This window comes from Megalobrama amblycephala, linkage group LG24, assembly GCF_018812025.1.
Source record: "Megalobrama amblycephala isolate DHTTF-2021 linkage group LG24, ASM1881202v1, whole genome shotgun sequence".
NCBI classification, from domain to species: Eukaryota; Metazoa; Chordata; class Actinopteri; order Cypriniformes; family Xenocyprididae; genus Megalobrama; species Megalobrama amblycephala.
Window position 1 is genome coordinate 1,784,009 of NC_063067.1, and position 72,089 is coordinate 1,856,097.

The 72,089-nt window shown below is 38.8% G+C and overlaps 4 protein-coding genes and 1 long non-coding RNA gene across 5 annotated transcripts in view; 4 read left to right on the top strand and 1 right to left on the bottom strand.

The window, feature by feature from the left end:
* The first annotated feature begins 837 nt into the window (after positions 1-837).
* atp1b2a (ATPase Na+/K+ transporting subunit beta 2a) lies at positions 838-17,808 on the top strand. The gene is made up of 7 exons (XM_048178502.1): positions 838-1,162; positions 10,158-10,286; positions 10,370-10,474; positions 11,520-11,725; positions 13,811-13,870; positions 14,542-14,637; positions 14,741-17,808. The coding sequence occupies exons 1-7, from the start codon at positions 1,063-1,065 to the stop codon at positions 14,903-14,905; spliced, it is 861 nt and encodes a 286-aa protein (XP_048034459.1). The 5' UTR covers positions 838-1,062; the 3' UTR covers positions 14,906-17,808.
* Positions 17,809-21,570: 3,762 nt separating this feature from the next.
* On the bottom strand, positions 21,571-26,744 carry gltpd2a (glycolipid transfer protein domain containing 2a). The gene is made up of 4 exons (XM_048179096.1): positions 26,394-26,744; positions 26,226-26,296; positions 25,975-26,156; positions 21,571-24,092 (listed from the first exon to the last, which is right to left on the bottom strand). The coding sequence occupies exons 1-4, from the start codon at positions 26,476-26,478 to the stop codon at positions 23,534-23,536; spliced, it is 897 nt and encodes a 298-aa protein (XP_048035053.1). The 5' UTR covers positions 26,479-26,744; the 3' UTR covers positions 21,571-23,533.
* A 14,313-nt stretch (positions 26,745-41,057) lies between these two features.
* On the top strand, positions 41,058-42,058 carry LOC125260380. The gene is made up of 2 exons (XR_007183031.1): positions 41,058-41,170; positions 41,544-42,058. It is a non-coding gene; the product is annotated as an uncharacterized LOC125260380 (long non-coding RNA).
* Positions 42,059-56,334: 14,276 nt separating this feature from the next.
* LOC125259664 (E3 ubiquitin-protein ligase TRIM21-like) lies at positions 56,335-59,234 on the top strand. The gene is made up of 5 exons (XM_048177506.1): positions 56,335-56,446; positions 56,858-57,091; positions 57,668-57,815; positions 58,495-58,521; positions 58,638-59,234. Exons 1-5 carry the CDS (start codon positions 56,387-56,389, stop codon positions 59,174-59,176), a joined length of 1,008 nt encoding a protein of 335 aa, XP_048033463.1. The 5' UTR covers positions 56,335-56,386; the 3' UTR covers positions 59,177-59,234.
* An 8,836-nt stretch (positions 59,235-68,070) lies between these two features.
* LOC125259668 (E3 ubiquitin-protein ligase TRIM39-like) overlaps positions 68,071-72,089 on the top strand; it is a 13,518-nt gene continuing 9,499 nt past the window's right edge. The window contains exons 1-3 of the mRNA XM_048177511.1: positions 68,071-68,378; positions 68,564-68,708; positions 71,161-71,735. Of these exons, the coding sequence (XP_048033468.1) occupies positions 71,163-71,735 (573 nt within the window). The 5' untranslated portion in view covers positions 68,071-68,378; positions 68,564-68,708; positions 71,161-71,162. The remainder of the gene's footprint in view (positions 68,379-68,563; positions 68,709-71,160; positions 71,736-72,089) is intronic.

Consider the following 72,089-nt stretch of genomic DNA (forward strand, 5'->3'; position numbering starts at 1 on the left):
TGTACCCGTTTATCAGCATGATGATGCACAAATACACACAGCAAGAGACAGAGTGGTCTGATGAAGATGAAAGTGAAGTTGAACATTTCCTGCACAGTCACCAGATCTGAGCCACTTTGAAGAAGCAAGTCACAAAACATTTTCCTCCACCAGCATCACATGACCCGTTCTGGAAGAAAAACATCTCCTTCACTGAATACATTTTGTGCCAAAGCAATGATAAACGCTTCAGTGCATGTTGGTTTGAATTTTGATGGTTTGATGCTTTCAGCTGTCATTAATGATTGACAGGCAGAGAACACTTCTGATTGGCCGCTGTCACAGACAGGTGTGATTTCGCACTGAAATGATCTTACAGTAGCTCTTAACATGTTGTTCTTTACTGCAGAGATGTATTTGCTGCTGTTCTATTTATAATAACAATGTTCTGCCCGGTGTCTGCTGCGTCTGTACATGATGTTCCATCATTATTCATGTCATTGAAACCAGAACCAGAAAAACAGCCAGACAGACAGACAGACGAAAGATGTGCTTTCCTCTTCATGACATGTGGATCAAGATACAATTGATTAGCGAGAATAAATAAACTCTAGCATCACCTGCGTGTGACAGACAGACGGGCGGATGCAGAGCCTCTGGACCAGAAGAGGGCGGAGCTTGAAGAGAGGGGAGAGATGCCATTGGCTGCAGAACTGCTGATGGAGTGTGTGTATTTATGTGTGTGTGTGTATGTGTGATGGGGGAGGGTGGAGGATTTCGAAGCTTCTGTTCCGCAGAAGATGGGGTGGGGTGGGGGTGGAGGAGGAGGGGGGGCGGGGAGGTTTTACCGGGTGCGCGTGCGCTCAGCGCGTTTTTACCGCAGTATCTCTGGATTAGTGCGCGCGCTGCGGCACTCCGCTCGGTTCACAAACGGTGAAGAGAGAGAAAATCCGCCCGACCGAGCCGCAAAACGAAGCCAAATAAAACAAAACTGCCCTCTCGCATCCATCGGCACGAGCCGTTTCATCGCGTTTATTCTAATTGGTTATAAACGCAGCGCGCGCCTGAGAATCTACCGGAGACATGGCCAAAGAGGACGAGAAGAAGGATTCCGGGGACTGGAAGGAATTCTTCTGGAACCCGCGGACGCACGAGCTGCTCGGTAGAACGGCGAGCAGTTGGGGTGAGTGTCCGCCGGTGTGTGTGTGTGCGTTATATAAGGAACATAACGGGTCGTGTTATTCCGGTGATGCCCTGATGCGCGAGCGCAACCGCCGGTATTTCATTCATTTCAACCGTTTTACCGGAACGTGTTGCGCAATGCGTCTGCTGGGCAGCCGTGTGTGTGTGTGTGTGTGTGTGTGTGTTTGTGAATGCACCAGGCCCTAATGTATTAAAGGACAATCTGACGATGCTTCTGCTGCTGTTGCGCGCTCTCGGGTGTGCGCGCGCGCTCCTCCGTGTGCATTAAAGGTCAACGGGTGCAATGAGATTATGTGTTATAATGAGGAAGCATCGGTCTCCGTGCGATCATACAAACATATCACACACACACACCTAATCATTCCGATCGCTAATCGATCAGCGCGCGCAAGGTTATCGGCGAGTGTCCTCGGCTCGCGCGCGCTCACGTGACGTGACGTGATTTTGCTCATATCCGGAGCAGCATCATCCATCAGCGGTTATATAACGATATATGCACACACACACATCATGTATATATATGTGTGTATGTTCACTTCTGTCTGCGCTGTCTGTCACGAGCTCACATTTGCTTTTGTTTGTGTATGTTATTTAATATGCGTGCGTATGTCATAGTAATGCATGCATTATTAATCACTTCAATGCACATCTGGTAAATGACTTTTAGCTGAGTCACTGAGTGTGTGTGTGTGTGTGTGTGTGTGTTGCACAGAGAGAAATACACACACAAATGACCTGATGTGTCTCTCATGAGCGTTTATAAATAAATTAATATAGTAGTTTGCCCACTGGAAAACTGTGAACAAAAACTAAATTATTCTATTCTACTGTATGCTTTTAATAAGCATAATTAAAATTTAATTAAGCAGCACCAAACCCAAAAGGCAAAAGATATGAGTTCTGTCATATTCATAATATAGACCAAATATGCAAATTTATCATCAGAGTTTGTTTTAAATGTCAGATTTCCGCACATTTCAATGGATTTTGATGGAAAAGTCGAGGTGGACACACACATCTGAATGCGTTTAGACACATAAAATCATAATTAAACTGCACTATCTGTGAATTAATCCACAAAGTAATCAATCAAATTCTGCTAATACAGACCAAATCAAAGGCAGATCAGTGTGTGTGTTCTTGTTTAACCTACATTGTAAGGACCAAGATAGTAAAACCTGAATTTTTTGACCTTGTGGGGATATTTTTTGATCCCCATGAGGAAAAAAGCTTAATAAGTGATGTTTTCTGACACTGTAAATATGTGATGGGCAGGTTTAGGGGTGAGAATATACAGTTTGTACAGTATAAAAATCATGATGTCTATGGAAAATCCTCATAATTACATGTGAGTGTCATATTATGTCAGATGAGTTCACTGACCAGCTTTCATATGTGTTGCGGCGTCTGATTGGCCAAGAGCATCGATGACATCAGTGGCAGAGCAGCCAGTGAGAGAAGAAGACACTAATCTGACTCCCATCCCCCCACTCAGAGAGAGAGAGACACTGATGGGGCGACATATAAGACAAAGACCTAAAATAAATGCTAGAAAAATGAAAGAGATCAAAGAGAGAGAGAGAGAGAGAGAGAGAGAAAGATAACAGAACGAGTATAATAGCTAGAGAGAGAGAGAGAGAGAGATTGATAACACTGTGGTTTTACTGTAAGAGGATTTACTCACTCGCAGTCTGTCCTGACATTTGCTCAGTGATGGACGAATGAGAAACACGCAGATGACACGAAGATGGAGTGAATAGAGGGGAATCTAGGTCACATGCACTGCCGACATTATCACAGTTCATCTGAATTATTACACGGCACTCAGGAATACTTGATTCTGATTGGTCAAGACAGTCAGTATTGTGTTTGTTTGTGGTTAGATAGTGGATTATGCTGGTCATTAATGTGATTTTTTTACACCTGTGGTTCCTCTGCTGGACACATCTATCTATCTATCTATCTATCTATCTATCTATCTATCTATCTATCTATCTATCTATCTATCTGTTATGTGTTATAAAGAAAAGAGGAATGATGCAGATACTTCTAATGCATTTGCATATTTTACACTTTGTATGTATATTTCCAATAAAAATCTTTACAAAAAAAAGAAAAGAAATGACTATTATTATCTTAACTATTAAGTATCATCATATAGTTAATACTTTTAAATTTGGGTTGTTTTCAATTCAAGGGCTGGGTAAATATAGGGCAGAACATATGTTGGGTTAATTTTACCCAGTAAAATGGGTTGTTTTTTTAACCAATGGGACACTCCTTTAGGTGACTTACATCGCGCCTGTATGTAGAAAATTAAATGATATATAGAACAATAAAATTTTTTTAGATAAAATAAAACGCACACAATCCTGTATTTTACCGAAGACATGCACCAATTTGACGGAGCTGCACTGCTCTCTCCTGAAGAGGGCGCAAACAGTCCGTGATAAATAACTCAAACACTGGGTTACACTGGGTTGTTACGTCTGACCCAGGAGCTGGGTAATGCAAAAACTACCCAAACACTGGGTTACACTGGGATGTTACGTCTGACCCAGGAGCTGGGTAACACAAAAACTACCCAAACACTGGGTTACTCTGGGTTGTTACGTCTGACCCAGGAGCTGGGTAACACAAAAACTACCCAAACACTGGGTTACTCTGGGTTGTTACGTCTGACCCAGGAGCTGGGTAACGCAAAAACCACCCAAACACTGGGTTACACTGGGATGTTACGTCTGACCCAGGAGCTGGGTAATGCAAAAACCACCCAAACACTGGGTTACACTGGGTTGTTACGTCTGACCCAGGAGCTGGGTAATGCAAAAACCACCCAAACACTGGGTTACTCTGGGTTGTTACGTCTGACCCAGGAGCTGGGTAATGCAAAAACTACCCAAACACTGGGTTACACTGGGATGTTACGTCTGACCCAGGAGCTGGGTAACGCAAAAAACACCCAAACACTGGGTTACTCTGGGTTGTTACGTCTGACCCAGGAGCTGGGTAACGCAAAAACCACCCAAACACTGGGTTACACTGGGTTGTTACGTATGACCCAGGAGCTGGGTAATGCAAAAACTACACAAACACTGGGTTACACTGGGTTGTTACGTCTGACCCAGGAGCTGGGTAATGCAAAAACTACCCAAACACTGGGTTACACTGGGTTGTTACGTCTGACCCAGGAGCTGGGTAACGCAAAAACTACCCAAACACTGGGTTATACTGGGTTGCTACGTCTGACCCAGGATCTGGGTAATGCAAAAACTACCCAAACACGGGGTTGTTACGTCTGACCCAGGATCTGGGTAACACAAAAACTACCCAAACACTGGGTTGTTACGTCTGACCCAGGATCTGGGTAAAACAAAAACTACCCAAACACTTGGTTGTTACGTCTGACCCAGGATCTGGGTAAAACAAAAGCTACTTAAACACTGGGTTGTTACGTATGACCCAGGAGCTGGGTAACGCAAAAACTACACAAACACTGGGTTACACTGGGTTGTTACGTCTGACCCAGGAGCTGGGTAATGCAAAAACTACCAAAACACTGGGTTATACTGGGTTGTTACGTCTGACCCAGGAGCTGGATAACGCAAAAACTACCCAAACACTGGGTTACACTGGGTTGCTACGTCTGACCCAGGATCTGGGTAATGCAAAAACTACCCAAACACGGGGTTGTTACGTCTGACCCAGGATCTGGGTAACACAAAAACTACCCAAACACTGGGTTACACTGGGTTGCTACGTCTGACCCAGGATCTGGGTAATGCAAAAACTACCCAAACACGGGGTTGCTACGTCTGACCCAGGATCTGGGTAATGCAAAAACTACCCAAACACTGGGTTTTTTACGTCTGGCCCAGGATCTGGGTAAAACAAAAACTACCCAAACACTGGGTTGTTACGTTTGACCCAGGATCTGGGTAACACAAAAACTACCCAAACACTTGGTTATTACGTCTGACTCAGGATCTGGGTAATGCAAAAACTACCCAAACACGGGGTTGTTACGTCTGACCCAGGATCTGGGTAACACAAAAACTACCCAAACACTGGGTTACACTGGGTTGCTACGTCTGACCCAGGATCTGGGTAATGCAAAAACTACCCAAACACGGGGTTGCTACGTCTGACCCAGGATCTGGGTAATGCAAAAACTACCCAAACACTGGGTTTTTTACGTCTGGCCCAGGATCTGGGTAAAACAAAAACTACCCAAACACTGGGTTGTTACGTTTGACCCAGGATCTGGGTAACACAAAAACTACCCAAACACTTGGTTATTACGTCTGACTCAGGATCTGGGTAAAACAAAAGCTACTTAAACACTGGGTTGTTACGTCTGACCCAGGAGCTGGGTAACGCAAAAACTACACAAACACTGGGTTGTTATGTCTGTCCCAGGAGCTGGGTAACACAAAAACTACCCAAACACTGGAAAAATAACCCCCAAAAAAATGAACCCAGGACTTGGGTAGAAAAAATAACCTAAGCTTTTTTAGAGTGTAGTTCAGTCATGAAACTCTAGATGGCGCAGGCTGATGGTTCTTTACATGCAATCTGCAAGAAATCGCATCATTCCTGCATGGCTCTAGCTGATTGGCCTCTGCTGATCCTGCAGCCAATGAGATGCTTGCTGAACATTTATATAGCCTGGTTCAGTGTTTGCTGTAATCTCTGAACCCCTCCACCTCCCCAGCTCCACCTGCCTAGATCTGCTACAGGATTTATGTCTGTCTATTTATGCATTTGTAAGTCCATACTTACGAATAAGGCAGCGGTTCCATCCCATGTGTTCAAGAGTACAAAATCATCACTTCCTGGGAAATTGGCGCAACATATCTGTAATATAAACAGAAGTTGCTGTAATCAGGGAAGAAACTGTGGCTCTTTTTCCTCCAACATAAATGAGTTCGTCTCAGAGCGTCAGACGAAACACAATAAACACTGTCATGTTCTCTTGCGTTCGGATGCTGGTGTTTGGGAACACAATCCTGTGAGACGCTTCTGGAAGGAATTAAACCAAATGACAGACTTCGACTCAGGCGTTTCAGAACCACCAAACCAACATTTGAGATGCTGCGATGCCATTGGTCCACTGGTTAGTCCTGTTATCCAATCACATCTTTTGTGTGATATCAACTTCAAATTTGGAACACAACTTGGTTAGATGTGTGGCTCTAATTTTCTAGAGTGAAAATCGCCCATTTTCTACATCACAAATATGTGACCAATCCCATCACGTGTGGGCGGAGCTTTTCCCCACTGACTTTCTATGATGTTCAAAGCCTTTCTAAGGATGCTGATTTTCAGAAAGCATCTGTCTGAGGGGAACATGGTTTGTGTAACATTAGCATATAAATTACCGTTATGTGTCCGACATTGTAGAAAGTGATACATAAAACACATTACTCTTCCACTTCTTCTTCTGAATCAGTTTCTGGTTCAAACATATATGGCTGAATTAAACCAGGATTTCCATTTGCCATTGTGCAGCGTTTACTACAGTTGAGTGAGTGGATCATGTAGTCTGAGCTGGAGTGATTAAGTGGAGGCAGGGACTAATTTGCATATTCATGAATCCAAGTATACTAAATAAGGCAATATAAATATGTGTCAGATATGATGTGCTGCGCTTTCTTTATCACCTGAATATCAAATCTGACAACCCGGGCAATTTCACACCCAATACTTTACTGCGGTTATTTAAAACCTTTGAGAGAGAATTCTTCTGTTTGACCTTTAAAGAGGCAAACCAACAAATCAATGAAAAGGTTAAAATCGATTCAATATATGCCTTATAAAAAAGCAGTCATCAATGTCCTATCAATATTAAATTTAGCTAATTTCCACAGACAATAAAGTCTTTGTTGGCTCATCGTACACAATCTATCGGTATTCTCTGAAAAATTTAGTTTATTATTGATAATAGTACCTAGGTACTTATAACTTTCAACCAGTTCAATCAATTGATTATCGACAATAGTACATGGAGCTGCTGTCTGATTTCGCCGCAGGTCAATGCACATGTCCAGCATTCAGAAGTAGACCTGCCTCTCGACACCAATTTGCAAAATACTCGACAATAGGCCCGTGTTCTCTCTCCTCACCAACCAACAAACTTACAATAACTGTATCATCAGCAAACTTAAGACTGTACCGATTCTCAAGCTGACTACGACACTCATTTATGTATAGGATATAGAAGAGAGGAGAAAGTACACACCCCTGTGGGGAGCCAATAGATGTAATTATAGGTCCTGACAAAACGCCATTAATTCTTACCCTCTGTGACCTATTTGTAAGGAAATCTAGCAACCAAGCGGCCATTCTTGCATCCACACCAAAACCCGACCAAAGCTTGTGAACCAACATGCTTGGTCGAATCGTGTTGAAAGCAGACGAAAAATCTACAAATAATAGCCTTGCATGGTTACTACTACCCTCCAGATGTTTATACAACAGATCCATTAAGGTCAGTGTTGCATCCTGCACACCTCTCCCCGCCCTGTAGGCAAATTGCATCGGGTTTGTTTTTTCCAATAATACTTCTTTTACTAATTTCTCAAATACCTTCATTACTAATGAGGTCAATGAGACAGGTCTATAATCTCTCAAGCCTTTAGGACAATTATTTTTTGCCACTAGAATAATGATCGACTGTTTCCAAAGTTTTGGTACATACTGAACCTCAAAAGACCAATTAAAAATATAAGGACCCTACCACTTATTGCATCCGGACCAGGACTCACTTTAATTTTACATTGTTTAAAAAGATTGACTACATTTTCTACATTAAAAGAAACAAATAAACTTCCCTCTTGAGAGGAGTTATAGAACTCATGCCTTATGCCACCATTCTGCTCTTCAAATCTAGCATAAAATGTATTAAAATCCTCTGCAAGGGCACTATCTAGCTCATAACCGGTTACTTTCACTTGTTTTCTACATCCATTATTTAGGCCCGTCATTAATTTAAGACTGTCCCATACTGAGCCCATACAGTTTGTTCTTGTCTCCACTTTTTCCTTTGCCCTCCTAATTTCTTGTCTTATTTATTTCTGTACATTTTTAACTTCAAGCAAATCCCCTCTTTGAAAAGCAGTTCTTTTCTTAATCAACAGACCCTTAAGATTGGTACTCACCCATGGCTTACTATTTGGATATATCTTAACAACTTTCTCAGGAATAACAGAGTCAACACAATAAGTTACCCAGGAACTAACCACATCATTAAGCTCATCAATATCAGTAGATGAATCCATAAAAACATTCCATAAGGTACAATCAAAACATCCTCTTAAACTCTCAATAGCATCATCAGTCCAAGATTTCACAGTTTTTGTTTCAACTTTTCCCCTCTTCAGTTCAGTAGTATAACATGGAATTAGATGAATACAACTGTGATCTGATGAACTCAAAGGAGGTAATAGAGAAGCTTTGTATGCACCCTTAATAGAGCCATAGCATTGGTCCAATGTCCTTTCATACCTAGTTGGACACTTTACATACCCATACATGTTCTTTACTGATTTTTCCAATATACAATTATGATAAAAGTTGGAGCATCCGGGGATAGTGACTGATATTTCATAAAACTCTTCTCAATATACTCCATAGCCAAGTTCACATTCGCCTTTGGGTGAATGTACACCACAGACACAAAAATTTGGGGAAAATCCCTAGGCAGATAATGAGGCCGGAGGGATAACATGAGCATCTCAATGTCCTTTGTACGTAGTTTCTCTCTCACAACAACAGTCTTGCACCAGCGTTCATTCACATATAAACAGACCTCCCCGCCTCGCGTCTTGCCAGTTATCCCAGAGTCGTGGTCAGTTCGAAATGGGGCACTAAATCCATTAATTAGCAGCTCTTTATCAGAGTCATGATAAACTCTGTTGTTATCATGACAACAACAGATCTCTTATCGTAGAGATCTGTATAAATAAAGTATACTTAAAACTATACTTTTATACACTAAAAAGTGAGCCAATTTTGTCCCAAGTAGTATTTAGTAAAATTACAAGTATACTACTAGTGCATTGATATTAGTATACTTACTACATAGAGTATACTTAAAAGTATACTTTTATACACTAAGAAGTGGATCAATTTATTCCTAAGTAGTATTTAAATACTACACTTATAAATATACTACTAGTAAATTGAAATTAGTATATTTACTACATAGAGTATACTTAAAGCTATACCTTTATACAGTAAAAAAGTGGGCCAGTTTTGTCCCAAGTAGTATTTAGTACAATTACAAGTATACTACTAGTGCATTGATATTAGTATACTTACTACATAAAGTATACTTAAAACTATACTTTTATACACTAAAAAGTGGGCCAATTTTGTCCCAAGTAGTATTTAGTACAATTACAAGTATACTACTAGTGCATTGATATTAGTATACTTACTACATAAAGTATACTTAAAACTATACTTTTATACACTAAAAAGTGGGCCAATTTTGTCCCAAGTAGTATTTAGTACAATTACAAGTATACTACTAGTGCATTGATATTAGTATACTTACTACATAAAGTATACTTAAAACTATACTTTTATACACTAAAAAGTGGGCCAATTTTGTCCCAAGTAGTATTTAGTACAATTACAAGTATACTACTAGTGCATTGATATTAGTATACTTACTACATAGAGTATACTTAAAACTATACTTTTATACACTAAGAAGTGGACCAATTTATTCCTAAGTAGTATTTAAATACTACACTTATAAGTATACTACTAGTAAATTCATATTAGTATACTTACTACATAGAGTATAACTTTACTTAAGCATACTTGATAAAATGAACAAAGTATATTTAAAGTATACAGGTAAAAAGGTTAAATATTTAACGTTTTTGTGCTTGTATATGTGAAGGTTTAGAATCAATACGATGGAGTATTGAAATAATAAACGCATGTTCCTCTGTGTGCTGCAGGTCTGATTCTGTTGTTCTACCTGATCTTCTACACGTGTCTGGCCGGCATGTTCTGCCTCACCATGTATGTGATGCTGCTGACGCTGGACGATTATAAGCCCACTTGGCAGGACCGTCTGGCTACACCAGGTACAAATACACAATATAAAGACATGCACAAACTGATGCCATCACCTTCACACACAGCCATGCAACTTTGTGCGTGTTTCTAGGCATGATGATTCGGCCAAAAGGAGAATCTCTAGAAATCATTTATAATGTGGAGAAAACAGAGAGCTGGGACTCATACGTTCAGGCCCTGGACAACTTCCTCGCACGTAAGTCCATAGAGAGATGTGACATTTTTTAAGAATTCTGTATGTGCTTTTGTCATTTTTATTAGTTTTTGTTCTTTTTAAATATTACTATTTAGGTTTAATTTATTATTATATCAGTTTTAGTTTTAGTTTCCCAGTTACACTCTAAAAACATAACTGTAAAAAATTAAACAAATTTACACAGTAAAATACCATTTTCCACCATTTTTACCGAAACAGTAATATACCGTGAAAACAATGCATTCTGGCAGATATTATTTGTCATTTTCGAGAAAGTAACCTATAGGCTACTTTCTTGAAAATGACAAATATTACCCAGAATGCATTGTTTTTATGGTATATTACTTCTGTATATTACAATGCATTCTCCAGAATGCATTGTTTTTACAGTATATCAATGTTTCAATAGAAAATGATATTTTACTGTGTAAATTTGTTTAGTTTACAGCTATTTTTTAGAGTGAGTAATTTTAGTGCTTTTTAAACATTTAACCTTTTAAACATTTTATTTCAGCTTTATTTCAATAAACATTTTTTAATAGTCTTAGTTAACAGTAATATGCTACATTATTTATATATTATTATAGTTTTTATTAATAATTTGATTTGAGCCTTTTGATATTTTCTGTTTTTGTTTTAATTTTTAGTTTAGTTTTTAGTCTTTATGTTATGTGCTTTTGTCATTTTTATTACTTTTCGTTCTTTTTTAAATATTTTGATTTATATTTAATTAATTTTTATTACAGTTTTAGTTTTCATTTATTTCCAGGTCAACTTTAATCTATTTCAGGTCTATTTCAACATCAACTAACATGAACATACAATACAAAAATGAATAAATACTGTAGTAGATCTATTTCTCATTGTTAGTTAATACCTTAAGTAATCTTAACAAATGAGATTGAGTTAATACCTTAAGTAATCTTAACAACCTTATTGTAACATGTTACCAATGTTTTTAATAGTTTAAGTTAATGCTAATAATCCCACTACAGTAACATCAGAAGATGGAACAATAAAGAAATCTTCTTCTGTTTTCCCGCAGCTTATAATAACTCTCAGCAGGTGATGAGCAATGATGCCTGCACCCCAGACCAGTACTTCATCCAGGAGGACAGCGGGGAGGTGCGCAACAACCCCAAACGCTCCTGCCAGTTCAACCGCACCATGCTGGAGGATTGTTCCGGACTCAACGACCGCACCTACGGCTACCAGGAGGGCAAACCCTGTGTGCTCATCAAACTCAACCGGGTAACTGGCCAATCACAGCACAGATCATTGTAACGGAGGTGCACACCACACTATAGATGATTTCAGTATGTATTGGATGTTCAAAGCATGCAAAATTAGCCATAACCTTTGCACATATTTTAGTAATTATAATAAATTAGGTATCATTCAATACCTGTTAAAACCGGTTTGAAATGGAAATGTTACTTATCGGCTCAATTTTTGTGATATTAACTTCAAATTAGGAACACAACTTGGATAGACGCATGGTTTTGATTTTCTAGCAGTTTTAGAGGCCAAATTATTTTGTAAAATGTATATGTATCAAATAGAAAATGTTTAGTTCAGTACATTTGCTTTACTGTAAACTTACAGTAAACTTAAACTGTGCAGACGATAATACGAACACAAATTTGAGCTGCGAATAGCATCAGAAATCATGGGTTCACAGAGATCATCGCCCGTTTGCGGCGAACCATTAAGATTTCAAAACATTTAAAAACAGTTATGACATAACGAAGCCTTATTTGTTGAAATCAAATAACTTGGGAAGTTTGATACACTCTCCAAATCACTGGTTCAAAATAAATGTTGTACAAAGGTTTCTAAGCTTCACAAAGCATTGTTTCGAAAGTGCCCGTCACTAGCTCAGTTACATTTTGTTAAAGTGCCACTACTATGCCATTTTAAAGGTTCCTAATTTAGTTTTGGAGTCTCCTGTAACAGATTAACATGCATCCAAGGTAAAAAAAAAAACACATTAATTGTCTCATAATATACATTGCAGCATCAACATTTCTCAAAGAGTCTGAAAACGGTTGGTTCAAAGACTCAGTCTCTCTAAACCTCGCCTTTCCAAGAGCCTGCTCTGCTCTGATTTTCCAGTCTGTTGTGAGACTCTGCTCTGATTAGTCAGATGTCCCACTCTGATCTGATTGGTCAGATGTCCCAGTCTGTTGTGATTGTTTGCCAGAAGCCAATGAACACCATAGGCTGGCATTATGCAAATTTGTTACAATGTTACATAGGAATCTACAACCCGAATCCCTGAAATGTTTGGACTTTTTTTAAATTTGAATAAAATGAAAGCTAAAAGACTTTCAAATCACACAAGCCAATATTTTATTCACAATAAAACGTAGATAACATAACAAATGTTTAAACTGTGAAATTTTACAATTTTATGCACAAAATGAACTGCTACAGGTCTCAAAATAGTTGGGGCGGGGCATGTTTACCATGGTGTTGCATCTCCTCTTCTTTTTAAAACAGTTTGAAGACGTCTGGGCATCAAGGTTATGAGTTTCTGGAGTTTTGGTGTTGGAATTTGGCCCCATTCTTGCCTGATATAGGTTTGATTGATAGAGCTAGTTGGCATCTGCAGATGGCACGGCGGATTGTGTTTACCGACAGTGGTTTAGTTGGCATCTGCAGATGGCACGGCGGATTGTGTTTACTGACAGTGGTTTCTGGAAGTATTCCTGGGCCCATTTAGTAATGTCATTGACACAATCATGCTGATGAGTGATGCAGTGTCGTCTGAGGGCCCGAAGACCACGGGCATCCAATAAAGGTCTTCGGCCTTGTCCAGTTTCTCTGAATCTTTTGATGATGTTATGCACTGTAGATGATCTTTTCAAAATTTCTTGCTTTTTCAGCCATTTGTTGCCCCTGTGCCTATAGCAGGCATCAAATTTGAAATTAGCTGATAAAAGTGTAAAATTTCTCAGTTTAAACATTTATGTTATCTATGTTCTATTGTGATTAAAATGTTGGCTCATGTGATTTGAAAGTCTTTTAGTTTTCATTTTATTCAAATTTAAAAAATGTCCCAACATTTCCGGAATTCGGGTTGTAACAGTTTCTCATTTCAGCAGTTCAGAATCGATTCTTTCTTTTAAAGGCCAGTAATTTTATTTGTTGTGCACTTTGATCTTTAAAACTGTGCAGACTCTTTACCTTCACTAACTGCTTTATTACACACTGCATGAAAGGTCATATTCAAAAAAGCATAATGGGGCACTTCATTATTAGTCTTTTTGATGATAAATGAAGCAGAAAATCAGCTCTATGTTCATTTGCTCACGAGTGTTGACTCTTCTGCAGGTGATTGGGATGAAGCCAAGTAAGAATGGAACAGCTCCGTACGTCACCTGTGGAGCAAAGGTGAGTGAGATCTACTGACCTTCAGCCAATCATCATGACAAACTCATCACTAACAGCCAGTCAAGCATGAATTATGTCTGTTCACTGCATCCCTCCATACTCAGAGATATAAAGATGGAAATGAGTGGGTAAGAAATAGACTAGAATGCACACTTAGCATCCCATAAACCCTAACCTTAGAGTAGTACACACACTGAATTAGTGCACACCCTAAACTAGTGCTGGACTCTCATGCTTTCAGTGGTTAGTTGAAGCGTTGCATCATGGTTCTTTAGTTTCTATGGTTTAACTATCTAGTTACTATCTATACCAGTGGTTCTCAACCTTTTTGTGCATGTATGATTGAGTTGTTTTTTCCTCCATATTCTCATTATATCATACTATATGAGCCATGAAAACCTGATGATGCTCAACAAAAAACTTGTTGTGCATATAAACTTATTTATTTGTATATAGGTTTAATAAACGGTTCCATTGAATATAGACATCATAAGTTAGGCTTTACAGAGTTAAAATCAGGCTTCCTCCATATATCCAGGTTTTCAAAGACAAAACACAGTTGTTGAGGGGGTAAAATAAAATAGTTTATAGTTATTTAAATCTTTTAAGTCATCTGGTTGAGAATCACTGTGCTTTACGTCGCACTGAGATTTCTCTCTTGTTCCGTGTAGAAGGAGGATTCGGAGAGCATCGGTGAAATTGCATACTTCCCTCCAAATGCAGCCTTCAACCTCATGTACTATCCATACTACGGCAAGAGAGCACAGGCAAGAACACACATATATATATACACACACACACACACGCTCTCACTCATACGCACTAATGTGATTATATATGTGTGTAACCACTCTGTGTGTGTTTGTTCAGGTGAATTATTCTCAGCCTCTGGTGGCCGTGAAGTTCACAAACATCTCTCTCAACACAGACGTCAATGTGGAGTGTAAGATCAACTCTAATGCCTTCACTTACTTCAGCGAGAGAGACAAGTTCGCTGGCCGCGTGTCCTTCAAGCTGCGCATCGACAAAGTGTAGAGCAACTACATCTGCCACACATACACACACACACACACACACACACACAGGAGATTGTAGGAGGAGTCAATCATATCTCAAAGTGTTTAATGTATTTGTCTGTCCTCATACTCGGGTCTACATGATGATTTCTGTGTGCGTGCGTGAGTGCGTGTGTCTTTGTATCTCTGTGTGTTTCGAGTACTCTTGACTGTCGTCATACCCAGCTGATATCGTTCCAAAGTCAAATCAAGAGAGCAGGAGAATATCATCGAGCCTTTCTAAATATCTAGACAAACAATTCAGACATAATCATGAACAATCCAGTGAATTCAGAGGGACCACAATCATTTGAGATTTTATGTAAAGAAAATTACTTTTATAATTGTTAAATTATTTTCATGGCAAACGTATTTTCCACATTTGTGCTTAATTGTCATGAAAATAATGTCAAAGGTGAAAATTCCGGCCCTAAAATAAGCTTCATTTTCTGTATGCAAAATATAATATCTTGCTTATTTCTTTTGATATTGAGGTGAAATGCGACTTGGATTCATTCGTTTAGTCTATAAAATAGCTTTTTGTGACTTGAGTGTGTACACAAATTAGACAAGTCAAATCAGCTCGAATTCAACGTCATTCATAATAAATAAAATCTGAATGAATAATGAAATGCGTAGATAAAAGTGCTAATATGATTGATTAATAAACAGAGCCATAACTTTCCATATCCGTCACAGTGAGATATATCGCGCTCTTAACCTGATATCTGTTTTTATCCATCCATCAGTTTATTTATTTATTTATTGATGAATTGAGGTACATTTATGATGTTATTTATTTATTATCTGATTCGTGGTTTTTATTTTTTATATGACAATGTTTGTGAAAACACTTTTGTAACACTGTAATGTTCACAAACGCACACACACACACACACAAGCTATGTTAAACTGAAACGATTGGCTGACGTTCCGCACATGCTCAGATTGCACTCAACGATTTACACATTAGCCAATCAGCTTTAAGCTGCGCCATATCAGTTCGCCATTTGTTTCACGATTAATTTCCCCAAACGACTAATAATGTATTTGCTCCATTTTGTCCAGAACGGTTCGACCCATCTTTCTAAATGTGTACACAGCAATACCTTCTGGTCCAAGAGTGTACTGTTAATACTTGTAAATAATACCGAATCTGGGGTAGTTAACGAAGAGAGTAGTTACGAAGAAAAGAAAAAAAAAGACAAATTTGCCAATCCAATATTTACTAATGTAGATGAATGAACATAAAAACGTGTTTTTCTTCCCAAAAAGTGTTTTTTTAATTCATTTGTTGTTGAGCACATCATGGGTTAGCTGCACTTTAGCACACAGCGAGAAAATGACGCGAACATTAGATGAATATATTTCTCAAAACTTTAGTTCATTTCTTCTTAGCTTTGGTAGGATCTTAGATTTTTATCATGTGATTTGACATTTGGATGTTCAAGGGGATTCGAGTCAAAGCCGCCCTGATTAGCGAGCAGGTTATCGGGAAGGTCTTAGCGTAGTGATTATTAGCGAACCACTAGCCTGCCATTGTCGATGTGCAGGCGGCCAGCCTGTCTGTTTTCTTTTCTTTCGTGTTTTTTACAATCCAATCCTTAATTTCGCCCCCAGTTGTGAATGTGCTGTGTTTCTACTGGGTTACTGCCACAGTGTTGTGCATTTGAAACATTTGAGGGTGTGTTAGAAAAGTGTGGGAAAAAGAGCCAAATGCGGCCAAACATTTAAATTAACGTCACTAGTTCATCCGTTGCACATCAGAACAGAACTTACGGGCCTGATGTTGGGAACAGTTCAATGTTTACAAAAGAGCAGTGACTAATAACTAGATTAGCCGCGTGCTAAACTTACGCTGCCTGCCGTACGTTTACTAAGATCTACTTCACGTGTGCTGCCTGACCGCTCTATGTCATGGAATAGATTTTATATGTTTTTAGGATATGGTAAATCGAATTATTGCACATTCTTTTCAACTTATGTATTTTAGATGCAGCAGCGATGGATGCATCGCTGCATCGAGCGTTTGTATACCGCTGCGTGTGTAGATCACTTACATTTTCATACGGTTTATTCATTTCCGTAAGACGAAATATTCAGTCAGGCAGGAATTTGGGACATCACCATTGAAACGGTGCATGATGTCATATGTGTAACTGAGTGTTTAGGCGCGGTCACATTTACCGTTGCTCGGCACAATCTCGTGGGCGAATTCCAGTCAGGAATTTGCGCGATAGGGAGTTTCACGTGAGAGCGAAAGTGTTCCCCATGTACATCTCGCTCGTGTACGAGTTGGTCATGTAAATGTTCTTTTATGGTATTTTACCGTGAGCAGTTCTTCATACATTGCTACGCTACTGCCCGCGAAATTTCGCCCGAATTTCGCTAGTGTGACCGCACCTTTACAGCTTCAATTGAACCTACACGCTTCTGACAATATCATCGATGACACATGGCGAAAAACACGGGCTTACACAAACAATGGCAACGACAAACACACCTGCGCTACTAAAAACTCATTACAGAGTTTTTCACTCACTCACACACACTGACGGCACCTTTGAGCTCTTTGTCCCCGTCTGTGTTTCTCTCCAATCCAATAATGCGACACGCTCGTCACTTTGAGTTTCGCCGGATGACTGCTCACAGGCTCATCCCGGTTTCTCATCTGTCCTTCATAGTGAGACGGTGTCTTATTCTTTCTTCACTCTCTGTAAAAACACTGCTCAGAAACTAGATGTATCTTATTAAATATCCTGAATATACTGTTATATATTGCCTGACATGAAAATTGTGAAACTTATATTCGAAAAACAAATGATTATCATTATAAATGAAAAATGGAAACAGGAAATAAAAACATTTTGTGTTTAACAAACATTTTTGGTCTTTTTTTTTTTTTGTTAAAAACACTAAATGAAGCATGTCATATACATCTGTTTCAATATATAGCCTAAATACAAAGTTCTGTCATGAAACTCTAGATCGGAAACCCTCCATCTTCCCCGCAGGTTAGGTCCTTAACTCTGCGGATTGAATGTTGCATTCCGTATCATGTCCTCATCTCTATATTTGGTGGGAACAGCTGATTCGCCGGTCTTGGTTCCTGCTGTATCAGTAGCCAATGAGCTCATTGCTCAATTTCAAATACTTGGTCAGCATGAGCTGTAGCAGTGTAGCGCACTTTCAGAAACCCTCCATCTTCCCCAGGGCTCCACCTGAATAGATCTGTTTTTTTCACTTCCTGAAAAGTACGTTTTGGACATACGTGATTCATCGGGCAGCGACGTATGCTATATTGTACAGCAAAAGCATTTCTTGCTCATAGCAGCATGTCATGTATGTATTGGCAGTAGCAAGTCCAGTAGCAACAATAACAGCAGCAGCAGCAGCAGCAGCATCAATAACTAACAGTAGCAGCAGCAGTAATAACAGGAGCAGCAGCAGCAATAACCAACAGCAGCAACAATAATAGCAGCAACAATAACAGCAGCAGCAATAACCAACAGCAGCAGCAATAACAGTAGCAGCAGCAATAACCAACAGCAGCAGCAATAACCGTAGCAGCAGCAGCAATAACCAACAGCAGCAGCCATAACAGTAGCAGCAGCAGCAGCAGCAGCAATAACCAACAGCAGCAGCAATAACCGTAGCAGCAGCAGCAGCAATAACCAACAGCAGCAGCCATAACAGTAGCAGCAGCAGCAGCAGCAGCAATAACCAACAGCAGCAGCAATAACCGTAGCAGCAGCAGCAGCAATAACCAACAGCAGCAGCCATAACAGTAGCAGCAGCAGCAGCAGCAGCAATAACCAACAGCAGCAGCAATAACAGTAGCAGCAGCAATAACCAACAGCAGCAACAATAACAGCAGCAGCAGCAGCAATAACCAACATCAGCAGCAATAACAGTAGCAGCAGCAATAACCAACAGCAGCAGCCATAACAGTAGCAGCAGCAGCAGCAGCAGCAATAACCAACAGCAGCAGCCATAACAGTAGCAGCAGCAGCAGCAATAACCAACAGCAGCAGCAGCAGCAGCAATAAAAGTGGCAGCAGCTATAACAGTAGCAGCAGTAATAACAGGAGCAGCAGCAGCAATAACCAACAACAGCAGCAGCAGGAGCAGCAATAATGAACAGCAGCAGCCATAACCAACAGCAGTAGCAATAACAGCAGCAGCAATAACCCACAGCAGTAGCAATAACAGCAGCAGCATTAACCAACAGCAGTAGCAATAATAACAGCAGCAGCATTAACCAACAGCAGTAGCAATAATAACAGCAGCAGCATTAACCAACAGCAGTAGCAATAATAACAGCCGCAGTAGTAGCAATAACAGTAGTAGCAATAACAGCAGCAGCAGCATTAACCAACAGCAGTAGCAATAATAACAGCCGCAGTAGTAGCAATAACAGTAGTAGCAATAACCAACAGCAGCAGCAATAACCAGCAGCCGCAGTAGTAGCAATAACAGTAGTAGCAATAACAGCAGCAGCAATAACCAACAGCAGCAACAATAACCAGCAGCCGCAGTAGTAGCAATAACAGCAGCAGCAATAACCAACAGCAGCAACAATAACCAGCAGCCGCAGTAGTAGCAATAACAGTAGTAGCAATAACAGCAGCAGCAGCATTAACCAACAGCAGTAGCAATAATAACAGCCGCAGTAGTAGCAATAACAGCAGCAGCAATAACCAACAGCAGCAACAATAACCAGCAGCCGCAGTAGTAGCAATAACAGTAGTAGCAATAACAGCAGCAGCAGCATTAACCAACAGCAGTAGCAATAATAACAGCCGCAGTAGTAGCAATAACAGTAGTAGCAATAACCAACAGCAGCAGCAATAACCAGCAGCCGCAGTAGTAGCAATAACAGTAGTAGCAATAACAGCAGCAGCAGCATTAACCAACAGCAGTAGCAATAATAACAGCCGCAGTAGTAGCAATAACAGCAGCAGCAATAACCAACAGCAGCAACAATAACCAGCAGCCGCAGTAGTAGCAATAACAGTAGTAGCAATAACAGCAGCAGCAGCATTAACCAACAGCAGTAGCAATAATAACAGCCGCAGTAGTAGCAATAACAGCAGCAGCAATAACCAACAGCAGCAACAATAACCAACAGCAGTAGCAATAATAACAGCCGCAGTAGTAGCAATAACAGTAGTAGCAATAACCAACAGCAGCAGCAATAACCAGCAGCCGCAGTAGTAGCAATAACAGTAGTAGCAATAACAGCAGCAGCAGCATTAACCAACAGCAGTAGCAATAATAACAGCCGCAGTAGTAGCAATAACAGTAGTAGCAATAACCAACAGCAGCAGCAATAACCAGCAGCCGCAGTAGTAGCAATAACAGTAGTAGCAATAACAGCAGCAGCAGCATTAACCAACAGCAGTAGCAATAATAACAGCCGCAGTAGTAGCAATAACAGCAGCAGCAATAACCAACAGCAGCAGCATTAACCAACAGCAGTAGCAATAATAACAGCCGCAGTAGTAGCAATAACAGCAGCAGCAATAACCAACAGCAGCAACAATAACCAACAGCAGTAGCAATAATAACAGCCGCAGTAGTAGCAATAACAGCAGCAGCAATAACCAACAGCAGCAACAATAACCAACAGCAGTAGCAATAATAACAGCCGCAGTAGTAGCAATAACAGCAGCAGCAATAACCAACAGCAGCAACAATAACCAACAGCAGTAGCAATAATAACAGCCGCAGTAGTAGCAATAACAGCAGCAGCAATAACCAACAGCAGCAACAATAACCAACAGCAGTAGCAATAATAACAGCCGCAGTAGTAGCAATAACAGCAGCAGCAATAACCAACAGCAGCAACAATAACCAACAGCAGTAGCAATAATAACAGCCGCAGTAGTAGCAATAACAGCAGCAGCAATAACCAACAGCAGCAACAATAACCAACAGCAGTAGCAATAATAACAGCCGCAGTAGTAGCAATAACAGCAGCAGCAATAACCAACAGCAGCAGCAATAACCAACAGCAGCAACAATAACAGCAGCAGCATGTCATGCATTTATTGGCAGTAGCAAGTCCTATACTTGCTCTGCATTAGCAATAACCAACAGCAGCTATAACAATCAGCAGTAGCAATAACAGCAGGAGCAGCAGCAATAACAGCAGCAGCAACAATATCATCAGCAGTAGCAGGAATAACAGCAGCAATAACCAAAAGCAGTAGCAAAAAACGGCAGCAGCAGCAATAACAGCAGCATATGAAAGTGTTAATTATCTTGCTGCCAATGCAGGCCTCACTGAGCCATCGGATTTTATCATAAATATCTTAATTTATGATCGGAAGATGAGCAAAGGTCTTACTGAGGATGAGTAATTAATAACAAAATTTTCATTTTTGGGTGAACTAACCCTTTAGGTTCTAAGGTGGCACCAGCCCCTGATTTGGCAGCACTGTGAGGACTGACAGAAAACCACTGAGCTTGAATTGAGATGCAGATAATATTGAACTTTTATTTTATTATTAATAAATATTACAAATATGGGGTGTGGAAATGGCTAATAAGCCAATAAGTGCTCCTCTGCAGCATCTACTACAGTGGTAATTTTTTTATTTCTAAATAAGTGTTTGCTTTCCTACATTGTGAAACCTTTAGTTTTACAAATGGGGACAAACTATGAAGGATGAACAAATAATGTTTTGGACATCACATTAAAAATAACATTCAAACTGGGCAATATTTAAAGCTTTGAAGTGCTGGAAAAAGTTGCCTAGTGTGTGAGGAAGCACTTAAAAGCACTCGAAAACATTAGACCATTTCTGCCACAAGTTATTTCTGTTAGTGTTAGTGGCACAATGTTTCTCATGGTTTCCGGATTACACAGCGCTTGAATTCACCACAGAATTAATAACATTGCTGTGAAATCGTGTGAGAAGCATTTAGGCTACATTCGTCGCAGAATACTCTGTGAAACCACAGTTTTCACGTTGGCACTGTTTTATCTGATATCTGTGGTTTAACAGAATTCTGCGACGAATGTGAATGCTTCTCAGAAGCTTTCACAGCAATGTTATTAATTCTGTGGTGAATTCAAGCGCTTTCTTCACAGAGCTGTGTAGAAATATTGCTGTGTGATCTTTAATAACAGCAGCAGCAGCATAGCAGGTATATTCTGCCGAGACCCAAAATATCAACATTGTTATATCCATTCCTATGCAAAACACTCCAAGAGTTGTCATGACAGAAATGTAATTACAAAGACTTCATATTAACACAAACACTGTATGAATTGGCTTTCCAAACTCACTTTTACAGCACAATAAACACATGAATATAATTGTCTTACAAAGAGAAATATATGAATGATGTAATGCGACTGGTAAAAGTTTTAACAGATATAATTCCAGATCTGATCCTCTGTGTTTCTCCCTATAAGAAAGAAACAACAAAAAGTATATTTTATATCTTAATTGTTTCTCCTGGATCAGTGGTTCTCAACTGGTTTTGCTTCAGGACTCTGTCATCAAGTGGCATCCGGCACTGTGCCAAATAGTGCAAAAGTAACAAAATAGATTTTCTTAAAATCAAACAAATGAATTTATTAATATTATCATGAACTGTATGATGAAGCTAAACAGGACAATTGACAGTTTTGCTTTCGAAATGTCTCTTGAATTTAGTTTCTACAACGTGACATTCATTTTCTTTGATTGGACACAACCTTTGACATCAGCCACAAAAGATATGGGAAGTGTTTTCTGATAAGTCTGTTTGTTTTACTAGTATCTAAACTGCGCGTGATTACACGGCTAGCTGCATGTTCCTGTTTGCATTCATCATTGTTTCTTCCCTATTGCCCATCACCATCAGATTAGACCTCTTGCACATTTATCGGTCGTGACCCACCAGTTAAGAAACACTATCCAAGAACAGACTTTCGTTCCTGATTTTCTCTCGAGAAAAGACCCAAATAATCATGGAATCATAATATTATAGAGCTCCAGAAGAGATCTCAGCAATGTCTCAAACTGTATTCAGATTTACCAAGATACTCTAGTCTGTAAATCAAAGAATCAGCAGTATGAAATGACTCATTTCTAATCAAATTCTTCTAAGACCAAATGATCTGGAGCTGCTATTAACATTCACTTTATTGCTCTATACTCACTGTATGACAACAGTGACGTGACTATTTTGCATTTATCCTACAAGGCATTTTGGGGAGAAACATTTTCAATTTGAGTAAGCTGATTTGAGTATTTTTATGTCTGACGCACAGTTTGAGCAACAGAAACTAGTAATCTGATAATGTCATGTTTCCTGAATACATGATCTATTAACAAGTTTTGTCTTTCCCTGATAAGCCGCTCATAAATAATTTAACAAAACAAAAAAAAAATGCTGTGAAACAGCGACATCTAGTGTACAAATAAGTGATGACACGCACTATTTTCACCTGCTGGATGAGATCACAGATACTTTTCACACCAGACAGGAAGAATACACCTAGCAACCACATAGCAAGGTACTCAGAAGAAAAATAAGCTGAATATAATATTTCGTGATACATAGCAGCCTATATTAAGATTCATGTTGTGTGGGAGTGTTTTTATGCATGTTAAGGCAGGTCCAACATGTTTCTGATCTCCAGCTCTCTCTCTGTCCGTTGGTGAATTTCTCGGATTGCCGCGATGATGACGCTCATCACAGGCTCCGCCTCTTCCTGTGTCCGCACACACACCAGCTGCAAGAAGACTTTTCGGTCAGGCATCGTCCGAAACACCAGCTCGGCCGCGCGCTGCACAAGCCAGGGATGATGTGGCGCCAAAACCTCCAGGTACGCGTCGCGGCACAGTTCGCCCATGCTCCGCCCCTCGCGCTCCGTCGCCAGCTTCTCCAGCAGCAGCTGTAACCACAGCAACGAGCGATGGAGGCGGAGCAAAGTCCGACTCCCGGAAGGCGTTTGTCTGTCGAAGGAGACCACGCCCCTCTGCAGCTCGGCCTCTAGCATGGAGCGCACCGAGTGGTAGGCGTGGTGAGGGGGCGGGGCTACGTGCTGATCATCTTCGGTCGTAACGATGGCAGATTCTTCCAGTGAGAGCTGTCGGATGAGTGTGATCTTCTCCTCAACTTTATGAGTGAAAAAGCCCACCAGAGGGCCCAGAGACTCCATGAACCTGCACCACAGACACAACATCAGTGTGAGACAACACATTTGTGATAGTTATTGTTACATACATTTATACACACTATAAACAGTGTTTCCTTAGAGTTTTTGGTCACATTCCACTATTAACTGAAGATTAACTATGACTTTTGCCTCAATAAATTACTGTTTATTAGTTAGTAAGGTAGTTGTTAAGTTAGACCATGCAGAATAAGGCATTAATATGTGCTTTATAAGTACTAATAAACAGCCAATATCCTTGTAATATGCATGCTAATAAGCAAATAGTGAGAATTTGACCCTAAACTAAAGTGTTACTAAGTATATTAATAGGACAACAGACAATAGAATGCATATATATAGGAAGAACATTCATTTTGTTTGAAAAACAGTAAAAAAGACAGAACGATGCTGCTTTAAAGCAGCATACATTGAGGAATATAGTGCACAAAAACACATTTTCAATACGGAGACCTGTTTCAAGGAAACAGTTGGAGGCTTTCTGATAACAGAGAGCTGCAAAAGTTATCCTTGTTATCCAGCGATCTGTGTTCAAATGGTATCTGGGGAAGTGTGGACAGTCTTTCTTGCAGTATGGTGGACGCAGATAGGATTTTATCAGCCACAGGTATGAGATATAACTTTAGAAAATGTAATCATGGAAAAAATGTAATGAAACTAAAACTGCCAGTAGGTGGCAGCACATTGTCTTAACAATTGAGTCATTCAGTCAAACGATTCCTTCAAAATGACTAATTTAGTTGCTTGGAGACGTGCAATGGCTCTACTGTGGATTCATTGCGAAAAATTCATTGAAAAGTAAGTTTCTAAAGGCCTGTTCACACCAAGAACGAAAACTATAGAGATAACTATATTTGCGTCCACACCAACAAACGATAACGGTCTGTTTATTCTAAGCTCTTGGTTTCAAAGTGTGTACAACATGTTTTTGCTGTTCTTGTTGCAGTTACACAGCTTTAACCAGCAGATGTCCTCAGCATGCTATGTTTCGAGTGAATAGCTAGTGTAATCGATATAATCTAATGGTGAATTTAGCTGATGAAGTCAATATAGTGGAATAAAAACAACGCCTAATCTTTTCCACTGCAAGTTCAAAGGAAGCGAGACGATGTTGTCGTAAATAGTGCTGGATACCTGAGGTAATTTTATTTTACACTGTTTGCTATGATGATTTCATTGTTAATACTTCTCACCATTTATTATGAGGGTATAACCGATTGTTTTCCATATATCCATTTTCATTAAAGAATCCTTGAAAAGGGGCTTTGACTTGTCAAACAGTCGTGGCTTTTACTGGACCTCTGTGATTAACGTCCGCCATTTAAAATGCGCAAGCCCTTAAATTAATGGATTCTGATTGGCTGTCAGTGTTTATCGTTCAACAGCAGGAAAAAATTGTTCTGAAAGTGATCCCAGCGATATCATTTCTCTATATCGTTATCGTTATAGCTGTGGTGTGGACAATGCTGTTCTATATTAAATTACGATTTTTAGAACTATATCTTGATCGTTATCTTTATATTTATCGTTCTTGGTGTGAACAGGCCTTAACTCTAAAATGAAAGTCACCTAACATTAACTTTGTTTATTAAACTGTTGTATAAACTCAATAGGCCATCACATTTGCAATCGTGCTGATATTCGGGAAAACAGCACTCTATATTCTATTATAAACAAAAACTCATACAATGACATATTTGGCCCATATATCTTGATTTTTGGTGGCATTTTTGCCCTAAGCCCCCATTAATTTCCATGATAATGGGGGGCGGGGCTCTTTTTCGAGCAAAGGTCGCTACTGCAAAAACGTTTAATGAAAAAAAAAACAGCATTGAACTGGCACATCCCTAACAGCTTTAGGAATATCATACTTGATCAGCTCCTCCCAGCAGAGCAGGTACGGATCCAGCAGCACATCGGAGGCGGGGCCGAGGGCGGAGTTTAGATGCAGGAGGAGGCGGGACACTTGGAACTTCTGTCCAGGACACTCTCCGATGATGTCATTTCCTCCAAGCACATGATCAGCAGCATCAGTAACAGCAGCCCGAACCACCTGGACAGGAAGAGAGTGTCACTCAGCACTAATAGTTAATGCTAGTGATGTGAAGTATTCACTTCTCACCTGTCTGGTTGGTGTGTACACACTTAAACAAGGCCGCCACGACTGCTCACAATTCTGAATTGCCCCTTGAGCTGCAGAGAACAGAAAACACACAGTTATTCAAGCACGAGGGGTGTGTGTGTGTTTGTGTGTTTGTGTGTTTGACGGTGAAAGGTTGCATTTACTCACGCAGCCACAGTGAGCTGAGAAACAACAGCAGACTCAACGTGACTGCGGTCACGACACACCGCCGCAGACGACATCGCATTCTCATGGCAATAACGTCTCAGCTCACCGCCGGTTTCTCCTCCGTGTCTCCCGGGCTAATGCTCCTAATGAACAGAGAAAAACTCAAATCAGCATGACCTTTGAACTGCTGTGCGTGTCACTCAATCAGGCTTGTGTAAAGACCAGGGTTGAGCTGAACTAAAAACAAATTGTCAACAGGTAAATACCTCAAGCTTGAACTGAGGCGACAAACAGGACAATATGACTTTCATATAAGTGTAGTTTAGTAATACATTTCATTTATCAATATGAATTATCCATAAACATGCTATTTCCAGAAACCAATTAATTAACCAAAACCATAATTTTTTACTTAAAATAAAATAAATGTAAAGTGAAATATAATAAAACATGTTTTATTTGAGCTTTTTTCAAAGGCAACATTTCTCATTTAGTTAAACTTGAAGTACTAAAAAAAAATAAAATTAAAATAAAAAATATTTTTAAAAAACAAAAAAAAACCTTAAATAAACTAAAATGAAAATAATTAAATATATTAAAAATGTTTATAATAAATGATACTACAATAACACTGCAAGAAACGTTACATTATATTAATAATTGAGCAGCAGATCAGCATATTAGAATGATTTCTGAAGGATCATGTGACACTGAAGACTGGAGTAACGATGCTGAAAATTCAGCTTTGATCACAGGAATAAATTACTTTGTCAAATATATTTAAATAGTACACAGTTATTTTAAATTGTAATAATATTTCACAATATTACTGTTTTTTACTATATTTTTAATTAAATAAATGTAGCCTTGGTGAGCAGACGAAACTTCTTTTAAAAACATTAAAAATCTTAGTGGTTCCAAACTTTTGGACTGTACTGTATATATGAATTATCCATAAACATAAGATAATTTCCAGACACCAGGGTTATTATCATTAACCAAAACTATAATTTTTTTTACATTACTTAAAATAAACACAAACTGAAATATAATAAAATATTAAAAACATGTTTTATTTGAGCTAGTAGTACTAAAATAACAAACTAAAACTGAAATAAAAAATATTTTTAAAAAACCTTAAATAAACTAAAATGAAAATAATTAAATATATTAATACATTTAAAACGTTAATAATAAATGACACTACAATAACACTGCAAGAAACTTTACATTACATTAATAATCAATGTTTGAAATGCAGAAATCGCAAATATTTTATTATATTTAATAAATAAACCTTGTTTATTTTATAGACCATATTGACACACGTCTCTTACCAGGACATTTACTTTTTTATTTTAATTTTAAACTGTAAATTTTGACAGTATATATATATGAATTATCCATAAACATAAGATTATTTCCAGACACCAGGGTTATTATCATTAACCAAAACCATACATTTTTTTTTACATTACTAAAAATAAACACAAACTGAAATATAATAAAATATTAAAAACATGTTTTATTTGAGCTGCTAGTACTAAAATAACAAACTAAAACTAAAATAAAAAATATTTTTTAAAAACAAAAAAACTTTAAATAAACTAAAATGAAAATAATTAAATATATTAATACATTTAAAATGTTAATAATAAATGACACTACAATAACACTGCAAAAAACTTTACATTATATTAATAATCAATGTTTGAAATGCAGAAATCGCAAATATTTTATTATATTTAATAAATAAACCTTGTTTATTTTATAGACCATAGTGACACACATCTCTTACCAGGACATTTACTTTTTTATTTTAATTTTAAACTGTACATTTTGACAGTATATATATGAATTATCCATAAACATAAGATTATTTCCAGACACCAGGGTTATTATCATTAACCAAAACCATACATTTTTTTTCACATTACTAAAAATAAACACAATCTGAAATATAATAAAATATTAAAAACATGTTTTATTTGAGCTGCTAGTACTAAAATAACAAACTAAAACTAAAATAAAAAATATTTTTTAAAAACAAAAAAAACTTTAAATAAACTAAAATGAAAATAATTAAATATATTAATACATTTAAAATGTTAATAATAAATGACACTACAATAACACTGCAAAAAACTTTACATTATATTAATAATCAATGTTTGAAATGCAGAAATCGCAAATATTTTATTATTTAATAAATAAACCTTGTTTATTTTATAGACCATATTGACACACGTCTCTTACCAGGACATTTACTTTTTTATTTTAATTTTAAACTGTACATTTTGACAGTATATATATGAATTATCCATAAACATAAGATAATTTCCAGACACCAGGGTTATTATCATTAACCAAAACCATAATTTTTTTTTCACATTACTAAAAATAAACACAAACTGAAATATAATAAAATATTAAAAACATGTTTTATTTGAGCTAGTAGTACTAAAATAACAAACTAAAACTGAAATAAAAAATATTTTTAAAAAACAAAAAATAAACTAAAATGAAAATAATTAAATATATTAATACATTTAAAATGTTAATAATAAATGACACTACAATAACACTGCAAGAAACTTTACATTACATTAATAATCAATGTTTGAAATGCAGAAATCGCAAATATTTTATTATATTTAATAAATAAACCTTGTTTATTTTATAGACCATAGTGACACACGTCTCTTACCAGGACATTTACTTTTTTATTTTAATTTTAAACTGTAAATTTTGACAGTATATATATGAATTATCCATAAACATAAGATTATTTCCAGACACCAGGGTTATTATCATTAACCAAAACCATAAATTTTTTTACATTACTTAAAATAAACACAAACTGAAATATAATAAAATATTAAAAACATGTTTTATTTGAGCTGCTAGTACTAAAATAACAAACTAAAACTAAAATAAAAAATATTTTTTAAAAACAAAAAAACTTTAAATAAACTAAAATGAAAATAATTAAATATATTAATACATTTAAAATGTTAATAATAAATGACACTACAATAACACTGCAAAAAACTTTACATTATATTAATAATCAATGTTTGAAATGCAGAAATCACAAATATTTTATTATTTAATAAATAAACCTTGTTTATTTTATAGACCATAGTGACACACTTCTCTTATCAGAACATTTACTTTTTTATTTTAATTTTAAACTGTACATTTTGACAGTATTGAATCATGTTAAAAGCATTGTGTCTGATCTAAGAATAACTGGACAAAATTAATCAGAATATATAATGCAGTTTATTGGTTTCCACATTCAATTTTGGGCTAATCAAACTCCTCCTGTGTGACTGTATTGAATTTCTTTGAACTCCAATTTAGTAAATGCCTCTTCCCATCATTCCAATTCAGTGTGTTGTGACCAATGCACTTCAAATTTATAAATTAAAAAGGGACAAAAAACACACACACACCTCCTGAGATTTGATTTTTATTTGACATGACATTACACACATTCCTTAAACATCAGATAAACATTCAGGGTGATAAACTGGCTTTCATACTTGCACACAATCATCACAGACATGTTCACTGAAGAACCAGAGCCGCTCATAATGACATCACCACAGTGGGTGGGGCTTAGCCATGGATGGAGTTTGGGTGCATTTTGGATTGATTCTTTTTCTCCGGTCCCTGAAACTCAATTTAAATATATATATTATAAATAACAGTGGAAATATTTTTAGATTATATAAATGTGTCCTGTTTAGTGTGTGTCTCACCGGTCGTCCTTGTCCATAGAACACAGTTTTCTTTCCCTTGTTCGGAGGGACGTGTTTGAGCGTGTGAGGTTGTTGCAGTTCTTTTATTAACTCCGGGCTGCCCAAACCCACTGCAGAAGGAAAACAGACAGAAAGAAAGAAAGACGTGATATCTGCAGGAATCACTGTAACTGCATTCATCCAACAAGTTGCATTGTGGGATACAGTATTTGCATCTACATCTACACAGTAAAATCTCCAGAGTTAAATCAACTCTGAGTACATATGGTCCCTCTCTAAATAGTGTTAAAATAACACTAAAGCAGAGTTAAAGTTAATGAGATTATTAAGCAATTAATTAAGTGATGATTGTGCATTAGTGATGAACACCTGCTGTTAACAAGCAGAATCACTGAAGAAAAGAGAAACACAAGAACTACAACTGTCTTCAGTCACAATCTTATTAATTGCTTAATTATCTCATTAACATAATAATGACTATTTAGAGAGGGATCATATGTACTCTGAGCAGAGTTTATTTAACTCTGGGGATTTTACTATGCACATACATTAAAAAGTCATTTTATGTCATAATTAATATTGACCAAATTGTTTTTTTTTTCTTATTTGGCAGAAATGGGCTTCCATAGTTGTATTAGATTCACTCACTTGGCTGTTCAGCAGATGTTGACTGGGAGGGCGTGGCTTTAGTTGGAGTTGTGGGCGGAGTTACACGATTAGTCTGTTATAGACAGAGGCAATCAGATGAAATCATTGGATATTTCATGTTTTATCATTAAGAGAGTTTCTCTTACCTTACTTTCCTCCATTGCTGGTCAACCATGTAATCACAATTCAGATCGATTCAGAAAGATGGACAGAAGACGTGGGTAGGGGTCGCGTTGACTTTTCTTCAAAGCGGTTTCAGCATGAACTACCAAAACACTTAAAACTTAAAGGTACTAAACGGTTCTTTAAGTAGTTACTGTATTTATATATGCTATCTATATTTGACCCGGTCGCTGTGAGAAACTTGTTTCTCTCGTCTTTCACCGTGATCAGCCTTAAGTCTCAATTCTGCAGCGACATTAATCATTTACTTACTTTATGACTCTAAAGTCCACTGAAAACACCATAAAAAAAAAAAAAAACAGTCCGTATTACACAATCCTGAGAAATAGGCTACTGCCGAAGCGCGCAGAAACACTTCAGATATTTGTGTTCAGTGAGAATTCTGAGCTCAAATTTCAAACTACTTCTATAATCATAGCCTATACATTAAACGTTTAAATAAATGATTCAATATCAAATACATTTTACACCAAAATTGAGCACAATCACTTATTTTTTCTCCATGTTATGCTGTCTCCAACAGTTTTCGGTCAACGGTGGAGTGAGAGTTGGGTTATTAGCTATATTTTTAGGGACAAAACAAAATCTGACAAAACTTTCCTTTTGGGGCATTCTCAAAGGTGCAATGATTTATTAATAAAGTTAAAGCTTTGTTATATAGTTTTATAGTCATTCTTGGAAAAAGTAGACGTCTGTAACTGGCACTCATTTACATAAGTGTGTGTAGAGCATAAAGAAATGAATAAAAACAAAAAACAGACAATCAAAAGATGAGCATCAAATACACAGTGCGTGTTCAGTGTCTGTGAGGAGCAGGGCAGCAGGTGCAGTGTTGGCGCCCCCTGGCGGTGGAGCTGCAGAAGCTGCACAAACTCCTTCCGGCATCGCTATAAGGAAATAACGAGAAGAATATAAGAGCAGTAAAATGTAATACTGTTTGCGATATAAACCAGCGTGTTTATAATTAAGACAATACATTAAAAATATGGTAAGAAATACCAGTTTCCAATATCAAGCAGCATAACTGCTAAAAATAACAGCTAAAAATGACTGGATGCGAATGACACCCGCCCGCTCTTACCTGAAAAAATAAAGTGGATAAGCTTCTTCTAAATTCTTCTTTTTTTTTTTTTTTTTAATTCTTCATAAACTTTCAAAGCTGAGAAAAATATTTTTTTCCATTTGTTAAAGGGGTACTTCACCCCTGGAAAGATGAATGTGTATTTAAAATTGGTCATTTATGTAGTAGAAATGTGAAATTATTTTTGAATTTGGAGCTTTCTAGACTGAGAAAAGGCAGAAAATGTATTTTTGACTAATGTGGATGAAAGACAACAACTCCCAGAATGCACTTGTTTCGCTGCCCTTGCGAGGCCACGCCCAAACCACGCCTATCGGTTACAATCGTGAGTTAGTTCATACATTTACAGCGAAATGGTGCTAAATTGACACACGGCCTAAGGCTGAAACAAATTCCTGCAAAATCATTTACAAGTACACAGTGCCGTGGATATTCCGTATCATAGCAACAAAGCGTCTCAACGAAAAAAAAAATGCTGCGCTGCAGAAGCGCTCAAGCGCTCACAGACGGACGTTTTTAAGCAGAGCGCCAAGCGTTTTCAGCTGGCGTAAAACGCTCTGGTGGACACACGGCCTAAGCGTATTCGCCTAGAGGTAAGACTCGCTGATACTAGCCTCTATTTCTGATAACACAGTAGCCTATATGTCCGTGAGTAACCTCAAACGCGCATATGTTATGGGCGTGGCGAAAAAATGCCGAACTACTTGCTATTACTAGCTGTAGTTTTAAGCCTCTGGCCAAAAAAGCCTCCGATGACGCAAAATGACGATTTTTGCGTCATCGGAGGCTTTTTTACAGAATAAAAATGCATAAATCTCTCATCTCGGACTGATATGAAGGGGGAAAGCATGGTAATTCGAAAATACTGGTGGTATTCTGCTAATACAAAGCTTAATGCTAAATCCTGAAGTAACCCTTTAACCATTCTGTTTCAATTAGCAACACAAGTTTAGTGCAATTCAGTGATAGTTTTAGTATTACGACTCCCAGCAATATAAAAAGCATCTTTGACGATATCTGAGTGAAACTTTTACCACACTGATCGTGAACGGCTTCACTCCAACGATCATGTAAATCCTTGAGGATTCCTTTACGTGCTATTCTCCTGCGATACATATGGCATCTTCTCTCAGTCTCCTCCAGTGTTAATTTTCAGGTAATTATAGGTTCAGGAGCATTTCTATTTCGTACATGTTTCCTCGTGCGAGCTTTCTTTCTTATTTTACAGGCGGGTCTTCTCCTTGGCACTAAAATCGACAGACTGTTAAAAGAATTTCACAATTCGATGATGAACATTTTACCTGATTATAAAAGTCCAAACGTGCCGGTTTTGTGCAGTTTTTTAATTGTTTTAACACTAAAATGAAAGAAAATATACTCACATATCTTGATATATCCATAGATTCTCCTCAAAAAGACCGTTGAAATTTCAAACGCTAGATTCCCGCTTCAGGGCCGTGACGCGTTCGCTCGTACAAGGTTATTCTTAATACTTAATGGTTATTATTAAATTTTATTACAACTAACAAATATCTTTATTTATTAATTATTCTTATTTTTATGTCACATTAAAACTCACTAAAATAAAGCAGCAGATTAAAGCATCAAGCTTTCATGATTTTCATTTTCATGATTGAAAAAGATAAATTCCACCTTTAAATTTAACAAATTACCCTCTCAGATATTACTCAAACATTTGGGATATTGTAAGTACTCAAGTGAACAAAATATATAACACTAGCCTAGTGGTTTTTGGATATTTTACTGCAAAAACCTTAGCCTACCTTTAATGCAGAAATCAAGAAGATGAGAGAACTGATCTTCTGTCCAACAGATATCTATCTCACATTTATATAATCAAATCTTTTAAAATAATGACTCATAGATATACACAAATTACCTTTAATTTTCTTAACAGTGAATAACATTTTTATCTAATTATTATCATTTGAGATAACTGCAACTTTGTACTTCACTGTCACCCAATAAGGGAATTTTTCTTCTGCGCTTTTTACTGGTAGTACACAGCGTTGCATTACTGCGCACTCCCCCTTCTGGACTGGAGTGTGGATTGCCTGTGACTGACTGTAATCGTCATGTGACTGCATGCACCGAACCGTGACGTCCATACCATTCGGTTCGAAAATATGTACCGTTACTAGTAACATTTGTGAATGACATTCACGGATGTTACTCAGTGTTGTAGACAACAAATCAGTTTTCTTGCCACTACTATCAAACATTTTGGAATGAAAAGTCTAAATATAAATGGAATCAGTACATAAAATTCCTAATAATAAAGATGAACGAGAAACAGCGAGTGCTCTTTGCCACTGCGGCTATTTATCTGCAGCAAAAGGGCAAATGCTGGTCTATCTGGGCTCATGAAACCATTCAGGCATACATAGAGACATCCCACATGGAAAAAACCTATATAAACATATATGTTTCAATATAGGTTTGATATAGGTTTTACATATATGTGACATATATAAAATTGGCCGTTTTCCTATATTATATGTACATATATGTACATATATGCACACATATATGTACACATATATGCACACATATATGTACACATATATGTACACATATGTACACATATGTACACATATATGTACACATATACATATTCTTAGTTTTTGCCGTGATAATAGAAAATATGAGCTAGGCATCATGTATGACAGTCAAAAATGAGATATGAGCTACAAAATGACCAGATCCTGCCATTAGCTATATAGAAGACATATCTTGTATGTATAGGACATATATATGGATATGAAGAAGCAATACAGGAGACCTATATTTCCTGTATATGCACATATATGCACCTCAATTTTGCCTATATGTGGCATATATACACATATATGCAGTATATATACGCATATATGCAGCATATATATAGCATATATGCAGTATATATGCGCATATATGCAGCATATATATAGCATATATGCAGTATATATGCGCATATATGCAGCATATATATTATCATATATGTGCATATATGCAGCATATATGTACATATACACTGCATATAGGTTTCATATATGCGCATATATCCACATATAGGTTCTTTCCATGTGGGATATAAATTATAGGACAGTTGCTGACTGCTAAATTGAGCTTCTCCTTCTTGTCTCGGCACTAAAGAGCGACAGATCACGTGCTCTCCACTGACTTCACTCCTATTGGTTGCAAAAGTTGCTCTTCATTTGCATAAAGTTCTCAGATCTCAACTTTGTCACGTTGCTGGACATGCCCCATCCGGTCACCAGGGGTCACTGTCACACATGTCCCCAGAAATCACCAACTATCCATTGAAATGAATGGGATCATATCGCTTTATTGCTGTGTATTGCTGGTAGTGTGAATGCACCTTCAGACCTCCCCAGTTTTACAGCGCCACCACAGATTTCCAATATGGCTATAAATGAACTACACCACGGTTGCTCGACTTCAATGTCACCATCACTAAGATTCCGACAACTCTCTCAGTTTTTCTCTAAAAACATTTTCTAAGCACGTTTAAGTTAGAATAATTAATAAGAGTACAATTATGAGCATACATAAGAGGTATGAGAGGGCACTGTTAAAGGTTGCAAACATGGATGTTGAGGAATATTTGATACAGGTGCATAAGTGACCAATGAGGGCTCTTCCACAATTGCAGGTTGAATACTGCTAGGCAAATATGCTGACGAAACAGGTTGATAAGGAACTGCAGCTGATATACCCAAAGGTTGGGACACAGTTGACTGAAGCACATGAGCTGATGATGTTGGAACATGGGAGGCTTGAAATGAGGCTTGGGGCGGATTAAGACCAGCAGATTAGGTTGCAGGTAGAATCTGAGCAGAGGAGTTGTGATGTACAGGAGGTGGAGATATAAGATGGTAAGGAACTTGAATTTGAGGAGAAAATTGAGCAAGGCTCAATGGATTAAGGTAGGATGTAGCATCACAAAGTCATAAAGAAATGACTCGGTTGGGAATGAGACACTGCGAGACCATCGCTATGGGAACACCTTTGGTGTGACGAATGTCTGAAGCTCTTGTACTATCATGCCAATTTGATTGGCTAGTGGTGCTTAGCACCACCCCGAGAATACGTCCCGTATGCTTAAATCGGCAGGCTAGGCACCATTTCATCAGATTTTCAGGACGAAGGAAGCTACTACTCGAAGGTAGGGGAACGGCCGGTGTCGCAGTGTCTCGTTCCCTATTCAGGGAACCAAGGTTACATACGTAACCAAGACGTTCCCTTTCATAGGTTCTCTCGACACTGTGAGACCGTCGCTATGGGAATGATATACCATAACGCCTTCACATACCCAAGAGTAGTTAGGAGACCGTGGAAAGCGTCCACTCAAGCAGATAAAAACCTGGGGGCCCGGAAATGCCTGTAGATCCCCTATTCTCTTAAGAGAGGATAGAGCCATCAGAAGAACTGTCTTGAGAGTAAAGAACTTCTGTGACACTGACTCCAATGGCTCAAGGGGTCAGCTGTTAAACACTCCAGGACAACAGAAAGGTCACATGAGGGTACTCATACAGGGCGGATAGGCCTAAGCCATCTCGTCCCTTGCAGCATCTGAACCTCCTCAGCCGATACAGCTGCCACATAAACCTTAGAGTGGTTGAGACTGCTTTTGCCGAACAACGCCTCTGCAAGATCTCCAGTATTGAACCGACAGGGCATTGAACTGGATCCAGGTCACGTTGCCTGCACCAAGAGGCAAAAGCTTCCACTTAAAAGCATACAGGCACCTCATGGAGGGGGCCCTAGAGTAAAGAATAGTATTTGTAATCTCAAGAGACCAGAACACATTATTGCGCCCCATTCAGGGGCCACAACCAATGTCTCCACAAGTCCGGATGGGGGTGTCAAATCATACCCTGGGTCTGAGTCAACAGGCCTGTCTGAAACCATATCTGAGTGGGTCAGCACAGGGCCACGAACAACAAATGTCCACTTTTTAATCACGTGCAAAGGGTGGCAGTGAGGTGAGATCTCTTGGATCTTGAACCACCACTGAAATGGTCTCATGTGGAGCAGGCCCAGCTGAATCACAGGGGGCGCTGCTGCCATTAGACCCATAATCTGCTGCATAAACCTACGTGGACTTAACGTCCAGTTCTGGACTGGATCAGACCTGTAATGACTGAATGCATGCAGGAGACCAATGTGCCCGCATCGTGAAAGAATCCAAGTCCACGCCTAGAAAGTTGTTATGCTGATTTGCCACAAAACTCAGGGTGCGTTCACACTTGTCATGTTTGGTTTGATTAAAATGAACCCTGGTGCGATTGCTCTGTTAGTGTGGTTCATTTGAACATATGTGAACGCTGCCATCCGAACCCTGGTGCGCACCAAACATGCGGACCGAGACTGCTGAAAAGATGGGTCTCGGTCCGCTTCCAAACGAACTCTGGTGCGGCTCGAATGATATATGAACGCAATACGGACCAAAGACATGTAAACGAACCAAAAACAGGAAGATGAGACCCTAAAAATGACAGAATCCTCATGCATATCGGTTTTTCTTGTCATAGTCGTAAGTTTGCCCATCACAGGCATCAGACGTGCCTCTCCATGCAGCAGATCGTTTGTGTGTGACGGTCGGAGGGATTCCCTCCGCTGTTTTGACTCCTTTACACATTTTATAATCGCTTCACGAGTTCCCAGCTGGCCAAAATACCATGCAGGCTACACACATACGAGTGCATTTATCTCAGCAAACAGCATTGTTTGGGATGTTCGGTAAGTTCATCTCAAAATAGGCAATACATCATAAACTCCGATCAATCACGTTGTGAATGTATCCCTGTGCCTTTAGGTTTGGTATCTTTTGGTTCGGTGATAAAACTGCCAATCTGAGCGCTAATCGGACCAGGACTAAATTTTTTTTTTTCTACTTTGGTCTGGACCAAATGAACCAAACGAACCGAACTACAAGTGGTGTGAACGCACCCTCAGTAAAGTTTAGACGCAAAGACTCCTCAATAATTCGAGTATAAATCTCGACGTGCTACTTTTTCTTAACCCTGTGATTAACAACTGCAAAAGACCACAAAAGGTATCCGACCCATTTGAATTCTGCACAGAATGCTGTGTTAAAGTGATATAGAGGGCATTAGGAGGAGAAACAGTTAGACTTTAGAAGGAAATGGAGGTTTTACCGAGTTTAACAGCCCTGGCCAAGCTGTGGTATGAACGAAACGCTATTGGCTATTTTAAAAATTTGGGCGGGGCTGTTCGATATGTCCCGCCCTGTCTTCCTGTTTCAGGTAAAATGGCGTCAACACAGTGAATAATGCTGCATTCCAACACACTTCAGTGGGCCTTTAATGCTGCTGTGAGGGTGTTTCTAATACAGCGGCTGTGGGAGTGACGGTAAAGAAAATATATCTTTTTCTCTTCTGGCTGCCGTTATCAATTGCTTTCTATTTTTCCCTCGTTTTGAAAGTTGTGAAAACGGTATTATGGAGTTTTTCGTTTGCTATTTGCACAAATGGAAACACAAAAAATATATATTTAATGAAGTCTCTCATTCACCACTATAAAAGTTTACCCAATTATGACATTAAAGTGTTTGCACACTCAGCAGGGATGAATTAGAAACTGTTCCATATTCATGACTGTGGGCGGGGCTATGACATCACTGCAGCTGAGACTAAGAATTCAGTGAAGGTGAAACTAAATAAAACAGATGAACTGGAAGCTTCTTCCCACAACTTTATTCAGACACACAGAAAGCTAGTGATCACATCTGATATTCACTCAAAGGTAAGTGATGGAAATGTAAGAGCTTGTTCAGCAGTTTTAAACTCTGGAATACTATTCAGAATATTGTTAATAAGTATGTCATTCTGGCTGTAAAGTAGAGTTTGATGTATTCTGTCATGTCACACAACTAAAAGACATGAACTGCCCTTTTATCCTGTGTTGTATTTCATATACAAAAAGGCCCTTGCTATTTGATCAGTTTTATATTAGGACAGGTGTCTCCAGGAGAGATATTATTTTTATTATTCTTTTTCCAACAGGACAGAAATGAATATCTAGTACTTTTGATTTGATATAATCAGTGGTTACTAGTTTAACTTAAAGTACATTATAATTAGCAGACTCACTATTATTTCAACTCCAAACATAAAATGATCTTATTTTGTTGCCTTTATGGGTGTTTGTATGACATAAAATATAAGGATATGAACATGAATTTATCTTGTATATCAGTTTTTTGAAGAGGAAATGCACAAGTAATTCAAGACTGAATAAGAATTTAGCTGCTGAAGTGCTGTCATACCTGTGGTTGTGTAGCCTAGAGCAACTGTTAGTTGTTGCAGTAAAATTCCCGAAACACTCTGAGATGACTCATTGTTCCAAAGACATATTAAAGATCTGTTCAAAATAAACTAATCATTCATGATCGACCCATCACTTATAACAACTAACAACTCTAGGCTACACAACCACAGGTATGATGGCTCTTCAGCAGTTAAATTCTTATTCAGTCTTGTAAACTGGTCTAACTTGTGTGGAACTTGTACATTTGTACACACCTTCAAAAACCTGAAATTCCAGAAAAATTCATGTTCATATTCCATACTCATGTTTTCTGTCATACAAACACCCACAAAGCCAACAAAATAAGATCATTTTATGTTTGGAGTCAAAGTAAAACAACATAACTGGAACTGAATTGGAAAGCAGCACAAGAGTCACACAGTCCCAAACACTTTTCCTGAACTATTGCTGCATGAGCTGATGGATGTCAAAAGCAGCAGATACAGTGAAATATGTGTGATTTAAATGTCACTTAGAAAAATAAATAGTTTGTCAGAATATACAGCTCCTTTTGAAGGGCCGTCAGTGGAGAAATTTTTTAAATCTTTCATTGTTTTATCAGTCATGGCGTCCTCCAGTGATCCTCCAGTGTTCTGTGACATCTGTGATGAAGGAAAGCAGAAAGCTGTGAAGTCCTGCCTGACTTGTGGAATCTCTTACTGTGATGATCATCTGGAGCCTCATCTCAGAGTCCTAGGTCTAATGAAACACACACTGATCAATGCTGTGGAAAATCTGGAGGATTATATATGCCAGAAACACAAGCAACTTCTGGAGATGTTCTGCACGTCTGATCAGATGTGTGTTTGTCTGTTCTGCACTGAAGGAGAACACAGGACTCACAACACTGTTCCTATAGAGAAGGAGAGTCAAGAGATGAAGGTAAAGACTACAGAAAACACTTTAAACACACTGTGAAATGCAGTTTTCTTTCCTGTGTCTTGACAGGTTGAAGAACCTGACCCAAATCCAATGGTCTTTCATTTCTTCAGATAAAAGCTTTTTGTTACTCGCAAAACTGTCAGGATTAAAAAATTCAAAACTATAATTTTTAATTAATATGATCTTTAAATGGTTTAAAAATCAAAAAATCAAAAAAGACTGTCAGAAGATGGAAAGCAGTGATAAATGTGTTTCCCTTTCGAAAGGGAACTTCAACTCTGCGCTGATTGCGCTTTGAGGAACGTCACTCGTGACCCGTGTTTGAAATGCCAGAAATCACAACACTCCAATCCTATTGGCCGGCGATAGCCTATCACGTCCAACGGCGCGAACCGTGACGTATAAAGGGAGCGCCTGCGGAAGCAGCCAGTATCTTTTTGTCTTTTCGGGACTGTTTTGTTTGTGCCATTGTTTCACAATGTAACCCATGTTGAAATATGACATAAATAAGAATAAATAGTTTAAAAGCTGAAGTTCATTGATTCATTTAATGTACATTAATTCATCAGGGTTAATTAAAAATGTTAATACAACAATTTAATGTTTAAGATTAAAAGTATGCCGACAGAAAATTCATGTCGCTGCCCCTTTAAGGGATTGGTGACGTTAGATGCAGCACTTAAGTGACGCTGCAGCAGAGACCTGAGGGAGAGAACGAGCTGTTCTCTCCCTGAGAAGCTGAGAAGAGTGTTTAATAAGTAGAGAAAAGAGTGAAAAAGTTGATTTTGCTGTTGAAAAACATAACTTACCTGGTCGGGGACTGACAGGGATTTTATGAGAACTAAGCCACAACGGTTTTGGTGAGTTTGAGTTGTTTTCTCGCATTTTGCCGTGTTGTACTTTTTGTTTTTCCTCTTTCTCTGGCGGAGAGTTAACATTGAAAAATGTAGCTGTTTACAAGGAAATGCTTCGCCATAAACTGTTTACCAGTTAATATTTTGGGTTTATGAAAACTGTGAATGTTATAAAAGTGAACGTATGCTTTGTAAATGAAAGATGTGCGGTATTTGTGTGAGAAATGGAGCCGTGAGTTAAAAGAGGCCGCTCCGCCGCCATTATTGAGGTGAAAAAGCACCGTAGCAGTAATGTTACAACTCAGAGACTGTGAAACATTCATTTGTGTAATTTGAGAATTTAAAAAGAGATTTATTGTGTTTATGACCTGTTACACAGGTCAGGTTTTTTTGCTTGGTTTGAGGCTCGGTCGGAGCGAGGATTGGTCTTCGGTGTGCGGGTGTGCACATGCACGGACGGGATTCAGGATGGCGAGCCAGACCCAGACTTTCAACTCATCTTCTCCATCGCATCAGTGAGGAAATCTCCTGCGTACGGTGACTCGCTGCCAGAGTGGTAGGAGTATCAGGAATTGTTTTTGAACTGAACTGGAAACCGATTGAATTATTATTTTTGGACTGAATCGAACTGAAACTTCATTGAACTGAATAATTGAACTCACATTTGGACTTGAACTTGAGTTTAAGGTGTTATACTTTTATTTTCATATTGAGTTCATATGTTTGAACGTGATTGGAAAGGCTTGTGGTCCACTTTGATTTGGTTGTAAATTGAAGGTATTTTCTTACCTGTAAAAGAAAGAGAAAAGAGTTAACTCAGGAAGAAAAATAGGAATTCCAAAATAGGTGCAACCTAGGAAAAGACCGGTCTAACTTAGATTAGCCTGATTAAAATAACTTAGGTGAACTAGAGAACAAAAAGAAAGTGAAATACCTTTTCATTTATTTACTTACCTCGATTACGAACTGCAGGGTATTTTTTTGGTTTTGTTTTGCAACGTATATTCCATGTGTGTTTTGCATCAGTAAATTGCCGGCCTTTTGTATTTAAAGAACGGTCCTGTCAATCATTATTGTTTTTGCTCCCCACTCCTTGGAACCTAGAACTGGTCCGGTGGCACAGTAAGTTTTACCGGGTACAAACTTGGCGAGCCAGCCAGGAGTGTAAAGCATTTAAAACTAGAGACCAGAGACCGTATAGTATTGTTACTGATTCATTATATGTTATTCAAACGAGTAGTGTGAAAATCCCTAACTCAGTTATAGTTAGTGGTATAGCCAATACAGAAACTGATGAAGAACTATATGATTTCCTGAAACAATATGGTTCCATTCAAAGGGTAATCCCAGTAGATTTCGCTGAGCCAACGTCAGACAAACAGGTTGTAGTAGAGTATGTGTATGGTACAGCTATGCAGTCTCTCTTACCTTTATTGCCACACAGACTCAACAGTAAGACACGGACTGATGTCACTTATCACATTAGAGCCTTAGCCAGTGTCTACACACCTGTAGCTAGTAAAACAGCTACACAGACTTACCTTTCAGAGTTAAAGGACATTGCAAAACTGACTGGCAAAGACTTTGCAGCTGTCCTCAGAGAAGAGCTCTCCGTCATCAGTGAGAGTGTCGATCTAGATCAATCAGAAACTCAAGATGAAGATATGGAACAGAACTCACCTGATACCCCCGGTCAATATGGCCCTGAAAATGCTGCACAAGTAAGCCCCCTGCCCAGTACGGCCCCAGGGCTGCATGTTCAACATCATTGGTCTCCACCACAATCTAAAGAAAAGACACAGCCTGCTCTGAAACTTTCTGACGTCAACCCACCTGACATACAAAAAGTAATAGTCGAGCACATAGTGAGAAATGAGGATTCTGCTCTGTAGGTGCACACTTCTTTGAGACTCAGACCCTTCTCTGGGCGTTTCCCCCGACCCAACAATGAAGTGGATTACGAGACATGGTGTTCCAATGTGGAATTTCTCCTTAAAGACACAACACAGTCTGATCTTTACAAGTCACGAAAGCTTCTTGAAAGTCTCTTATCACCCGCTAGCGATATTGTGAAGCACCTGACACCTGAATCTCCCCTTAAAGCGTACTTAGAGATCTTGGACTCCGCCTTCAGCACTGTCAAGGACGGAGATGACCTTTTCGCAAAGTATCTAAACACAATGCAAGATAACGGTGAGAAGCCCTCAGCTTATCTACAACGGCTGCAAGTGATGCTGAACACCACCCTCAGGAGGGGAGGTGTAACCGCAAGTGACCTTGACCGGCATCTTCTCAGACAGTTTGTCAGAGGCTGCTGGGACAACATCTTGATAGCTGAACTCCAGCTAGAACAAAAGAAGCAGAACCCACCTACCTTCGCTGAACTCCTCCTGTTACTCCGCACAGCAGAAGATAAGCATACTTCCAAAGCATCCCGCATGAAACGGCACCTCAATATTGCAAAGCCAAGAGTGTCATCTTATTATCAAGGTATTTATGTGCAGAGTGAAGAAGACTGCAGCCCATCTCAGCCAGCTCTTGATCACAGATCTGAAATCCAAGACCTAAAGAAACAAATAGCTAGTTTACAGTCCCAGCTCACACGTATCACGCAGAAAGACAGTAGAAAGGCTAAATCAGCTGCCAGACCAGTAGCTCCCCAAACAGCTACCACTCCAACATCTCAAAGGCTGCACCACAGCCGAGATGTAAACAACAACACAAGCAATAGACCAAGGCCCTGGTATTGCTTTAGATGTGGAGAGGATGGACACATTAAGCCTCATTGTGAAAGTGAGCCAAACCCATCTCTTGTAGCTGAGAAGAGAAAGCAGCTAAGAGAAAATCAGTTAGCATGGGACACTGAAAATGGTGCTTCAAAGCCTGATCATTTAAACTAGACCCAGTTCCGGTTGTGGGACAAACGGGGACTGGAACACAGACAAAGTGTCCCAAAAAGAAGCTGCACAGAGCCCGTGTGTACTCTCACACACAAAAACAGACAGTGACCCTGCCGAAAGGGCTACTTGGAGCCAAGTGCACTGCACAAGTGACCATAGGTAACAAAGACTGTAGATGCTTGTTGGATTCAGGCTCTCAAGTAACAACGATCCCCAACTCTTTCTATTTAGAGAACCTGTCTCACTTACCTATGAATTCCTTGAATGACCTGCTTGAAGTGGAAGGAGCCAACGGCCAAAGCATCCCTTACCTTGGCTATGTAGAGGCCACCATCAAATTCCCAAAGAGCTTGCTTGGAGCAGACATCGAGGTGCCCACACTGGGTTTGGTTGTACCTGACATGCGCTCCACCTTGTCATCAGTGCTTATAGGCACAAATACTTTGGATGTTCTCTATGAAAAGTATGCAGATATCGCACCTCAGAACTATGAGTCTCTTCCTTACGGCTACAAAGTTGTCTTAAAGACCCTTGAAATCAGGAAAAGACAGTCTGTTGATTCCAGTTTAGGAGAGGTGAGGCTTCATAGTAGGGACTTTGAGACCATTGCAGCTGGACAGACCAAAGTCCTTGAAGGATCAGTGAGCCACAGGACAACTGATGTTGGAAAGTGGGTGATGGTAGAGTCATCAAAGTCATTTTCCCTGCCAGGTGGCATCCTGGTGACAGATAGCTTGGTAAGCCTACCATCAAAACTACCACGCCGCATACCAGTCATGCTCAAGAATGAGTCACATCATGACATCACTCTATCCCCAAAGGCTATAATAGCAGAGATACATGCTGTCAAGAGTGTTCAATCAATTAAGACTTCTGACTCAGACCTTCCCACAAAACCTGACCGAAAATTAAATCTCAACCTTGACTTCACTGATTCTCCTGTACCCAATGAGTGGAAAGAGAGGATAACTGAGAAATTAAGTTCCATGCCGGAGGTGTTTTGCACTGCACGAGCTTGATTTTGGTCGCACTGACAAAATAAAACATCATATAACCCTCAGTGACGAGACAACATTCAAACATAGACCAAGACCTATACACCCCCAAGATATAGAGGCTGTGCGTAACCATCTCCAGCAACTCCTTGATGCAGAAGTCATCCGTGAATCAGAGTCGCCTTTCTCCGATTGTCATCGTCAGGAAAAAGAATGGCGATGTCAGACTCTGCATAGACTACAGAAAGTTGAACACCCAAACTTTAAAAGATTCATATGCCTTACCTAATCTAGAGGAGTCATTCTCGGCGTTGACTGGGTCCAAATGGTTCTCAGTGCTCGATCTCAAATCAGGCTTCTATCAAATAGAGATGGAGGAAGCAGACAAACACAAAACCGCATTCGTCTGCCCACTGGGATTCTTCGAGTTCAACAGGATGCCTCAGGGGATAACTAACGCCCCTAGCACGTTTCAGAGGCTTATGGAGCGCTGTATGGGAGAGTTGAACTTGAAGCAAGCCCTAGTTTTTCTTGATGACCTCATCGTCTTTTCCTCAACACTGGAGGAACACGAGGAAAGGTTGATGCGCGTGCTCAACCAATTGAAAGAGTTTGGCTTGAAACTCTCGCCAGGGAAGTGCAAGTTCTTCCAAACTTCTGTAAAGTACCTCGGCCACATCGTGTCTGAAAGGGGCATCGAAACTGATCCAGACAAAGTAGCAGCATTAAAAACCTGGCCAAAACCAAACAATCTTAAAGAGCTAAGAACCTTCCTGGGTTTCTGCGGTTATTACCGCCGGTTCGTAAAAGACTACTTAAAGATTGTGAAGCCACTCAATGAGCTCACTGCTGGCTATCCGCCGCTGAGAAAGCACATTAAAACCACAGAGAACCCTGAGAAATACTATAACCCAAAGGACCTCTTTGGTGACAGATGGACGCCTGCTTGCCAGGCAGCGTTCGACACCATAATCGAAAAACTTACAACAGCACCCATCCTCGGGTTTGCTGACCCCAAGCTCCCCTACATTTTACACACAGATGCGAGCACCTCAGGACTCGGTGCTGCCCTTTACCAGGAGCAACAGGAACGGAAGCGAGTTGTTGCTTATGCAAGTCGAGGTCTGTCGAAATGTGAGTCTAGGTATCCTGCACATAAATTAGAATTCCTTGCCCTTAAATGGGCAGTGACAGAGAAATTCCAGGACTACCTATACGGGAATACGTTCCTTGCTGTCACTGATAGCAATCCATTAACATACATTCTTACCTCTGCTAAGCTCGACGCCACGAGCTACAGATGGTTGGCCGCTCTGTCAACATTTGATTTCCAGCTACAATATAGAGCCGGTAAGCAAAATCAAGACGCAGACGGGCTGTCCAGGCGTCCCCACGGCAGATTACCTGATGACACATCATCACAAAAAGAGTTGGAGAGGGTACAACAATTCACAAAAAGACACTTGTCAGGGGCTGATTATGCACACCTGGATGAAAACACCATCAAAGCTATCTGTGAGAAGCACTTGGTTTGCCAAATGATCAACAGTCACTCTGGGGAAACATCACCCAGCACCACCTTGGTTGTGTCACTTGCCCATCATCCAAAAGCTCTCCCACAAAGCTTTGAAGAAGAGGATCAGCTTGGTGGCTTACCTGTCATCCCCTCATTGGCACCAGCTGAATTAAGAGACAAGCAAAATGCCGATCCCTGCATCCGTGAAATACTCAGGCAAGTGGAGTTAGAAGAGAAACCCCCACCATCCTTGAGGAAAGAACTTCCTGAGCTTGGTCTCTTATTAAGAGAGTGGGACAAACTTACGGTCTTAAATGGTGTTTTGTATCGCAAGCGGCAAGAGGGTGCTCAGACCCACTACCAGCTTGTGCTCCCCGAAGTCCTGAGATCCTTAGTCCTCAAGAGCCTCCATGACGACATTGGCCACATGGGCGCAGAGCGCATCCTAGATCTCGTCCGGAAGCGTTTCTATTGGCCCAAAATGTCAGCCGAGGTGGAAACTAAGGTCAAAACCTGCAACCGCTGCATACGACTTAAGACTATGCCCGAGAAAGCTGCACCGTTCGTCAACATCATCGCTACAAGACCACTCGAACTTGTGTGCATGGATTTTCTCAGTGTGGAGCCGGACTCCAGTAACACCAAAGACATCCTGGTCATTACCAACCATTTTACGAAATATGCAGTGGCTATCCCCACCCCGAATCAGAAAGCCAGGACAGTGGCCAAGAGCCTGTGGGACCACTTTTTCGTCCATTATGGCATCCCTGAAAAACTCCACAGTGACCAAGGTCCCGACTTTGAGTCCCGAACAATAAAAGAACTGTGTGAGCTCATTGGCACTCAAAAGATAAGAACCACCCCTTACCATCCGAGAGGGAACCCTGTAGAACGCTTCAACAGGACCTGCTCAACATGTTGGGAACCCTCGAGAATCAGAAAAAGAGTCACTGGCGGGATTACGTCAAACCATTAGTACACGCTTATAATTGTACTAAAAACGAGACAACTGGTTTTACCCCTTACGAGTTAATGTTCGGGCGTCAGCCAAGATTGCCAGTTGACCTAGCCTTTGGCCTACCAGTCAATCACCAGCCAGGCTCACACTCGCAATATGTTCGCAATCTGAAATCGCAACTCGAAGACAGTTACAAAGTAGCAACTGAGAATGCTAAAAAGACAGCCAGTCGCAACAAAGCGAGGTTTGACAAGCATGTTGTTGACTCCACCTTGAAGGAAGGCGACAGAGTCTTGGTTCGAAACATCCGCCTTAGAGGCAAGCACAAGCTGGCCGACAGGTGGGAGTCCGATGTGTATGTTGTCCTAAGACAGTCTGGAGACGTTCCAGTGTATGTTGTGAGGCCCGAGACAAGAGATGGTCCACAAAGAACTCTTCATCGTGACCTCCTGCTGCCATGCGGTTTCCTTCCTGTGACCTCAATCGAAAGTGAAACTAACTCGTCAATGGCAGTAAGACGACCAAGAACTCGACAGCATCCTAAAAATGACAATTCTGATGGAGCTGATGGGGATGAATCCCAATCTGACCCTGAGGAATATCACTATGATGGACACAGAAATCTAAGAGTGGAAATATTGGGTTTTGACCCGACCCCTGAACCCATAGAACACTTACCAGAAAGGGTTGAACAGGAACCCTCCAAAGAGTTGACTGCTGTTAAGCAAGATCCTCCAAACGTAGCCAAAGCTTTTCCTGAGGATGTTCCAGTAGAGGCTTGTGACCTGAACTTACCTGATTCTGGAAACAATGACTTACCTGATCCTGGAAACAATGACTTACCTGATCCTGGAAACAATGACTTACCTGATCCTGAAGAGAGCAGCTCAACCGCTGGACAGGAAACTGGAAACCTACCTGAGGAAGACCTGGATAATGTCCATCGTTCTACTCAACCTGCTCAGGAGGGCAAAGAAAGCACAAGTGTTATGGACCAAACTGACATCCAGACAGAAGGTGACTGTTCTAGAAGACCTATTAGAGACAGGAAAGCGACTAAAAGACTGACTTACCCTGAGCTAGGGAACCCGTTGATTACAATAGTTCAGTCTTTATTTCAAACCTTGAGTGATGTGTTTACAGATTCCCTTGACGAGCCTCGCTTTCCAAAAACCCCTAGAGTTATGGCAGTATAGATTCAGAATGCACAGGGACGTGCATTAGGTAAAGAGGGGAGAATGTAACCCATGTTGAAATATGACATAAATAAGAATAAATAGTTTAAAAGCTGAAGTTCATTGATTCATTTAATGTAAATTAATTCATCAGGGTTAATTGAAAATGTTAATACAACAATTTCATGTTTAAGATTAAAAGTATGCCGACAGAAAATTCATGTCACTGCCCCTTTAAGGGATTAGTGACCTTAGATGCAGCACTTAAGTGACGCTGCAGCAGAGACCTGAGAGAGAGAACGAGCTGTGTTTAATAAGTAGAGAAAAGAGTGAAAAAGTTGATTTTGCTGTTGAAAAACATAACTTACCTGGTCAGGAACTGACAGGGATTTTATGAGAACTAAGCCACACCGGTTTTGGTGAGTTTGAGTTGTTTTCTCGCATTTTGCCGTGTTGTACTTTTTTTTTTTTTTCTCTTTCTCTGGCGGAGGGCTAACATTAAAAAATGTAGCTGTTTACAAGGAAATGCTTCGCCATAAACTGTTTACCAGTTAATATTTTGGGTTTATGAAAACTGTGAATGTTATAAAAGTGAACGTATTCTTTGTAAATGAAAGATGTGCGGTATTTGTGTGAGAAATGGAGCCGTGAGTTAAAAGAGGCCGCTCCGCCGCCATTATTGAGGTGAAAAAGCACCGTAGCAGTAATGTTACAACTCAGAGACTGTGAAACATTCATTTGTGTAATTTGAGGATTTAAAAAGAGATTTATTGTGTTTATGACCTGTTACACAGGTCAGGTTTTTTTGCTTGGTTTGAGGCTCGGTCGGAGCGAGGATTGGTCTTCGGTGTGCGGGTGTGCACATGCACGGACAGGATTCAGGATGGCGAGCCAGACCCAGACTTTCAACTCATCTTCTCCATTGCATCAGTGAGGAAATGTCCTGCGTACGGTGACTCGCTGCCAGAGTGGTAGGAGTATCAGGAATTGTTTTTGAATTGAACTGGAAACCGATTGAATCATTATTTTTGGACTGAATCGAACTGAAACTTCATTGAACTGAATAATTGAACTCACATTTGGACTTGAACTTGAGTTTAAGGTGTTATACTTTTATTTTTATATTGAGTTTATATGTTTGAATGTGATTGGAAATGCTTGTGGGCCACTTTGATTTGGTTGTAAATTGAAGGTATTTTCTTACCTGTAAAAGAAAGAGAAAAGAGTTAACTCAGGAAGAAAAATAGGAATTCCAAAATAGGTGCAACCTAGGAAAAGACCGGTCTAACTTAGATCAGCCTGATTAAAATAACTTAGGTGAACTAGAGAACAAAAAGAAAGTGAAATACCTTTTCATTTATTATACTTACCTCGATACTACGAACCTGCAGGGTATTTTTTTGGTTTTGTTTTGCAACTGTATATTCCATGTGTGTTTTGCATTCAGTAAATTGCCGGCCTTTTGTATTTAAAGCAACGGTCTCTGGTGCAATCATTATTGTTTTTGCTCCCCACTCCTTGGAACCTAGAACTGGTCCGGTGGCACAGTAAGTGGTGTGATACCGGTGTTACAACAAGCTCCGGTAAGAAATTACTTCTTTTTGTCTGAAAACGTTCAGGAGAATGTGTTCATCCGTGTCCCATGGGTTTGACACTTGATGTTCATGTTTCTGGCGTTCTTCTGTCTGGAGAGGAGCGAACGCGTAGACGTTGCTTGAGGGCGGCTATGTGTGTTGGTCTATTATTCACTGCGAGCGTCTCTTCTGTTCAGACGCTCTGTTCTCGTTTGACACTCTTTCCGAGGGAGGGGGTGTCTGCATCTGTGCCTGTCATTGTAACCCCGTATGTGCTGAGGCAATACGGCGGCTGCAATCATAGGGCTCGCAGGTGAGCTCGTTGGAAGTCTGAGAGGACTATAATTTCTCTCGGCTTCCCGGGGCTGACGAGGTTATATAGTTGGATGACTATGACGTCCGTGTTTGATGTCGCCGCGTCCAACAGTGACCGCTCCTCTGGCTGCTGGGTGTGTGAGCCGCTGTGTTTTTGGGATGCGCTTTTCGGCAGGCTGCAGCTGCCGGGAGTGCGCGTTAAGAAAGGAGCCGCGCGCGGACGGTTCGACGAACGGTTCCTTTCTGTCCATGAATATTGCGGCTCCCATAGACTTTCCATTCTCTCCTGATCTCCGTGTTTGAGATCGGGAGGGCATGGAAAAACCCCTGGCTGTTCAGATTTGGATCTGAGCCAGACAGACAGGAGGATGAAGAAACGAGAGTACTGGGTGATCGATTGTAAACACTGTTGCGTTTGTAATCGATTCCCCAGCTATTTTAAGGGCAATTTATATCTACCCTCTCCTTTTCTTCTTTCACCTCCCATAAATATATATTTGCTCAGGTGTTTTCACAGTTAGGCTGTCGGCTGGCCTTTTCTAAGGCCGCCTTCTGGCTTGATAGTGAAAGTGCTTTTAGGCTTTAAAGAACTTTTGATTTCTTCCTTCTTCATGCTTTATAAGGAGGGAATATCTTTGTTCTATGAGCCGCAGGAAGGTAAGCTGGGTCCATATTTTATGTTTATAAAAAGTGTGGACATTGTTTTCCTGTATAGCTTTCCTGAGCATGTAGTCAGTAAAGTTAGAAGGGGCTTTTTTGGGCAAAATAACTGTAGCATTAGGTTGGCTAGTTTTCAAAACATGCAGGCCGCTTATGGCCGCTGTTTTGTAGTCTTCTATATTAGAGTAGCTTCTCAGCTAATACTTAGATTGGTTTGAGTTGGCACTCGTTGCTTCAGTTATTTGTGTGCAGGACGGCTTATCGGCCGCCTGACACTGTTTGCTTGCAGTGCTTCATTTTCTCCTCATATTTGAAGGTTTCAAGATGGAGCCCAAGCTTTGCTTGGTCTAGTAGACCTTAGCTAGCGGCTAGACTAGAGCTAGGTTAGGTGTTTGTTTGTTATACATTCCCCTATTATTTGCTATCCCCCTTGTGGTCGTATAGTTCCTAGTTCTGGCCTCCTCCTGAGGGAGTTGGTGGCCGTTTTTGCCCATATTCCCCTTCGTATTTATGTGAGCTTACTCTAGTGCTGCCACAGGTTAACACCTGTTTCAGTGATAGCAGGCTGTGTTTAGCCTCTGTCTATGAATGTGGTGTTTTGTTGTACTCCCCGGTTAGAGTTTGTGTTTCACTGAGTGCATCACCTGTTGGATTGCACACTCAGGGTGAGTGTAGAGAGTCCTATTCTGGTTAGAATAGTATATTCTAGACTTCCCCCAGTCGATCATGACCACAGCAGCTGTTTCACTCTTGCTGTTAGATTGTTGGCTCTTTTATTATAGCCTCTCTTTAATACAGCTTGTTTTGGGGTGCTGTTGGTTTGCGATCACTAGTTTGCTCACGCTTTTTAGCACTGCCTCAGGCGGCACTGCTCACGTGTTTTGAGGTGTTAGGCCTTATAGGCCTAGAACTGGTCCCCTTTGAGCATTGGCCCTGTTATGACCACGGGCTGGTGCCACATGGTGCTTAAAAGTAGTAGGCCTTACCAGGCCTCCTTTGTAGCCTCTGTGTTGGCCCAGCTGGGTTGGTTATATCTAGATTCTTTCCATGGTTGAGTCATGTCTTATGACGCATGCTGCCATTGGCCACGCCCCCTCCGTACGAATAAGCCTTAGCTCAGGCTTTTCGTTGAGTACTGTGGCGTAGTGTGTACTTCTCCTACCTATGGGTTTTTCAAGTACTGGCCTGTTGGCTGGCATTTGTCATAAGTTACCACTGGTTGTTGCCATGTGTTCATGGAGGTTGTAGGCCCTCATCAGGGCCTCCTTTCTGTCTGCATGTTGGCACAGCTTTATGTGGGTTTTTTGTATGTCTCGTCACCATGGGTGAGTCGTAATTGCACTAGCTGACGCCGCGTGTTTCACAAGTCGTAGGCTTTTACAGGACTCCTTTGCTATCACGCTGAAGTTTGGCTTTGTACTCCTCTCGCTTATGTGTTGGACGGGCTGTTTTCGTGGGCACTCACGGCTACTTAATTACTTGGTGGTCATGCTTCCAGCATGCTATGTTTCAGGTGCTTGGCCTTACGGGCCATCCCAGAATATCGCCTCGTGTTGAGTTTCTGTGGAATGCTTAGTTCATTATTAAGAACTCTAGTTATGTTGTAGGCCCTTTTTTCCGGCCTCCATGACTGTGTGCCCGCAGTATGGTCTGGCTGTTAGGTTGAGCTTCGTACTTCCCTTTGGGTTGACTGTGTAATTGTGCTTAGCTCCCTAAGCTGGTCATTGGTTGTAGACTTCTGTGAAGTCTCCCGTTCAGACTGGCCCTAGGCTGGTTTGTGCTCCCTTCATCAGCCACTGAGTAGATCCTAGGATGAGCGGATTTTACTCCCCTCAATACGAGGGTGTTTAGCGCTTAAGCTGAGTTCCGCTCTCCAGGATGACCATTTCCTAATGGCTGCTAGCTGACGCTGCGTGTAGCGGGTAGGCCCTCTGGGCCTCCTTTAGGAACATGCTGGCATGTACCTTTTGTGTTTCTTTTGACAAGAAACGGTGAAGGGAATTTGTCGCTGGCTGGCCAAGGCTCTGGCGGACTCATTAACCTCCTCTGTAGTCGGTTTGTTCTGCCTGGAGCTTGATAACACTGCCACGAGCTGATGCCACGTGTCTGCTGAGGTTATAGGCCCATGGGGCCTTCTTTAGCGTGTGTTGGTGTACGCTGTACTCCTCTTGCTTAAAGAGTAGAAAGGTGCTTTTACCGAGTACACTGCTCGTTGGATTGTGTTGGACGGGCTGTTTCGTGGGCACTCACAGCTACCTAATCATTTGGTTGGTCATGCGCTTAGAATGCTATGTTTTCAGTCGAATGGCCTTACGGGCCATCCTGGATACCACCTCATGGATTGGGTTCTTGTTGTGATATTAGTTCATTTATAAGAACTTTAGTTATGTTGTAGGCCCTTTCTGGTCAGCCTCCATGGCTATGTGCCTACAGTACGGTCTGTCTGTTAGGTTGAGCTTCGTACTTCCCTTTGGGTTGACTGTGTAATTGTGCTTAGCTCCCTAAGCTGGTCGTTGGTTGTAGACTTCTGTGAAGTCTCCCGTTCAGACTGGCCCTAGGCTGGTTTGTGCTCCCCTGTACCAGGGTTTTTCTAGCGCACAGCCTCCTCAGCGCTTTTATCAGAAGCTGAGTAGATCCTAGGATGAGTGGTTGTACTCCCCTCATACGAGGGTTTATAGCGCTCAGCTGAGTTCCGCTCTCCAGGATGCCCATCTCTGCGTGTGGGTTAGAGTTGCTTACTGCCTTTCACAGTCGCTCTTTCCTGCTCTCCTCTTTGGAGTTTGCGCTTGGAGATTCTGTACATCAGACAAGGTTGGCCAGACTTGGTTCACTTTCGCTAAGCAGGCCTCCTTGGTGGCATTGGGGGTGAGTTTTCCCCCCTAGTGACCGGCCGAGCTTCCTTTGGACTCTTGGCCGCATTCCCTTAAAGGGACCACTTTCTTGGCTTTGTTGGTCCCAAATGCTCGAGCAGCCTTGGTAGGCTTTTTTCGGAAGGCCTCTTTTAGGCTCAGCTTGGGCTGTTGGCCGTAGGGAATGCTGTCACTGACAGCCGTTTGGAGGATTGCTCCCATTTTCCCTGGAACTGCCTGATGTTTTTCCAGACCAGTGTAGTAGTACTCGAGACTCGGACTCGGTCTCGGTCTCGAGACCATACTGTAACGGTCTCGGTCTTGTCATGGACTCGTGTGCATATTGACTCGGAATTGACTCGTTCTCGTGCATATTAGGACTCGGACTCATTCCCGAGTCCACTCGAGTCCCATTCAGTATATTTCATGCTTAATGTTCGGGGGCAAAGAGCAATGATAATGTTGTGGTCAATAAAACAAAGTGTATTTGAATTATAATTAACATGACAATGTGTACAATAGTAACGAATCGCTCAAAAGTCGGGCAATTTGTCAGTGTGAGGCGTTGCCATAACGCGTTGCTATGGGTTGCGTGCGTGTGAGACTGACTGATTTTCCACAGTCTGTTCGAAACTTCTCTCGAGCCATATATGGTTCTTTCACTGAGTGCCTATGGCTCGACGGAAGCTCGTGTCGATTTAATTAAAAATCTATTTATTATATATTTTAAAATATTACATAAATCACCAATGCCGGTTAGTCTTGTTTAACACCCAACCAATCGTGATCTGGCACAACAAGTTCAAATATCATTAGACAACGTGAAGTGGAAATTACATGGACAGACGAGCGATTTCTGCTGTTTGCCACATTTTATAAGTTAAATTGCATCGCTGACAAAATGGATGTTAACTGACCACAAAGCGAGAAGTTGCATAAATGGTAAGTAGTGTTCAATTCATTTAGTGTTTAATATAGCCTACACCGTTTAGTAGTATCTGATGATCATAGTTAATGAAGCCAAAGTGCCACCTACAGGCCTATTATGTGTAGTGTAGGCTGAATATTACCTTTTTTGATAATTATTAGCTTATGCGGCATTACGAAATAAGTCTCTTATGCTCATTAAGCCTGCATTTATCTAATCAAAAACAGCAATATATATTTAATAAATATTATTGCAATTTAAAATAATGGTTTTCTATTTGAATGTACTTTAATTTATTTCTGATGCAAAGCTGAATTTTCAGCATCATTACTCCAGTCTTCAGTGTCACATGATCCTTCAGAAATCATTCTAATATGCTGATTAATTTTCAAGGATAGAAAGTGGAAACAGTTGTGCTGCTTAATATTTTTTATTACATGCTGTGTTCCTTCAGTCAATTGATTTAAAATCTTTTATTTAAAAATGTTAAAAATAACAGCATTTATTCAAAATGGAAATCTTTTCTAACAAATTTACACCACCTACTATGTGGCATTTTTACCCTAAACTGATAATATTTTTTAAACCAATGTCACTCTAAGTAAATAAAATACAGTGTACATGCCATGGTATATTTGATGAGTATGGTACCAATTTTATTGTTTCCACCAAACATATACATATTCCTTTAGGTCTTTAGATTTCTTTAGGTCTTGTCTCAGACCCAACCTTATGTGAACTTGAACTTGTCTTGGACCTCTTTGGTCTCGGTCTCGACTCGGACTCGACCCTCTTTGGTCTTGGTCTCGACTCGGACTCGACCCTCTCTGGACTCGGTCTCGACTTGGACTTGAATGAGCTGGTCTTGACTACAACACTGTTCCAGACCTTTGGGCATGCATTCTCCTCTAGCATGGCGGCGTTGGTATTGCGTTCCCCAAAGCGCAATCAGCGCAGAGTTGAAGTTCCCTTTCGAAAGGGAACGTCTCAGGTTACGCATATAACCATGGTTCCCTGAGAACAGGGAACGAGACTCTGCGCTTTCCTGCTATGCTTTGGGATGCCTGCTGAACAGTCCCTCAAAGACTAAAAGATACTGGCTGCTTTCGCAGGCGCTCCCTTTATACGTCATGGTTTGCGCCGTTGGACGTGATAGGCTGTCGCCGGCCAATAGGATTGGAGTGTTGTGATTTCTGGAATTTCGAACACAGGTCACGAGTGACGTTCCCTAAAGCGCAATCAGCGCAGAGTCTCGTTCCCTGTTCTCAGGGAACCATGGTTACATGTGTAACCTGAGACGTTTTCTCTGTATGTAGAATTATCTGGTTCAGAGACAGACTGACGTTTATCAGATGATCCAGGACAGAATGAAGAAGATTCAAGAAATCAAACACTCAGTAGATCTGAGAAAGGTTTGTGCTTTGATCAAACCGAGTTCATTTCCTGACTCATGGTCCTTTTCAATCCCCCCTCTCCATTTCACTTTCTGTTTAACTATCCTACCAAAAAATATATCTCAACAAATGTTATGCATCATAATATTTCAAACTATTCAATAAAGACACTGAATTAAATTGAGAGTTCTGCCATCATCTAGTAACCCTCATGTTGCTCTGAACACATTATTTTTTCCCATAGTTCACAAATCTTGGTGAATTGCTCTTGAGTGTCTTTTGTATTCCACTGAAAATCAAGCATTTTAAGTGACATGCGGTTAATTGATGATGAGAGAATTTTCATTTTAGGGTGAACGAACACTTTAAATAATATGTAAATACATAATATAGAAACAAACAGAACTTTTAACTGTTTTCATTCATCAGAGAAACACAGAGAAAGAGAAATCATCCAGTGTTGAGCTCTTCACTGATCTGATCCGCTCCTTTAAGCGATGTCAGTCTGAGCAGCTGAAGATGATGGAGGAACAGCAGAAAGAAGCAGAGAAACAGGCTGAAGATCTCATTAAAGAGCTGCAGCAGGAACTCACTGAGCTGAAGAAGAGAAACACTGAGCTGGAGCAGATCTCACACACTGATGATCATCTCCACCTCATACAGGTCTGAACATCTGTCTCATCACTCATCATGTATATTATTATCATGTATAATATTACAGATTTAGTTTGAATGGCTGGATCTAATACAGAACTCATCCGTGTTGATGGGCCGTGAACCAGCGTCATGCATCCCTTGATGGAATATCTTGACTTTATGAACTTTTTTTTTTTTTGGAAAGGCTTCACTCCTTTGGATATTTTACACTATTCATCTGGGGTGTCTTGCCTCAATTGTGTTAGAAAGATCCTGCATAAAAATATTGAATAAAAGTCCAAAGATGAAGATGAGTCCCAGGATTCCTAAAACAAAAGGATTTAATAAGAAAAGAAAACAAACTCAGATAGTCAAAGTCTTAGCACAAGCGTTACACAAACAATAACCGACAGTGAAATGAAACTCAGAGGAACTTAAATCTACAAAGATAATGAACAGAATACAAGGTGTGATCAAATTAATCAGTAACCATAGTAACAAACAACGGAAACAGAAAACAATGCTGAGCAAACTAAAAGTTCATGAAAATGAAACTAAGACAAGATAACTGAATAAGTGTGACATCTCTCTCTCCTGCTGTAGAAGTTCTCATCCCTGTCCAGTCGTCCACACACAAAGAACTGGACTGAGATCAGGATTGACTCTGATGTGGATGTGAACTCTCTGAAAAGAGCTCTGACTGAACTGAAGAAAATTCAAGAGACACTAAATGAAAAACTCAGTCAAACTGGTATGTGAATATCAAATACAGTTTAAAGATTTTTTTGTTGGTAACTATCTAAGAAAATACATTTTCAAGGACTATATGTGATAAAAGGGTAACACTTTATTTTATAGTGTCATTGTACATGTAGTTAGTATGGTAATAACTATAAATGATGCATAATTACATGCTGCAGCTAATCCTAACCAAACCCTAATCCTAACCTTATAGTAAGTACATGTAGTTTCTTAATATTAATCGGCACTTAAATGTTTAATGACAGTGTAACAAAGACACCTTAAAATAAAGTGTAAACAATAAAATTTCAGCATTGGTGACCTGCTGCTGGTCATCACAATTATTTTATCTCTGTCTGCAAACGTTCACAATGTTTCAAAAATATAACCACAATATAACTTAAACTTGCAATGTTAGCATTAAACTGGTATGATAAAATCACTTACTAAACCTAGTCTATGTGAAGCTACATTCAAACTTTAACTTATGCCATAACCAGTTACTGCAGTATTACTTTAACTTACTTTAGAGACATATAAGCAACATGACATAACTATCCATGTACAAACAATAATACATAACCAGAAATCACTACATTATTATGATGCTGCCAATAGAGATAAACTCACTGTTAACCTGAAATTATTCCTATAATAATTCATCATTATATTGTCATCTGTGTCTACAGAGTTGAAGTTTGTGCAGAAGTTTGCAGGTACAGTGACTGACACCATTTTCTTTAATATTCATTACAACAATACTCTGTATTATTTACTGTACATCTGAAAATGTTTGTTCTGAAGTTGATTGATAATGTCTGATCTCTCTCAGTGGATGTGACTCTGGATCCTGATACAGCTTTTCCATATCTCTTCCTGTCTGATGATGGAAAACAAGTCGGTGATGGAGACATTAAGCAGAACGTCCCAAAAAACCCAAAGAGATTTGATATGTATGCAATTGTTCTGGCAAAGCAGGGATTCAGTTCAGGGAGATTTTACTATGAGGTGCAGGTGAAGGGAAAGACTTGGTGGTATTTAGGAGTGGCCAGAGAATCTATTAACAGGGAGGGGAAGATCATAATGACTCCTGAGAATGGAGTCTGGACTGTGATTCTGGAGAATGAAAATGAATATTCAGCTCGTGATAATTCATCTGTCTCTTTATCTCTGAGAGTGAAACCTGAGAAGGTGGGAGTGTTTGTGGATTATGAGGAGGGTCTGGTCTCTTTTTATGACGTGGACTCCAGATCTCATATCTACTCTTTCACTGGTCAGACTTTCACTGACAAACTCTATCCTTATTTTGACCCAGGCCATAATGATGAAGGTAAAAACTCAAAGCCACTGATCATCACACCTGTCAACTGAAACAAACAAAAATCATTATAAAGGAATTATTATGTGATAGACAAAATGTGTACAAGTGCAAAAAAACAAAACAAACAAACAAAACCCTGTGTATTCAGGCCCTTTAAAAAAAAAAAAATCAGTCACTGACAAAACATTAACTATAATCACGGTCAGAATTATTGGCAATAAATATTGGTAAATATGAGCAAGGCAGCTGTGAAAATAAATCTGCATTGTTAATCCTTTTTATCTTTTATTTAAAAAAAAAAAATCACAAAAATCTCACCTTTCGTTGAAGTAAAAAAAAAAAAACTGTACTAAAAATGTAAATATAATTCAGAGATATTTTACTAATAAAAAAATTATTATTTGATAAAAAATAATAATTTGAATGAAAGATCAAAAGGATAAACAATTCATATTTATTTTTACATCCATTTGCATCCATCATATTTCAAAGGTGCCAATAATTCTGACCATGACTGTATAATGAAATATTTGTGAGTTTCATGTTGTCACAGACACGTCAGGCTCCACCATTCACCAATCCCAATGCACGCAGTCACCAGAGTACTGATCACCGCCACCTGCACCTCATCATTTGCACCAATCAACAGCACTATATAGAGCACGCACACACAGCACTCCATGTCCGGTCTTGTTTGCAGATACTCACGTTAATGCTTACCTCAAGGACTCCCCGCTCTCTACTTACCTGTCTCCAGCGTGTCTCCTTACCTCCGTGTGTTCCGTCTCCTGTGTGTGTGTGTGTGTGTGTGTGTGTGTGTGTGTGTGTGTGTGTGTGTGTGTGTGTGTGTGTGCTCAAACCTTCTCCAGCGATCTCCAGCGACTTCCCAGATTCCTAGATCTTAAGATGAAAGGACAGTAACTATCTCTACTCATCACCATTATCATTTTTTTGGCTTCCATTTTTATGCTTAAAAAATCTCTGGAGTTCTGTCATCAAGAAGTAGTGGATCTAAAGAAAGAAAACAGCACAATAAAGATGAGAGTGGAACAAATGCAAAAGAAAGTTACTGAATTGGAGCAAAAGGTAAATGACGCAGATCGGTACAATCTTCGTTTGTATGGAGTAGCTGAAGAGTGGGAGGAAAACGTCAAAGATTGAAGGTGAAAGAGATTTGCCGTGCAGCAGTTCCAGGCAGTGATAGTGAAGAAATCGTGGCAGCAGTGGATGTGGCTCATCGCATCGACAGAATGGACAGCGGAAGAAAGAATCAGAAACCAGTGATCATCAGATTCACGTGTAGATCGGCAAGAGATGCTTTCTGGAAAGGCGCCAAGAACAACGAGTTTCTCAAGAGCAGAGGTTTTCAAGTGAAGGAAGATCTGACAGCTGATGACCGGGCAACACGTGCTCGTCTGTGGCTATTAGTAGAGAAGGCTAGGGAAAATGGAGAGAAGGCTTACCTGGTAGGTAACAAAGCATTTGTGAATGAAAAAGAAATTAAAGGATGAACATTTCAGTATAGGGCTCATTTCTCCATCAATAATCCAAGACTTCAGATATTGACTGTTTATCTGTTAGAGAATTGAAGAGAAAAGAAGACTTTTCTGAGTTATCGTTGAATACAACACAGTTAAAGTGTGTGACATTTATGTTCTTATTAAGTGCACTTGGGATAAGCGAATCTTTATTTTGTTGTTGTTCATGTCAGTTTCAATTCTTTCCATTAATGCCAGAGGTATAAGAAACCAACTGAAAAGAAAATCTTTATTTTTGTACTGTCAAAGCAAAGGTGCAGACTTTTATTTCATTCAGGAGTCTCATGCTTGTGAAGCAGATGTAACTTTTGGAGAAGTCAGTGGGGGAATGATGTTTGGTTTTCATTTGGTACTAACAAAGTTATACTAAAAGGTAAATTCAAAGGACGCATTCACAATAAGCAAACAGATACTGAAGGAAGATGGATAATTCTACATGTTAGTATTGATCTTTCACAATTTATTATAGTAAATGTTTATGCCACAAATAATAAGCAAAAGAATAATCTTTTGTTTTTAACAATTGAGAGTAAAATCAACCAATTGTGTTCTAAATTTCCTTATGCAATGATTATTTGGGGTGGGGACGTTAATACTGTTATGGACGAAGAAATAGACCGATGGCCTCCTAAAAACAATGAAAAAACGTGAATTAAAAAAACATATGTGCCAGATTGGATTTTTTGGATATCTGGAGATATACTTACCCACACCAAAGAATGTACACCTGGAGCAATAATGATTTGACTAAACAATCTCGTATTGATTTTTGGCTAATTTCTGCAAATAGTGTAGATGACGTTGAATTAGTAAAAATTGAAACATCAGTATTAACAGATCAGAAGGCTATAATGATTAAAATCAACAAAGATGCTGTAAGTCTAGCTTGTCCTAATACAAATTTTCGGAAATTAAATAAAAACTTGTTAGAGAATGAATGGTTTAAAAATAAAGCCTCTGAAATGATAGGAAAATATTGGAAACGGGCATGTATCTTCAATAAATCTGGTCACAACTGGGAATTAATGAAATTTGAAATACGAAGCGTAGCTATGGTATAGGGAAAAAAAATAGCTAAAGTAAAAAAAGAAAAAGAAAATAAATTAATTGGAAAAAAAATGGAATTATCTGGTAAGCAAATTTTAACAAATGAAGAAATTAAACAATTGGCCTCCTTGCAATTACAATTAGACACAATTTATGTAGACAAAGCTAGAGGTGCCTTTATAAGGAGTAGACAGAAGTGGATGGAACAAGGTGAGAAAAATACAAAATATTTTTTCAATTTAGAAAATCGTAATAGGGAACTATCATCTATACGTAAACTCATGATTAATAATAAAGTATGTGAAAACAATAAAGATATTGCTGAATATGTCACCCAGTTTTATAAAACTCTGTACACTTCTGACCCTTATGATGATAGAGAAACAGATTTATTTTTGAATAATATTTCTGACACAACAAAGACAACAGAAGAAGAATTTAAATTATTTTGTGACAAAGATATTAGTCTAGAAGAGGTAAACAAATTGTATTGTAGGCTTGAAGTCAAGTCAAGTCACCTTCATTTATATAGCGCTTTTTACAATGCAGATTCTGTCAAAGCAGCTTTACATTGATAATTGGTATATAATTTTTCCTTTTAAAGAATAGTGTCATTGCAGGCAGATCAAAAGCACTGTTGAATAAATGTCAAGGATACTGTTGAATATCAAAAGTCAAATTAAATTAAATTAGGGCTGCACGATTAATCGTATTTTATCACGATAACGATATCTGCTTCTCTCGATTGATTTTAAATAATCGTCACGATATTGGCCCGCTCTATGAAAATGAACATAATTTGGAAATATTGGAAGTAATATTAGGAATTTCGCTGTTTTATCTTTTGAAGTTCCTAAAGGTTTTACCAGTTTTCATAATGTTGATGAGCTAGAAATGATTGTTCTTTGCTTTACGAATTTGCCGGGCAATTTGAATCTGGTTTGTCTTATTGCAAACGAATTGTGTTGCTTTAAAATCTAATGTGAATACATATTACAAAGCGCTCACCAAAACCATGTTTTGTATTGATTTACCATCTAACGAAGTTATCATAGTTGGTTAAATTAAGTCTTTGTGCCACCTACAGGCCTTTTGGGTGAAGTGTAGGTTGGTAAAGAACTTGCAAAATAGCCATAGTTTCATTACTCTTTTGATAGAATAAACGTAATTAATAATCGTGATTATAATTTCGAGGAAACTGTGGCACTGGCTGTCGTGTCGATGAGGCCTTCACAATGGATGATCTAGTCGACTCGATCTCTGCTGATACTTCAGGGCTGCGTTGTGGTCGTGTCACGGCACCGGTCCTCGGTCTCATCTGGATACGGCCCGAATCCGGTTGACTACGGTAAACCTCGGGATAAACAGAAAGACTAATTGAAAGATAATAAGTCTCCAGGGAACGATGGGCTTACCAGTGAATTCTATTCAGTGGTCAGTGATCTCCTTTTTTAGCAGCCATGTTTAAAGGATCCATTGAATTCGGGGAATTACCTGCGACTCTCAAACAAGGACTTATTACAATTATTCCTAAGCCGAATAAGGATAAATTTTACATTGACAACTGGAGACCAATTACCCTTCTGAATAATGATGCTAAACTTTTTGCTCTAGTTATTGCAAAAAGATTAAAGAAAGGTCTAGAAGAGATCATTGAGGAAGAACAGTCCGGGTTTATGACTGGGAGACATATCAGTAATAATATCAGATTAATTTTAGATATGATTGAATATAATTGCTTTATACCAACGGATTCTTTTATGTTATTCATAGACTTTTACAAAGCATTTGATACCGTGACTCATGAGTTTATGTTCAAATGTATGTTAGAACTATGTACAATGGATGTAATAGTTCAGTCAAATTATTAATGGGTACAAGTGGTAGATTTAAGATTGATCGAGGTATACAGCAGGGTAGCCCTTTGTCTCCATTTTTGTTTTTATTAGTTACACAAATTATGGCTATACATATCAAAAAAGCAGAGTTCAAAGGTATAAGAGTATTCGAAAGAGTATTTAAATTGTGTCAATTGGCTGATGATACTACTATTTTTCTTAAAATGATTCAAAAATAATAAAAGCAATTAATTGCATTAAAGAGTTTCTCAGTATCAGGTCTTAAAACTAATATAAATAAATCAGTGCTGTTTCCACTTAAAGAATGTAACTTAACAGAATTACATGGTATTCCTAGTAAACATACAGTCACATATTTAGGAGTTATTATACATAAAGATGAGCGTGAACGCAGTGTGCTCAATTTCAAGCCACATACAGAAGGGGACGGAGACACAGGTATAGTTAATATGCAGTTTATTGAACAACCAGAGAACGATGGCAGAGTGCAGGTGAGTGAAAGCAGGTTAAGTTTGTGACTGAAGAAGAGGAAACACTAGGAGTCACATGGAACGCTGGATACGGGTAAGACGTATCCAGGATACTAGGTGTGTCTAGTTAATACTCAGGAGAGGGAGTGCGTTGTGATTGGGTGAGTGTAGAGCCTGGCGTGTCTGTGACAATAATTGACAAAACAAAAACAAGATTTATTATCTGGCTTCAAAGAGATTTATCCCTGAATGGTAGGATCTTACTATCCAAAGCAGAAGGGATATCAAGATCTGTTTATGTGTCTATGTAAACCAAAGAGCAAAGGTGAATTATCTGTGCTTAGTTTTGAAACTTTAAACAATACATTTAAGATTAATTGGTTTTGATTAAATTCATGAAAGAAAAAGGATAGTATGTGGTATACATTTCCAAAACATGTGTTTGATATGGTGGGCGGCATAGATCTTCTTTTGAGATGTGATTTTAAAATTGAAAAACTGCATGTCAAATTGGCTAAATTTCACAAACGAGCTTTAGTGGCCTGGATGCTGGTGTTTAAGCACAATTTTTCCCCAAATAAATACATTATTTGGAATAATAGGTGCATTCAATATAAAAATAGATCTCTCTTCTATAATAGTTGGAATGAAAATAATATTGTGTTAGTTAGACAACTCTTAAATTCAAATGGTAATTTATTATCTTATAGTGAATTATTGGAAAAATTTGCATTTCCAGTAACGCCAAAAGAGTATGCTGTTGGATTTGATGCCATATACCTCAATAAGTTATACATTTTGTAAGAGCTTGTGGAAGTGATTCTTCTGAGGCAATATTTGCACAATTCAGCGTGTTTATAGGAGATATTGATATTTTGAAACATAGGTGTACAAATAAACATATTAGGAATATTATAATTGGTTGAAGCAGCCTACTCATAAAAGCTTATTGTGGACCAATGTATTATTTAGAAATATAAACTGGAAAAAAGCTTGGTGTATTTGTGAAGCATACTGTTTGAATAATAAAGTAAAAGAGGTTACATTTAAAATTTTACATGGTATATATCCAGCTAAAAGTGTGTTAGAGAGGTTTAAGTTAGAGATTGATTATTCATGTGATTTTTGCTCAATGGAAAAATAATCTGTTTTGTAATTGTATATACACAAAGATTTTTTGGGTGGATGTGGAAAATTTCATTAGAAGGAAAACAAATGTTATATTTAAATTAAATAATTTTGATATATGTATGTATTATTCCAATGAAAATAATAATAATAATAACATTAAAATTTTATTGTACAACTGTTTATTATTTTGGGGGAATTTCATATACACAATAAGAAATGGTCAGGATCCAAGCCAAATTTTATTCATTTTCTTCAGGAGACAAAAGACTACTGCACCAGTTTGGAGAACATTATAAATAAAAAAGCAAGGAAGACTTGCCATATTTTTAAAGAATATTCAGTTTTTTGATGAATCAATCAATGGTTTGTACGCTCTGGCATGTGTTTTCTGTGCATTAATATGTAAATTTCTGTTTATTATTGTATATTTCTGGTTAATAATAAAAAAAAAAAGACAACTGACAAACAGCATTTTATATCTCAAGCGTTAATTTTTATTACAACTAACAAATATCTTTTTTATTATATGCAGATCACATTAAAACTTACTAAAATAAAAGTAAAAAATGAAACAAAAAATCTGCATGTTACAGCAGATTAAAGCATCAAGCTTATATGATTTTCGTGATTGAACAAGATCACCTTTCCACCTTTAATTTTAACAAATTACCCTCTCAGATGATAACTCTTGTGGGGGAAATGCCATCTTTCTGTGATGAAATCATCAATATCCAGCATGGGCAGATCAGATATTTAAAAGGTTTTATAAAACCGTTATTAACACACACTACATACTGTGAGCTTTTTCTTTCTTAGGGTTTCCTTCTGTGCTGCACTGAGAATCGACACTTGATTGTTGACGAGAATTTAATAAATTTGATGAAGACTTATTAATTTTTACTTATAAAAGTCCCTGAGTGTAAGTTTTGCGCAGTTATTTACATTGTTCTGACATAAAAATTAAACAAAAGCAATACTCACACATTTTAGCTCAATGAACCAACAGATTCTACTCAGTGGAGCAAAAATAGAGTATGTACGTAAATCCTGCAAAGTTTTTTATAAGTTATAAATTTTATTACTTTTATAAGTTATAAATTATAAGTTTTTTTTATTTTTTTATGTACATTTATAACACTATATTTAGCATTATTATATTAAATTTGCATAAAATTACAAAAAAATAGTTAACGCTGCTGTGAGGGTGTGGGAGTGACGGTAAAAATGACTCTCATTCACCGCTATAAAAGTTTACCTGACTTCCGCTACTGAAAACACGGAAATGTGAAAAGGGTCTATTGTGCCAAAATAATTATTTTAAAGTCTCTTTTGATAAAACTTTATAAATAATTATTATTTTATTATATTAATATCAAACCGCTCACCCTCCTGCTACTTTAAGTCTGTCCAGTGACCAAAATGGATAGAGGTGGGAAGCGTTTTGGGGAGCAGAACAGAAAAAGAAAAAGGGAAAATATCATGATAAGCTTAACCTATAATTTTTTTTTTTTTTTTATCACTATAAGTCTTTAAATTAATCAACATTTAACATTGTTGCCTGAGATGGCAAAGTGATTAATGTTAATATCAGTTCATTTCCAAATGTCTCGGGCACTCAAAAAAATAAGCTGCGCTATATTCAGTTTAATCTAACACAACCTAATTATTGGGCTTTTCGTCTCATCCTCTGTTAATGTAGACGAGCACATCACTGTATGTCCAGGAGCACATTCATGCACAGGAGTCCATGGACTGAAGCCTATAGGCCTATGGCTGCTCGAATAATATTTTTTAAAATAATTCTTCACTAAAGTTTATTCATTGGAACTTGACGAAGTCTTGTAAATGTAAACATTCAAACGCTAGAAGACCGCGCAAGAGAATTCAATTTGGTTGTGCGCAAAGAGAGCCGCATCTCAGCACCGAATTAAGTTCCCTTTCACTTCGTCTTATGCTTGAACACTCAATTTTCTCTAAATGCCAGCCTTGGCGAGTATTCATGTAAACACAGTCGGTTTTGTCTTTGGATTGAAATTGGATGTGTCAGTGTATTAGATCCGTGCATTAGGTCTTAAAATGACAGCAAAATGTTAATTAAACAACTAAAAAGACAAAGAGAAAATCAATCACTGTTCTTGACTGAATAACTTTTGAAACTTTAACAAGGATTAATCTATATTTAATTTATAGGGTGAAGACTATGCTGGATTATTTTATATTTGATTATTCAATTTATGTACCTGAATACTGTTAGACCTACCTGAAAATTTTAAAGCTGTGTTTATTTCATTTGTTTAATATTTGTTCCATTGTATTTATTTGTGCTATTGCTTGTAATTCTGTTTATTTGTTCTTATTTTATTGCTGACTGTTTACATTTCTTTAATAATGTTTGAACTTTACAATTAGGCTATACAGTAGTAAAGTCTTTGGCTATAGTAGTTTTGCTGTGGTAGGCTTATTTTGAATAATATGTTACATGGAGCCAAAACAACAAAAACATTTTAAATAAATTTTATTATTATTTTTTTCTTTTTATGGGGGTCAAAATAACCACTGAAATAATTACATCAAGACCACTAAAAAAGCATGTTGTATATAGTATAAATGCAATATGGACTACATCCGCCACACTGTCATTATCATGTGAATTACGTTGCTTCACTGACATTTACAAATCCTCTCCCGTGGCTTCATGTTCAAAATGTTCATCATACACACTTCAGAATCTCTCAGTGAACGTGAAAGTAGTATGTCATCCGGGGACTTTTTCCCTACTTTTTTAAGAGTACTGTGAATATGGACATACTTCTTCTGTCACATACTGTTTTTCGGCTATTATATAGTAGGGAAGTACGCAATTTCGGATGAAGCCAAAGATTTGCGCTACAGGGTCGTGACGTGTGCATTCGTACAGTGGTTGTCTTGCCATCTGAGAACATTTTAAATCCCAGGTGTTGATTTGTAAAAAAAAAAAAAAAAAAAAAAAAAAAAAAAAACACACGTTAAAGTGTTTGCACACTCAGCAGGGATGAATTAGAAACTGTTCCATATTCATGACTGTGGGCGGGGCTATGACATCACTGCAGCTGAGACTAAGAAGTCAGTGAAGGTGAAAGTAAATAAAACAGATGAACTGGAAGCTTCTTCAAACAACTTTATTCAAACACACGGAAACTAGTGATCACAGCTGACATTCACTCAAAGGTAAGTGTTGGAAATGTCAGAGCTCTTTCAGCAGTTAAAATGACTTTACATAAAATGACTTAATTTCTGAAATACTATTAGAATATTGTTAATGATATAATTCACCTGGCTGTAAAGTTTGATATTTGCTGTCATGCCATACAACTAAAAGACTTAAAAAACAATGTACTGTGCTTGAATTGCAGACAAAATAAACACAGCCCCCACCCATTCTCGCTGTGTTGTCTTTCATAAGCCGCGTTTCCACCGCAGTAACTTTCCCCGGAAACAAGGGACTTTGGGGTGGTACCTGGTGTGCTTCAACTGCAGGGACCAGGTCAAAAGTTCCAGGTAAAAATTCCCCCCTCAGAAAGTCCCTGCTAGTGAGGTAGTACCAGGTAGCACCAGGTCAAAAGAAAGTTCCAGGTAAAAATTCCCCCTCAGAAAGTCCCTGTTCACGAGGCAGTGTTTTTTCAAAGTTTAGGAACTTTCAGGGGTGGGACTTGGGCGCTGAACATACCGATTGATTACTCCATGCAGCATTTTATTTCAACCACCATTTTTGAGTCTGTTGCAGTATATGCAGTAAGAGTAAGTTGTTTTCTATCCAAATCAACAATGCCGTTTAAAAAACGACCGATGGACCAACAAGGTTCAGGCTTTATTAAGCTTATATGCGGAGGATGAAACCCAACGGGAACTGGAAAGTCGCGCACAGACCTACGTCACCGGACTAATCTTCACTTTAGACCACGATGGAAATGCAGAATGCAGCAGAAATGCATTTTCCTGCCACTAATTGTTCTGGGTAATTACAGTGGAAAAGCAGCTATATACACAAAGAAACTTGCTGTATGATCAGTTTTGTATAAAGACAGGTGTCTCCAGGAGAGATAGCCTACTCTTTTCAGTATTTTGTTTTTTCTTCGACATTACAGAAATTAATAGTACTTTGAATTTGTATAGTATTTTCAAGTACTGTGATTTTGACATAAACAGTGGTAACTAGTTTAACTTCCCAGGTGAAAAAAGTACACTTCTACAGTATAACCTACTTAAAGTGCTCTATTTTCGCACACTAATTTTGTACTTAATATACTAAAAATTCTTATTTAGTACTTCTTAAGATAATCTTAAGAACATCTAAGTGTACTCAACTGTGCTATTTTGAGACAGCATATGAACTAAAATGTGCTTTTAATATAATATCTCTATATTAATTAAATACATTTTTTAAAAAGAGACAGTATATTAAAAGTACATTTTAGTTCATAATTCATAGTGTACTTTTTTTCACCTGGGTTATTATAATAAATTATATTTACCAGACTTACTGTATTATTTCAACTCCAAACATAAAATTGTCTTATATTGTATCCTTGATGGGTGTTTGTATGACATAAAACATGAGCAGGGATATGAACATGCATTTATTTGAATTTTAGGTTTTAGGGGAAATGCACAAGCTTCCCCACAGGTTAGACCAGTTTACAAGACTAAATGATAAGAATTTATTTGCTAAAGTACCGTCATACCTGTGGTTGCATGGAGTTCTTAATTAGTTGTTGAAGAACTGAATTGGAAAGCACCACAATACTGCACATAGTCCATGAGCTGTGGATGTCCAAAGCAGTAGACAGATACAATGAAATACAGTTGAGCTCGAAAGTTTAGATACCCCTTGCAGAAACTGCAAAAATGTTATTTGTTTTAACAAAATAACAAGGATCCTAAAAATTGTGTTATTTTTTTATTCAGTACTGTACTAAATAAGCTATTTCACATTACAGATGTTTACATAAAGTCCACAAGACAAAAAAAATAAAAAAAATAAAAAATAGCTGAATTTATAAAAATGACCCAGTTCAAAAGTTTAAATACCCTTGATTCTCAATACTGTGTGTGGTCACCTGATGATCCACGACTGTTTTTGTGTTTTGTGATGGTTGTTCATGAGTCTCTTGTTTGTTCTGAGCAGTTAAACTGAGCTCTGTTCTTCAGAAAAATCCTCCAGCTCCTGCAGATTATTTGGTTTTCAAGCATCTTCTGCATATTTGAACCCTTTCCAACAATGACTGTATGATTTTGAGATCCGTCTTTTCACACTGAGGACAACTGAGGGACTCAAACACAACTATTAAAAAAGGTTCAAACATTCACTGATGCTCCAGAAGGAAACAAGATGCATTAAGAGACAGGGGTGAAAACTTTTGAACAAAAAGATGATGTGAAGTTTTTCTTAATTCGTTTAAAGATCATATTTTTTCATTTAGTACTGCCCTTTTTCCTAAGCTACATAAGATGCTTACATGTTTCCCAGAAGACCAAAAAGTAATATTTATTCTGTTCATCCAATTCAAAAGTTTTCACCCGCTGTCTCTTAATGCATCGTGCAAAAAACAGTCATGGATCATCAAGGTAATCACACACAGTATTGAGAATCAAGGGTATGTAAACTTTTGAACTTTGCCATTTTTATAAATTCAGCTATTTTTTTGTCTTGTGGACTTTATGTAAACATCTGTTATGTGAAATACTTAAGTCAGGACAGTACTAAATAAACAATAACATGCAATTTTTATGATCATTCTTATTTTGTCAAAACGATTAACATTTTTGCAGATTCTGCAAGGGGCATGTAAACTTTCGAGATCAATTTTATGTGTGACTTACATGTCACTGTCAGAATATACAGTTACTTTTGAAGGGCTGTCAGTGGAGAAGTACTTTATTTAAGTTTACCAGTATTATCGAAATTGCTCTCTTCAGCAATATAGATGAAATATTGTCATTGTTTTGTCAGTCATGGCATCCTTCAGTGGTCCAGCACTAAATGAGGAGCTCCAGTGCTCCATCTGTCTGGACGTGTTCACTGATCCAGTCACCACTCCATGTGGACACAACTTCTGCAGAACCTGCCTGAGCAAGTGCTGGACAAACACACAGAACTGCTTCTGTCCACTCTGTAAAGAAAGATTCAGCAAAAGGCCTGACATCAAGATTAATACAACACTCAGAGAGGTTATGCAACACTTTAAGAAGAAGCTCCAGGAGAAAATCCAGGAAAATCCTGGAGAATCTGGGGTGGTCTGTGACTTCTGTGGTGAAAGAAAGCAGAAAGCTGTGAAGTCTTGCCTGACGTGTCAAAGCTCTTACTGTGATGATCATCTGGAGCCTCATCTCAGAGTCCCACGTCTAAAGAAACACACACTGATCAACGCTGTGGAAAATCTGGAGGATTATATATGCCAGAAACATGAGAGACCCCTGGAGATGTTCTGCAGAGATGATCAGACGTGTGTTTGTCTGTTCTGCACTGAAGGAGAACACAGGACTCACAACACTGTTCCTATAGAGGAGGAGAGTCGAGAGAAGAAGGTAAAAGTTACAGACAAAACTACAATTTTTTGAATGGGGTCTTTAAACAGTTTTCAAAATCAATATTCAAATAAGACAGAAGATCATGTGTGTGTTCCCTTTCAGTCAGTCACATTCAACGTACATCAGACTGACAAATGGGGTCTTGCCTAGAGCCCAATCACCTTCGAGGTACAAAAAGAGCCAATGGGACACAAGACCTTGGTCTGCGGATTTGCATTGAGCTCCACCCCGCTCTGTGGGTATATAAAGAGACAAAAGCTTTCGCTCAGACAATTTTTTGCAATCATCTTTAAGTCTCCTCGATCAAACCTCTTTAGATACGAGTGTTGGCATGGGTCTTCAGTGGAAATC

Coding starts and splice junctions, on each gene's coding strand:
- atp1b2a (XM_048178502.1), top strand. CDS start 1,063: ATGGCCAAAGAGGACGAGAAGAAGGATTCCGGGGACTGGAAGGAATTC. Junction 10,287..10,369: donor GGACCGTCTGGCTACACCAG/GTACAAATACAC, acceptor GCGTGTTTCTAG/GCATGATGATTCGGCCAAAA. Junction 14,638..14,740: donor ACTACGGCAAGAGAGCACAG/GCAAGAACACAC, acceptor GTGTTTGTTCAG/GTGAATTATTCTCAGCCTCT.
- LOC125259664 (XM_048177506.1), top strand. CDS start 56,387: ATGATCCAGGACAGAATGAAGAAGATTCAAGAAATCAAACACTCAGTA. Junction 56,447..56,857: donor ACTCAGTAGATCTGAGAAAG/GTTTGTGCTTTG, acceptor TTCATTCATCAG/AGAAACACAGAGAAAGAGAA. Junction 57,092..57,667: donor ATCATCTCCACCTCATACAG/GTCTGAACATCT, acceptor CTCCTGCTGTAG/AAGTTCTCATCCCTGTCCAG.
- gltpd2a (XM_048179096.1), bottom strand. CDS start 26,478: ATGAGAATGCGATGTCGTCTGCGGCGGTGTGTCGTGACCGCAGTCACG. Junction 26,297..26,393: donor TCTCAGCTCACTGTGGCTGC/GTGAGTAAATGC, acceptor TGTTCTCTGCAG/CTCAAGGGGCAATTCAGAAT. Junction 24,093..25,974: donor TGCTGGGAGGAGCTGATCAA/GTATGATATTCC, acceptor TCTGTGGTGCAG/GTTCATGGAGTCTCTGGGCC.